Here is a 72089-nt window from a genome sequence, read left to right as displayed (position 1 = left end):
CACAAAAAGAGGCTGCTTTAGACAAATGTCCTATGATGATATATCATACAGGCTGTTTTCAGGTGGTTTAGATGCTTCTTGAAATCAATCTTTCATCAGAATACCTTAAACTGCTTGTGGACATGACAAATGAGATCTCAGTTTTTCTCTTAAAGCCACCATGAAATCAAAATGGTCAATTTTTATTTTTTATGGTATATTGCTGTATTATAAATGATTTATTCGTGCACATCATTTTATTTTTTAAATTCATGCTCCTCTCTCTTGCAGTGACATCTCTTCTGTTCACTGATGACACATTTATGGCGCAAGGGCGGGACAACCTGTCACTCACATGACATCACAGCAATAGCAAATCACAACCATCCAATCAAATAAATTCCTGATGGACAAAATCAAGTCCCGCCCTACATTTTGTCTTGTTTGAGAAGCCGTTTCAATTCACAATATATACTTCACATATATATTATATACTTCACATATGTATTTCTATTGGGATATAATTCACAATAGAGAATAAAAGACGATCACAACTTCGGTTTCATGCTGACTTTAAACAGCAAAGAGATTAAATAGAAAACAAATGGATACTTTTTAATGGCCAGTCTGCTGCTTCTCAAATTTTCCTCCTAAGAAATCACTCCACCATCTCAGACGTGATCTTTCACAACGAGGTCTCAAACTGTGCTCAGATTTGCAGAGATACCGACATCAGCAATAAAAAATATCAATATCAGAATTTTGGAAGACCTTTTATCTGGCTATAGCTTTAATTGTGTATTTTTATAATCTTATTGTATGCCAAAATTGTCTCATTTGACTTTTCTCTTTCAAAAATTCTCATTTTAGACTTCTAATTCTTGACCGGTGTTTTGTTTTGCTTCCGCATTCGTCAATGCGTCATGTGTCGGGGTCAGAGGTCACCCCTGGAGCCGTATGGGTTACTTTTATGATGGACGGATGCTGTTTTTTGGACTTCAAAATCAGGAGTGCCATTCACTACCATTATAAAGCTTGGAAAAGCCAGGATATTTTTAAATATAACTCTGATTGTGTTCTTCTGAAAGAAGAAAGTCATATACACCTAAAATGGCTTAAGGGTGAGTAAATCATGGGATAATTTGCATTTTTGGGTGAACTAACCCTTTAAGTCTACTGAGCTATTAAAGAGCAACTTCTGAGCAGTAAAATTTTACTCTGGGTAACGACATCACGCATAAATGTGTGTATGAACAGCTGAATGATTTTATGGTGTGTGCATGTTACAGCAAACTGCTGGGCTGGGAAATGTGGCTTACTGCTCATAATGATATAATCCAGCAATGGGAGCATTACATTAAGCAGACCCAACGCAAGTGAAAAGAGAGAAAGCAGACCTACATCAAACTAACAGGCGGAAATAAAGGCCTTGTGTCTGTGAATACTCCTGGAGAATAATGGACTTTTATCAAGGGATATACCACGGTACAAAAGCATAAATACCGCTTAACGCCAGATTAAGCAAGATTCCGCGTTTGGACAAGAAAGATTCTCAGATGCTTTTATTCCAGCCGAGGTGAAGACAGTGTTTTGAAGAGCATGTTTGTGGTTCTACATATTTCGAAATGCTTGTTTGTCTGTGTTTGAATAATTCAGCCAGAGATGCTGAATTATTCGCCTAGTGCCTTTTTCTCTCGTTTCTCCTCTTTAGCTAAGAGATGGTCTCTTTTTATTTCCTTTTTCTCTGTTCCTTTGTTGTGTTCCTTCTCTCTGTCTGTTGTCCCTCATTGTATTATAACGAAGTAGGGGTGTAACGGTACATGTATTCGTCCCGAACCGTCAAGATACAGACGTCACGGTTTGGTGCATACAGTCAGAAGATGAATACAGTCTGATATTTTGGTTTAGGGTCAGTAAGATTTCTTTTTTTTTTTTTTTTTTTTTTTTTTTTTTGAATAATAAAGAAATGAATAATTTTATTTAGCAATTACATGTTAAACTGACAAAAAGTGACAGTATAGACATTTATCATGGTTTCTGTGGGTCTTAAAAAAAGGTCAAAGGGTTAGTTCACCCAAAAATGAAGAGCTACACAACTGACACCTTGACACGTCAAAAAGTTCATAAAGAGATCATAAAACTAACATTTACATTGTCTTAAAGTCGGCACAAAATGAAAGTTCATTCAAAATCTATTTTCTAAATGCATGCTATTGATCTTATTGTGAATGATTTATCCATATGTTTCATTTAGAAAAAAAAAAAAAAAAATCTTCTGGTGAAATGTCTCCAACTATTTAGTTTTCTTAAACCTGGCCTCTTTCTAACAGCCCTTAAGCTCGCATCCAAATCTGCGTCCAATAACCAAAGGATAGAACCAAGTCCCTGTCCTACATTTTTCTTCTTTTTTTTCCATAATTAATTTAACTCAGATGTATGTCACAATACGGAAGAAAAGATCTGTCGCTACTTCCATTACATTGAGACTTTAAAAGGCAAGTGTCCCAAAAAGGAACACATCAGCCAGAGGATCAAAGACAAAGTGGAATATGGTCATGTTTTATTAAATGAATGTTTTTTGAACTTTTTTTTTTTTTTGAACAAAGTGAACTTCAAGGAATAGAGGAATATAACGTTTTTCCTCTAAAAAGTCTTTCCATCCCACGTAACATCCACCTTCCCACCCTACATTTTTTTTTCTCATTGCATATCCTTTTTTACTCAGAAATACTGCAATTGACGTTGATCCAGATCCTTAAAAAGAATCTGAATAGCCTTTATTGAACTGCTAAATGCCTCTTTCAACAGTTAATGAAAATGCATGGCTTTATGAAAATCTCATGCAGCACCATTTTCCTTTTTCTTCATCCCCCATTTCAAGGTACAATGCCGCCCAGTAAAGCCTGGCTGTAATGTGTCTCTCTCTCACTTTCTCTATTAGAGTATAGCCTCTAGTCATGTTATCCATAGCTTTATTCCACTGAGATACGGGGGAGGAGGTTCTTAATGTTCCAACATTACATTACAATCACTGTTGCAGTTTTCTGTTTATCTGGATTTGTGTGCCTATGTGCGGGTTTATACACAGTGTGTTTGTTACTTTCATTCCACTCCGTCTTCCATAAAAGCCTCTTGCTACAGCAAAACAGTTTCAGGTCTGAAACACTCTCTAGACATGGACACATTCAGTCCAACCCTACAGCATGTCACAGACAATGAAAGACAGAAAGGGCCAAAAAATGAAGCAAGCCAGCTACACGTCAGGACATTGAATATTTAATACTTCAATACAGACCAGAGCAACTATCTAATAACTCTTTTAATTAGCGTAGGCTAATAGAATTTGCTTTCTCCATGTTTCATTGTCTATCTCCCACTCACTTCTCTTTTCTATTTCATTCACACTATCCATCTCTGTTCTCTCGTTGCCCCTGGGGGTTTTTCTCTCCTCTTGGTTGTGGGCTTTGGAAAACTGGGATTTGAGTTAGAAGACAATGAAGCTGGATTCCATCTTGCAGCAAATCCCAGAGGGTGGTTGGTGGACCATGCATTATGGAGCATACCTTCGCTTCTCTGCACCGCTAGCTTTAGCATCACTCACTTGCCTTCCACTGCTGCACCAACAGTCACTGCACTCGCAAACACAATTAGGGCATTTGGGTGGACCTCTAAACAAATAGGTGGGCTTACATGCAAATTGGTGTACTTCATAGAGGAAATATTGCATGTTTTATTAGTACAGCATAACAGAAAACAGCAAGAACCGCTTTGACAGATGATGAATGAATCCGGTCAAAACAAAATTGCGACAATATATGGTTTGTCTATGTTTTTTACATGGCCTTGGGTATTTTCACAAGAATAGGACAAAAAGGACATACATATTTACATCCTTTGCGTCTGTGACACACTGCAAGTGATCATGTGATTCTATTTTTAGAGTGGTTTCCATTTCTGTGATGATGCAGTGGACAGCTCAGTGATTATCCCAAGATAATTAAAAGATAAAATAGTGAAACTTCTAATATTAGTTCCAATAATTCCAATTTGAGTTATTTATTTTTTCACTTTGTATCATTAAATAGAAGTAAGTGCATTCATTACGCATCCACAACTGCAAAAAAATATGGTGGAGATCCATGTTTGGATTTATTACAGTTAATCCCTGAAGGTTTGATAGCAGATTTAGGTATTAAGATGCATTTTGGTCGATCGGATCACAAGTGGATGACAATAAATACAAGTGTAAATGGGGTCTAAAACGTTTTGAGCTTGTCCACTTTTAACAACTTCCAGAGGTAGTCAAAAACGCATTAGACCGGATTGCTTTCGTGGTGTAGATGTGTTCAAACAGCCACAAAAACTGCGCTAGCCAGACGGGATTTAAACTTTGTCAGCTGTAGATCCAAGTTTGGTTTGACAAAAAACGTACCAAGCACAATGTTCTCTCACCATTCCTGATTTGTAACACACACTCAGAGCGTTCGGCTGGTCTTGTGGCTGTCAGAGCAGAAACGAAAGCTGATACTCTCCGTGTAATTTCCTGTTGTCTCCGGGCGCATTTGTATGTAAATTGCGCAAGCTTATTTTGTCCATTAGATCTAAAGATCTGAAAAACCCATACATTTACACACCCATAGACCCTCCCCTCGAAGAAATCAGGACAGAAGTGATTGAAAGGGGACAAAAGAGACGGATTAAAACACCAGGTGTAAACGGGTATGTGTCTCCCTCGCCCACTTATGAGAATGTCCTAAATAAAACAAAAAAAATTAAAGCTGCAAGCAGCAATGAAAGGGCCCTTGCACCCGGGGCCACCGCCACCTGGTGGCCTTAGGAAATCAGTGAACAGTGGGTGTCATGCATGTAATTGAGTAAATACAGGAGAAATATGGCAAAGTCATTTCGACGTGCCTCACTTCCTGCTTCCAACAGGTGGCGCTTTGACTATTACTGAATATTGCCATGTAGATGTCTTCAGGCCAGGACTATTATCAAACATGAAGTTTGGAGCAAATCGGGCATTGTATGCCTGAGTTACAACAACTTCCTGTTTCGTGGTGTTAATCGCATATTTTAGCACGTAGCCAAGTGTTGCATGATTTAACGTGTTTCTAGCATGTTTGGTACTTCATGGCATATACAAATGTGTTTCTGGTAGTGAATTACAGTGCAAATCATGCCATTTCCTGTTGCCAGCAGGTGGTGGTATGACTAACTGAATATTGGCATATAGATGTCTTTAGGCCAGGACTCTTATCACACATGTGAAGTTTGGGGCAGATCGGACACTGTATGCTTGAGTTAAAACAGCTTCCTCTTTCATGGCGAAACATCAAATTTTTTGTCAGGCCGCCACAGACACAATTTAACATCGCAAAGACCTTACGATTAGACAGTCCAAATATGATGTTGATCTGGTTAAATCTCTATGAGGAGTTAATCACAGTGTAAGACATGACATGTCCTGTTGCCCACAGGTGGCGCTATGACTGTAACTGAATATTGCCATGTAGATGTCTTCAGGACAGGACTCTAATAAAACGTGAAGTTTGGGGCAGGTCGGACATTGTATGCCTGAGTTACAACATCTTCCTGTTTCATGGTGCAACATTGAATTTTGTCAGACATGCCCTTCAGCGAAAAATCAAGACCTTCGCAATTTAACGTCGCAAAAACCTTTAGATTAGACTGATCAAATATGACCTTGATCTGATTAAAGCTCTAGGAGGAGTTCGTTAAAGTACAACATCTGGAAATGACAAAAACTGCAAAAATTTTGCAGAGAAAATTCAAAATATCTCACTTCCTGTTGTTTTTTTTTTTTTTTTTTAGATTTTGCACCCAGGGACTTTTTTGTAGGTACTGGGCTGTTACATGTGTCTACCGAATTTCATACTTGTCCGTGAAACGTAGCATGAAGGGCGCTTAATTGAAATTTTGTAGGTGGCGCTATCAAGTCATTTTGCCATACCTAATACTGAAACCCATATCAGACGTAAATTTTCACCACTTCTGACGCGTGTGCAAAGTTTCATGAGTTTTCGAGCATGTTTAGGGCCTCAAAAATGGGATTCATTTCGGAGAAGAAGAATAATTGACCAAGCAATTACAATAGGGTCCTCACACCATTGGTGCTCGGGCCCTAAAAAACAAAAAAATCTTAGAGATCCCAAACTTTTAAATGGTAGTGTACATGAAGCACTCCAAATCGGTCACTTATGAGACTCCATGTGTGTTAGAATGCTGTCTTAGAAAGCTGTTCCTTGTGTAGCTGTTTTGGAAGAAAGCTAGAATACCCACTCCGGTCAGTACACAATGTCGTCACTACTAGGTTTGAATCACCGTTTTGACACTAAGCTAAATCGTTACATAAGCTGATATATTGTTTTGTGGTAATGTGAAACACCATTTGCTGGAGTGTTGGGGGTTAGAGCTCGGAGTGTGATTATGGGAGATCTGGCTGTGGGGAGAATACTGCAGAGGATCTCCTGCTGGGAGACAGTATGTCTGAAGAGCACAACAGGAGCCGGGGGCTAGACACGGATGATAGGTTTAATGGTGCGTCTGTGCATTAACGTCACAATATGCTACTCAAACTCGCTTCTGTCTAATTGCCTGATGTTTGATACTTCTAAAATGTCCTAATTCCTGAAAATTAGCCACTGTTACTTGTTTTGTTACTCATATTTTTTGCAATTTGCAGCGTGTGTGTGTGTTGTCTTACCTGACCATCTGGAGAGTATCCTCCCTGACCCAGCAGCCATCTGGGTCCGGTCCAGGAATCACGTCCGTTCTGCTACCATCTGACGCACCACACACACAAAATCACACAGTGGGGAGAAAAGTTTCAGACTCATTTGCTTGATATCCTGATGAGTTACTGGAGTGAGTAAGTGGATGTCAATATATGCTTATACGAGCATGTGGGTGAGTTTGTGCATCTAAAGTGCCTAAAGCACACGACCCTGGTGTGGAAGTGTTTGTCACGCATAAGCCATATTTGGATGGGACTAGTTTTCCCTGAGGAGGTCAGGTAAATATGCTGTTTCACAAACGTAGGTTTATTGTCAGAGCTATTCTTACACAGCCTTGGTAAAAATTACAGAGCTAATTACAGACTGTTTTCGACTCCGGGGTTTCTCTAAGAAATCTTAATTAATTCCTTAACGTAATTATATTCATAATACTATAATTATAAATAAATTCTTTCAATTGTTTTCGTGATGCATGCATCCAAAGCACTTGCCCTTCCAAAGCAAGCACCCACTTACAGACAACAAACACTCTTGGTAATAAAAACTGCATTCAGAATAGCATAGTAGCATAATACTCTTATTATTTCAGCCATACTGTATATTTATATGACATTTCTTCAACTATAGGCACTTATGGACCTTTGGATTTATTAGTAAATATTCATACATTTGAATTTATTTTAATGTAATGCAAGGATAGCCCCTTGAGATGTAACATCTCATTTTCAGGGGGGTCCTAAAATCACATAAAACAACCACACAAAACATATATACACTACAAATATACAAAACAAATGAAATGCTCAACCTGTTCCCCACACCCACAAACCACAGCTGAATTACAAAAGGTCAACATCATACATCAATAACATCAACATGAGACCAATTAAAAACAAAAAAATCCTCAAATTCTTAAAAACAAAATCAAAAACATAAGTTACTTTAAGATAAGAAAATAAAGATAGCTTAAAGCGATTAAAGGAGGTAATAGATCTCAAAAGGGGCTTTTGTACTGGAGGAACCTTTTCATAGTTCCTAGAACTATTGGCTGAGGAACCCTGATTTTGCCTTGTTCGCACCGCAGGAACTAGGAACGATTTTAGTTCTAGGAACCCCTTTTAGGGGAACTAAATTAGCTCCTACTTCAGAGTAGGGTCTAAACCAACACTATAGGAACTATCAGTGATGTCATTGTACGTTGATTGGTCAAACGCATGTCAAACGCATGTCAAACACCGACACCCGGCATTTTTAAAAAAGTCGTGTAAACATATTTACTTTACGAACATGGAAAACAGCGATAACGGCATTTACCTGCTGACTGCAGGGTTGTGTTCTTTTCTCCGTCTTGATGATATGTAATACTGAAAGTTGTCATAGGAGATTTCGTCACTTAGCCCCACTTTTTGCTCTTTCAGTCACATAAAATATGCGTTTATATTCCATCTCCGAAATGACCTACCTCCGAATTCACTGAAAATTTTAGGAACAAGAAAAAAAGGATATTGCATATGTCTAAGTAAATAAGAAGATCTATATGGAATCAAAAACTGTTTCAAATAAAAAGGACAAACAAAATAAACACATTTAAAAATGAACAGAAGCCAATGAAATTGTCTTCTAGACTTAGGATTCAACCAGTTAAGCAATTTATACATATGGTGATGATACGGTAATGATGTATGATATGTTAATGATGAGTATGATATGGTAATGATGAGTATGACAACTTAACACAAATCTGAACAAAGAATTATAAACAACATTAAGAGGCTTGAGATAAATGTCAAAAGTATTTTGATAGACAATATCAGCATAATCAATAAGAGGTGATATTAACTGAGAAACCATTCTTTTTCTAACTTGAAATGTAAAATAATTAATTGAGTGAAAAAGTAAACGCAAACCATCCAAAGTCCAAGACACTTAATCAACATTATCAAGAGAGAAAGCATCTTCTAAAATAATATTCAAATCAAAAATATAAGAACGAAGAAGACGTGTACCAAACATCATACAAGACGACTTATTATTCAATATAAGCATATTGTTATGAAACCATTTTTGAACCAAGTTAAAATCAGATAGAATTCTTAATTTGTAGCAAATCAGAATTAGTGGTGTAAATAACAGTATAAAGATGTACAGAACAATTTAAACATATTTGAGGTAAATCCTTAATAAAGATAGAAAAAAGTAATGGTCCCAGAGTAGAACCTTGAGGAACACCTTTTTCAACAATTACATAATCAGATTGAAAACCCTGGAAAACAACACACTGATGCCTGTTATGAATATAAGCATTAAACCAAAGAAGAGCATTTCTAGTTAAACCAATAGAATACAGTTAATCAAGAAGAAGGTAATGATTGACCATATCAAAAGCCTTACGTGCCCCCCTTTTTTCTTTTCTCAAAGTCACAAACATTTCCATCACATTTCAAATGTTTTATATTTAATAGCATTCTTTGAAGGAAATTAAATTTCTGGAATAAATGCAAATTTCGGCTAACATTTTTGTATCCATTATTTTATTAATATTCATTTTTTGTATACTTTATTATGGGCTAATTTGTTTGGTCTGGTAGAAATGATGGCAAAACTGTGGGACAAATGGAATTTTTTTTTTTTTTTTTTTTTTAATATTTCTTACACAATAAACATTGAAATGCTTAACATAATTCCCAATTTGTTTAGATTACCATATTTTTAAACACCTAATAATTCCTGATTTTATATAGGTGATATTAGTTTAAGATCAAAAGTAAGGGTAAAATAATAATATCTGTACATAGAGTGTATCTGAAAGTAGAGTATGTGTAGTAGACTAGTGGAATGTTGCAGTGTTTATTATAAATTATTTATCCATGCACATCATTATTTAAACAAGAACAACAATAACAAAAAAACGTACCCTCGTAATCTTTAGTCAAAAACAGTAACACGAATAACCCCCTTATAAAAATGCTGTGAGGGCAATAAATGTCCAATGGCCAGATGAGTTTGAAGGTACATTTACATGACAATGATGACAAAAGTTGACTAAAGTGTTACCTTTGCATTTTTTGCGTACAGAAGACAATGTTGTCAAAATGATCCCCGTTCATGCGGATCTGCGAAAATGACTAAAAACGCTGTATTACGCATGCCAGGCCAGTAGATGGCCTGGCATGCGTAAAGAACATGAAAAGACATCACCATTTTCACAAATTCACATTTTTGTAGTTTACACAGAGACGATAATGGTATCGTTTTCAAAAACTTGCACCCATTTTCAAATGCTTGCATTTTCAGGCCCCCAAAATGCCACTGTCGTGTAAATGAACGGCCAAAATGCATAAAAAGTTTTCCATTTTTAGTTGAAAACGGTGTTGTGTAAAGGGCCCCTTAATCTCTCCCCTTCCAGCAAACTGTCACTCACATGAGATTGGAGCAATTAGCAAACACGTTTAACAATATAATCAATTGCCGATGGACAAAGTCTAGTCTTGCCCTACATTATTTTTTGTTCCAGAAGCCACTTAACTCGGAATATGTCACAATAGGGAAGAAAAGACAATCGCAACTTCCATTTCCTGCCAACTTTAATGTGATCTTAATATGACAAAAAATTAAATGCATACCAAACTACAGAGATCCCTTTCCAGCCTGATTCATTACATGAAATCACAAATGTCCATTGTCAATAAATGTAACATCTTTTAGAAAACGTATTGTGTCCTAATAGTTCTGTCGTGCATGTGCTAGTCTTGTGTGACCCCCTCCCAGGTCACTGTGACCATGGGCACTCTCGTCTTGTGTTGCCAAACTCTGGTCAGCGTGCCGGTTCTCTAATCAGTGAGGGTTAAAGATAAAAGTATCTCCAATGGGACTGCATGTATCTCATTATTAAAAAAGCGTTTAGAAAGTTCCTGTCCTGCCCCACAGCGCAAACTGTTATTCAAATGAGAAGGGTTTGACCTTTGTCATGCAAACCGCTGTCCTGAAAGCGCATGTTCTCCGGAGGCATTCAGATACTTCCACATTTGCTATGCTGGCCTGAGGAAAGCTTGGCCAATGCAGGCTTTCATCTCAGCTCCTTTCAGAAGATTGTAAATATTGAGCTCCCAATAGAGGGTATACTGCCTGGATTCTGTTTTATTTCTGAAACTCCACAATCTTTAAAAAAAAAAAAAAAATACAGTACATTTAGATCCATCATTTGAAAACAGCCTGTAATGTATAAACATGTTGGAATGCAGAAGGTTATGTTTTAATGATTGCCTCTGTTAACGGCAGCGTTCGCGAGTAATTGGTTCTAGTGGAAGACGCTAACCTTTTCAGAGAACAAATAAGATTGTGAGAAAGCAGTGTGTGCTGATCTGTGTGTGTATGACTGCGTAACCCCTCACGCTACACGCGAGCAGAGTTATAAAAACAATTGAAAATGTGCATCAGGGAACGCTAACCTCAGACAAGCACTCTTGCATTAGCTTCTCGACCACTGGAGAGAGCATTGATTGCTGCCACAAAAACTAATTAAAGAAGCATTTGCTGTGCATTCCCTAATCAGGGGAAAACTTTTTAAGAGAGCAGCTTTGCATGTCATTAGCTTCCATAAGAGAAACCCTTGCGAGAGGCTAATTGAACACAGTTGCCTGTGAGCAGACACTGCTACGACTGTGCTAGTGTTATTGAGAGATTTTAGCTTTAGCATTTATTTAGCCAGTGAAGGGGAATAAAGCTGCAGGAGACTGAAATCATCATGGGATGAGCACTAATAACCAGGCCTTTGCATCTAACTAATGGGCACCGCGCACCAAACATACACTTATATGAGCACAATGTCTGACTAGCGCAATCACACAAACGGTCACACACAGATGAATAAATATAATTTCATCCCAAAATTGCACATAATCCTCTTGAATAAACAAGTGACAACACAGCAGGCTTTTAAAGAAAATTGGCAAGCTGTTCGAGTTAGCCTTAGCTTTACTATGTAACATTAGCGAAAACAGCTAACTCATTAGAAAAATGTGCCTCAACCTATTGCAAAACTTACACAATTTACTGCAGTTTCCAGCTGAAATGGAGGCAGTAAAACAACAACAACTTTTATTCCTTGTCACATTATGGTTATACGGCAGATTATCGATTAATAAAGACTTATTTTCTTGCACAATACTATATGATATGACCAGGGCTTTACATTAACACCTGCCAAATGTGGGTGTATTTCAGCAGTGGCGTATAACGCAGTCACTTTGCTAGCCACTTTGGCAGGTTGAATTTTATATATAATATATACATTTTTCAATTGTAGTCTTAAAAAAAAAAAAAAGCATCTGAAATAATAAACTAAGTGCTATGTAGTGTTGTCAAAAATATACATTTTTTCGATACTGAAATATCTGAAAATGCTTCCAATACTCATTTTCCGCAGAACAGACACACGGTACCAGCTGCTCCTTCGCTCTCATCTCTCTGACAGCGAGTCGACACACAAACTCTCCTCCCCTCACTCTTTTTGTTTGCTCCAGAAGAATGTTGTTGGTGTTACAGGGCTTGAATTTCGGCGAGGGATTGCGTGTATTGCGCATAATTTTACTCATTCCCGCAGATTTTGTGCTCACACCCAAAGTGCGCCTCATAAAGTCGCCTCTCAGTACTAAATTGAGTTCTTTTTCGCTGCTTATTGCACTTAAACAGTCAAATACACATAAATTAATGTCAAAATGCCGGTCTTGGCAAGTATTCTTGTAAACACAGTCAGTTATGTTTTAAGTGAATGTAAACAGTTGAGAAAGAAAACGCATGTGTAACAGTATAATGGATCCGTGCGTCAGATCTTAAAGTGACAGCAGCCTAATATACCTGCTGCCAAATTATGAGATGATATTAAAAATATCTATATGGCAGTTTTTCCCCATTGTATCTCTGTCAAAATTGTGGCCAGTGAAAATGCTGAGTGGCTAGTAACTTTGGAAAACCACTAGCCACAGTGACTGGTGAGCAAAAAAAAGTTAGTCAAGCCCTGATTATGATTTCAAAACACTTTTACCATAGTGCATAATATGTAAAGTAATACATTTTTTTTTTACCTTTACATTGCATAATCAGCTGCATACTGTATGTATGACTTTTCTGGCATAGTAAACTTGCTCGGTAGCTCACCTGTCACAATAAAAGAGCTCAAAGGCTTGTAAAAACAAGCTAAAATGACATTGTTCAGCATATACATTTTTATCATGTTGCTTTTTGTTAACACTATCAGTTAGGTTTCATTTACGAACTGCCATGATGTGTGTTTCCAGATTCACGTTCATCTGATTCATATAAAACTGAACGTTCTTTTAGCGCCACTCACTGGACATTTTGCTTGTAAAAAAGTGTTGCGAAACATGCAACAAGCAACCTAGTATAATTTTACAGAAATGCCACGTTTTTCCAGTGAGCCTTCGTTGTATACTTACACTTCCAAAGTCTCTCTTCTCAAAATGCTAGAATAGCAAGAGATGTTCCAAACCCGCATAAAACTTTGAACGCTTTCCACGCTAGCTGGAAGACACAGGAGAAACATCTAAATTATAAACGCAATATTTGACATGGACTGCGCTTCATCTTCCAATCACACACACTTCAGCCAGTTTTGGAGCTCTTTTTGATGTTGAAACTTTGAACAGAAGTTCTGGGAGGCAGTTCCTATGGTGGAGGTCATTTCATTCTGTTTGAAAGCGCTAGATGTGAGCAAGCTAGAACAAGGGCAAAGACGGCTATTTCTGACTTTAAACGAGGAGCACAGACCTTTAAATTTGATTGCTTGCTATCTTTTGTGCCGTGATTTAGAAGTTCTTTGCAACAGGGAATTCGAGAACGCTTACGGTAGACCCGTCTAAGAGGCTTGAAGGAGTTTCAGTTAGGCTCCAGTTGGAGTACCGCGTCAGCTGTCAAAAAGCGAGACGGCTTCTTACCCTCTGGTCACCTATCATAAGTGATGTGTATCACCCTATCATTGTTATGAGACAGGAGGATAAATCCTCAGAATAAAATCTATAATGAAACTCCTGTCAGAACATTGTAACTCTCCAAAGGCTCTGTTACATCATTTCAGGTCTGGATTTCACCATTGTTTCCTCAATTTAGCTGGTGTGCTCATATTGCTCATATCTCTCTTAATGTTCTCTGCAGTGGGTCGACGTCTCAGAAACCCTCATTAGATGAACTGCTTGTTAGTGTGCCTCCAACACCCTTGCATTCCTTCCTGAAAAATACATTGCTTATAGAGGGAGTTCCATTACATTTGAACACACTAGTGTGGATTCACTAAACAGTTTTGGCATGCTGTATTTTAGCACAAACTCTCGCGTTTTATTCACTAGCCAACCGCAGTACAATGTAATCAGCTGCTAAATGTGCAAGAATAGCACTATTTAAATGAAGAACTGCCATTCATTTAAGCACAAACATGCATGTTCTATGGAAATGGGGCTTATTACAGATAAATGTGCTTTATTCACAAAACTCCATGCTATTTGCTTTGTGCAATTAACTTTGTGCTATTACTGCCTGTGGAGTGAGAATTTTATTTAAAAGAAATGTTTGTATGCGGTTGTAATGGCTGCAGTAAATCATCAAATGATGAGCATTATAACGTGCATATATATCTAGACTCAGTCAAGTGTAGTTTCTGCGCTGTAAAGAGTCAATTTAGGTGCCTTAATTGCAATGGTGCAGTCATACTATACAGTTACAGTTAAATACACTGTATATCCTAACGCTCAAAATAATTAATTGGTTTGAGTAGGACAAACTTAAATTAAACAAATTGGTTCAGTCCAATTGACTTTGAGTATTTAGCACTTTATTTTTCTTTTAAGTTCACAGAATTTTAAGTAAACTGAACTGTTTCATTGTTTTGAGTTTTATGAACTTATTTCTTTTAATTTAGATGAACTTAAGTTTAACAGAAACTGGGTTAGGATTTCTATTTCCCAGCATGCTGGGAAATAGAATGTGAAAGATTAATGTTAAGTGGGAGATTTAGTAGTGATTAATGTTTTTTTTATGCGTGATTGCCTCAAATTTTTTGAGTTTTGCCAACTTATTTGGCTTTACAGTCCGCCGCATCATCCATAACCTACTCTATAATGTTTTATGGAAAAAGATTGTAAAATGCTAACGTAAAAACCTTTTAATTTGTTAGCTGTAAGTTACTGCACTATATACAGTTCTAAATGATTTCACACTGCATTGTCTGTAATTTTACAATAAAATACAGTCAAATTTAAGGGTTTTGCAAGTGAAAAGCATGAATTAACATATAATTTACAGTTTACATGTGTATAATCCTCAACAGGAAAATACAAGTACTTCTACGGTAAATTATTAACAAAATTATGCTACAAAAAAAAATATTTATTAAAGTTAAACATTCCTAGAAGTCTCTGCATGAATATGTATTTTTAACAGTCTTGTTTTGTCTTATTTTTGTCATCAGTTATGTGCATTAAGGTGTTCTGTTACATTTAATGTTATTTAGTTCATGTTTATTGCATTATTTTAGTGTCATGCGTGCTACACTGATTATAAGTTGTAAAATATACAGGCATATACAAATGCCATCCCATAATACCTGAAGCATTGTTGCCGTTTTTACAGTGAATTTCTGCTAGAATTTCCAATTTGACTATATAGTTGTAGCACTTAACCTGAAAGCTAGTAAATTGCTCCATTGCTTCCAGGTCTAATTTAATAATAATTTAGGTAAGACATTACCTGATTCTTTTTAGAAATCGAACGTAGACAGCATGTGCAAATGAACAACAATTTATTCTCCATGAATCCCTCATGGTTTTCCACTATCTTTGAGCCTTTTGTACTCATTTAAAATATAGTGGATGTACTCATACGAATACATCTACTAGATTTAGGTTTCTTTTCATAATACACTCTCTCATTATCTTTAAGTGTATCTTTCTCTTTTTCTTTTTCTAATCCTTGCACAGGAACTGTCTTATGGTTACAGATTGTGAACATGTCAATTTGTTAGTTCCTGTACATTTGCCTGCTAATGTGCTCCGCTAGCTCTCAGCTGTGATCTCTAAGCCCTTGACTCTCCTAGTTATCTCGTTTGAGTCTCAAGCCTGTGGATCCAATCCAGCACTGAAGTGTGACGATAATTACCATTATATACTGCCATAATCAACACATTCATTCGCTCGCTGCTCCCCCTTTTTCTCTCACACCCTCTTCCTCTCCAAGAAATTATGAAACCCAGTCTGGTTGCCATCCCATATGAGGAAGTACTTTGCCAGTACTGTGTTACAGTGATGATAACATGGAAGTCCCATCATATTTTTTTTGTTTGTAATGCCCATGGCCAGAGGGTAGATGATGCAAAAGCACTGACTGTGATGTAAAAAAAAAAAAAAAAAAAAGATCGCAAAGGCTTAGCTAATGAATACTAATTATGGTATTCACAAATAAATTAACTTGACCTTTTACTGTTTTGATAAATACATTTTAGAGTAAAACCAAGCTAACAGTATGATTGGAAATGTCTGGAAATCATTTAAACAACCATTTTAATAGTGGGTTACAGTATTTTTCAACATAAAACTTCTATTACACAGTGATTTTGAGGGAGAAATTATTTTGTAGGTCAGTGTATAAATGCACAAATGAGCGAATAAAAGGTATAAATGTGGTTAGTGTTTTTTTGTTGTTGTTGTTGCTTTTTTGTTTTTTTTTGCTTTGAAAATGAGGTATGGGTTCAAATCCCCTGATATAATATTTACTTTATCAAAGCAAAATTTCATAAAAATGTGGGGACAGAATCAGTCAGCAAAAGTAGTGAGGAATGTCTCATCAGTCCCCAACCATAAATAGTGATACGAATTATAAAAATGCAACTATTCCACTTCCGGATAATGGTTTTGGTCCATTAATGGTTCCATTATCGGTTCCAAATGCTAAAAAAAATTGGATAAAAGAAATGCAGTTCCAGTAAAAAATTATAAATTTAAAACCATTTTGCATAGTTAATTTAGAAGTGGATCAAATGCAATACAATAATTGGCCTCAACTAACAACAATATCAAAGGGACAGTTCACCCAAAATTCTGTCATTAATTACTCACCCTCATGTCGTTCCAAACCCGTAACACTTTCGTTCATTTTCGGAACACAAATGAAGATATTTTTATTGATATGTAAGCAATTTCTGTCCCTCTATTGACAGCTATGCAACTGACACTTTGACGCTTCAAAAAGTTCATAAAGAGATCGTAAAACTATTCCATATGAATTTAGCGGTTTAGTCCCAATTTTCTGAAGAGACTCTATTGCTTTATATCAGGGGTGTCCAACCTTGCTCCTGGAGAGCTACCGTCCTGCAGACTTCAGTTCCAACCCTGCTCCAACACACCTGTCTGTAATTATCAAGCAACCCTGAACACCTTGATTAGCTGGTTCAGGTGTGTTTGATAGGGGTTGGAGCTGAAATCTGCAGGATGGTAGCTCTCCAGGACCAGGGTTGGACACCCCTGCTTTATATGATGAACATTGAATTTAGGCTTTTATTCACATGTAAACATTCACACATCAGTTATGATAAACGGACGCTCAAGCATGTTTGCTTGACGCTTATGAGAACCAATGAGGTTCATTCTTATGTTCGCTGATCAATGTTTATATACGTGCCACCACGAGATCTCGCGAGATTAAAATGTGAAAAGCGGTCTCGCGATATTGCCATGACGGAGTGTGAGGGTGAAATTAGGATAAAATATGCCACCGCTACGTTTACATTACGCCTCCACTGTCGTTTTGCTTTTTTATAGAAATAAAAACCATTTGATTCAGTTGGATAACGGTTGCTTCAGTCCCATCCAGCTCATCCAACACGAGCTGCAGAGTCGTACGTAGTGCAGCAGCAATCAGTTCATGGATCACGTGACGAGAGTAAGCACGAGATGACTTACAAAACCATGGTGGAGGATTCGTTGTACAACAGAGCCTGACAAATATCTTGTATTAAAGAAAGCGTGCTCAGCACCGGCGCTCCCTATTCACAGAGTACACGCAATCACGAAAGCGAAAGTAAAATGCGAGCGCACATTCAAACGCGTTCCCTGCCCATACGGTTCACTCGCACTGCGTTGCTCGAAGCATTGGGAAAACTTCTTTTTCTCCAATTATTGATTTCAATACCCTGCAATTTAAAAAATGACTCCCTGATGCATGCAAATATCTCCCATTATGAAAGCTATGTTAGTTTGGGCTGTGTAGTTGTAACCATCTCTTTCTGTATCATACTTGAAGAAAATTTGGTCTCTATTTGATGGACTATTTGATGACTTTGAATATTGAGAGAGTACTTTGATTATGGTTGCACTTATTGTTTGCACTTAATACTTACATTTTTTTAAACTGTGTTATTCATTTTTATTTATACTGCTTTTATTTGTGTGATCAATTTGTGGAAAGGAGTTCAGTTAGGAGGTCAAAAGTTGTAGAGCCCATAATTCATGTACATTTCTAAGGTCATAGAGAAGAGAAGCCAGTCAGTTGAGTTTGTTGCAAAACTTTTTACAGTGCTCAAGTATTGTTGTCTTTTACTGCGTATGATAATTCATGCTCAGAAAGCAGAACTGAAATGACATTCATTTCAAGATGATAAGTTAAAACATTTCAAATTCTTCAAAATACTGTGTAAAAATCTTGTCTCATTCTCGTGAACTCAATCTCACGTCTCATGAGCTAAATGCCTCGTCACACCCCTACTTGGTAGATCAATGTTTTAGTTTTCAGTGATTGAATTTTAAGTTCTGACATTTACATTTCAAAATCTGTCCTACTTGAATATTTGGTTACATCAGTGAATCTGAGTAAACAATCACATGGCAGGATCTATCACAAAGCAAACTACCATTGTTATTATCACAGTCTTGCCTTTCTGTATACATCCTCTAAGATAAAACTCCTCTGAGATGTATTGGGCCTCGTATGTTTTCTCAGATAAGTACATGGTAGATGGGAGAAGATTAACTTGGGGAGGTTGTGTCTGCTTCAGTGTATCAAGTTGTTCTGCTCTGGGTGTTTCTCCCAGTGCTTTAAAAAAAAAAAAAAAAAAAATAGAGGTGAGAAGAGCATCAAGGAACACTGCAACACTGCAGCTCTCCATGAATAAAAGGACAAATACTCAAGAAGAAAACACAAGCCTCAGCGTGTGGTGGGTGCGTGGGTAGTCAAATGTGTATCCACTTCTGGGGAAAGTTTTCTGAATATTTGACTTCTATTGCGATAGTATTACATGAGTTTTGCGAATATGTTTTTGTTTGAAGGTTGTGGTCATGACTTGATATTATTCTACAAGTTTGTGTGTGTGTGTGTGAGAGAGAGAGAGAGAGAGAGAGAGAGAGAGAGAGAGTAAGAGCTCAGTTCTGCTACAAGACCATGAACAGGATTTAAAGTCCTGTGGGAATGCTACCGCTCTGCACTATCACTTTGTGACACCTCAGACACTAAACAGACACACACACACACACACACACACACACACACACACACACACACACAGTCCAGCTTCTTATCAGATGAGACTTTGATGGGTTAATTTGATCAGTCCTTGAGGATTACGCACTGAATCCTCTAGTTTGGCATAGTCGGCCAATTTGGACTCTACTTTCAAACATCAATCTGAAACAACCACAGTTGGGGTCCAAAGGTAACACATGCCAACGCTTGCACATGTGCACATTCACACACACCGCCTGCTGCAGAGTTGCAATTTGAGGCACATCTGCTCCAGTTGCGTGTTGTAGGGCTGCATCATTAAGCTAGTTAGAGAGACATCAGGCTAATTGTCTTCATCTCCGCTGCTTGCTGTTCCTTTGCCCTCTTTTTCCTTTTTTAAATGTCTCTTACCAAGTGTCCAGGTTTGGCTGGCTTGCGTAGCCTGTTAGCCCTGCTGGTAGATGTTGTAAGTACACTGTTCTGGTGGCAAAAAGCATCTTTCTCTATTGACAGCCATTCAAATGTAGCTGTGTACAGTATTCTGACTTTATTTTGCATGCAACATGTAAACTGCAAATAAGCTATTATTTTAGTAGATTTTTTATTTTATTTTTTTTTTTTGTCAGTGATCCTTGTTTGGAGGGCTCTTAAAAACATAGAATTAACTTATTTTTTCACTGTTTCATTTGATATCACAACTCAGGATAGTCAACTGTAGTGATAGGATTAAAAATATATATTCTCTGCTTCCTTAACATTATCAGTTCGGTTTTCGGAATAAAATTTTGATGCATGCAAATAGATATGCAACTGCATTGTAGAATGATGAAATAATTTTAAAAATAAATAAATTCATGACAATTCTTACACAAAAGGTGTGTTTACATACTTTAATGTCTGTTTAAAGACAGCCTTAACTATTAAAAAATAATATTAAATAATCAAAAAAAGTTTTTTATAAAAATATTTTAAAGTAATAAATTCATGTTTTGCATCTTAACTACACATCATATGAACAACCATTCAACAACTACACTGATCTAAACCTCGCAGTTTGCTGTAAGATGTATGTGTTTGAATCAATAAAAAAAGAATCAGTTCATTGGAGTCATTCGTTTGGGATTCAGACTACACTGGTTGCTTTGCATGCTTTTGATTGACTAAAAATGAACCATAATGTTTTTGAGTCAAGAAAAAGAACTGACTCACTAAAGTCATTTGGTTTGTAATCAGACTTCATTGGTGATGCTGTATGTTTTGCACTGTAGATCAAGTAGTGGTATTGTGAAGTGTTGTCACAATACTGGAATTTCCAACTACGATACCTTAAAAAATATAGATATTCGATACCATTTTCGATACCATGGGGAAAACTGCCCATATCGCCATTAAGATAATTTGTTATCTCATAATTTTTTGATAATTTGATTCATTTTTTTTTTCAATAGCTTATACACAGAACAGGGAGGCTTTATTTGAACCAAAATGTACAAAAAAACAAAAAAAAAACAGTGAACAGTCAGAAATAAAATAAGAACAAACGAGAGCATGATAGCACAAATAAAACCAATAGAATGAAGAGACAAATGAAATAAACATGGCTTTAAGTTTTTGAGATGGGTCTAGCAGTAGTGTTCAGGTAAGAAGATATACTGGTGTTGTCAAAAGTACCGACTTCAATACCAAGTCAGTACTGAAATTTTAAAAATGTGAGGCTTTGAGCGCTGTTGAGCGGATTCGTAAACACCTCTGATTGGCCATTGTGTTCACACACTCATCAGATATGTCTGTGATTGGCTACAGTGATCAACGCTTCAAAAACATGTTGTCAGTAGACATCAATGACGCTCTTCACCAAGCACTTACACAGATACACACGGGTGCATTTGAAAGCAGGTGTCTATCTGCGGACCGGTCAATGTTAATGTTTACAATAAAAGTTACAACAGTTATTTAGTCAAGAGCAGTGAGTGGCTTTCTGTCTTTTGTTCTTTGATTAACATGACAGACAGCAGCAGGAATATTAGGCTGCTGTCACTTTAAGAGTTTATGGACAGATCCAATATACTGTTACACAACATGCATTTTCTCTCAACTATTTACGTTCCAAAACCGAATGTATTTACCTGAATACTCAACAAGACGGGTATTTTGACATAATTTTGTATGTATTTGAACGTTTAAGTGCAATAAGTCATGAAAAAGAAGTCAATTTGTTATTCGCGAGCTGTTTGAGAGGTGGATTTATGAGAGCGCCACAATATAGATCAGCGGTGCACACTTTTGATGTGAGCGCGATATCTGTGGAAATTAGTAAAATTATGAGCAATACAAGCATTATTCAACTGGAGCAAGTGAGAGGAGGAGGGCGTGTCAATTCGTCGTCAGAGAAAAGAGAGAGCAAGAACGCGCTACTGGTATCAATACTGCAGAAAAGCAGTATTGGAACCATTTCTGTATCAATATTTTTGACAACACTAGAATTGTGGCGCCATATGAGAGAACCATTAATGGAGCTAAACATTCTTTTACAGTTTCCCAAACCAGTTACTAATGAACGGTTTGAGACCTTGCACATTTCTGTGGTAAGGATGGGAGATTGTGTATTTCCGGAGAGTTCTGCTCCAGCCACGGAACAGCTAAAAGACTAATAGATAGCTCCTCGTCTATCAAATCCTCTTGTATCTTGACCATAAACTTGGCATTAGTCGAGTGACCATGAGTAGGCATGTCTTAACTAACCACAGTATTTCTGTCCCTCCGTCAATCTCATTCTTTCTGACTGCACTGATTTGGATGGCTGTTGGTGCGCCCCATGGCAACACTCTGTCTGATCACATGGGCAGCACTAACAGCTGAAGAGGACTGATCCTGTGTCCTTCATGTCTCAGCACACATGGATTCATGTGCTGAAAATAGGATTAGTTCTCACAGAGAGTGAGTGTCTGTGTGTGATGTCTTTTATGTGGTCATGAGACATACTCTGGACCAAAGATGAAAGCGATCTTTTTGTCATATGTCAAAATCAGTTATATCTCTCTAATGACATACGCATACAGTCTGAGCAATTTTTTCGTACCAAATTACATATTCTACAGGACAAGTGCCATTTGTGTCCGTCATGCGTGTAAAAAATAAGTGACAAGTGATGCCAGCATGCTTATACTATGTGTTCTTCTTCATGAGAAATTTCTCCTTGATATGCAAGTATACAAATTTTGATTAAAACACACTGACACCAGCATTCTTTTTGAAAGTGAACACTTCAAGGACAAGCAGGTCTCTTCTTTTTATCAATTTATCTTTTAATATTTGTATCGAATGATCTTAGGGAGCCATATTGGAAAAGTAGATGTATACAGTGGTATGCGAAAGTTTGGGAACCCCTTGCAGAATCTGTGAAAATGTGAATAATTTTAACAAAATAAGAGAGATCATACAAAATGCATGTTATTTTTTATTTAGTACTGTCCTGAGTAAGATATTTTACATAAAAGATATTTACATATAGTCAACAAGACAAAAAAAATAGCTGAATTTATTCAAATGGCCCCGTTCAAAAGTTTGGGAACCATTGATTCTTAATACTGTGCGTGGTTACCTGGATGATCTACGACTGTTTTTTTGTTGTGTGATGGTTGTTCATGAGTCGCTTCTTTGTTCTGAGCAGTTAAACTGAGCTCTGTTCTTCAGAAAAAATCTCCAGGTCCCAAAGATTCTTCAGTTTTCAAGGATTTTTTGCATATTTGAACCCTTTCCAGCAGTGACTGAATGATTTTGAGATCCGTTTTTTCACACTGAGGACAACTGAGGGACTCAAACACAACTAATAAAAAAGGTTCAAACATTCACTGATGCTCCAGAAGGAAACACGATGCATTAAGAGCCGGGGGGTGAAAACTTTTGAACAGGATGCAGATGTCCAAATTTTTCTTTTTTTGTTGAAGTATCATTTTTTTCATTTAGTACTGCCCTTCGGAAGCAACAGAAGATACTTACATGTTTCCCTGAAGACAAATTAAGTACAATATACCTTGAACTTCAAATTCAAAAAGTTTTCACCCCCGGCTCTTAATGCACCACGTTTCCATCTGAAGCATCAGTGAATGTTTGAACCTTTTGTAATAGTTGTGTTTGAGTCCCTCAGTTGTCCTCCATGTGAAAAGATGGATCTCAAAATCATTCAGTCACTGCTGGAAAGGGTTCAAAATATGCAAAAAAATCCTTGAAAACTGAAGAATCTGCAGAACCTGGAGGATTTTTCTGAAGAACAGAGCTCAGTTTAACTGCTCAGAACAAACAACAGACTCATAAACAACCATCACAAAACATAAAAACAGTCGTAGATCATCCAGGTAACCATGCACAGTATTAAGAATCAAGGGTTCCCAAACTTTTGAACAGGGTTATTTTCATAAATTCAGCTATTTTTTTTGTCTTGTGGACTACATGTAAATATCTTTTATGTAAAATATCTTACTCAGGACAGTACTAAATAAAAAAATAACATGCATTTTATATGATCTCTCTTATTTTGTTAAAATTATTCACATTTTCACAGATTCTGCAAGGGGTTCCCAAACTTTCGCATACCACTGTATTTGGAAAGCATCAGACTTAAATAAGCTTTCACCTTGAATGTCAATTTATATTGTGAAACTAGAAACCCTGTTACCTTTTTGGAGACCTAATCATTTACGTTAGTTCATACAACAATGAAAATGGAAAATTCTGTCATCATTTATTTGTTCAGCATTGATGAACGCACATACTTAGAGCAGATCAAATATGGTAAACACGGAAGCTCAACCATATATGCTTGACACATGAAACCCAATGAAGTTTTCTCAAGTCAAGTCAATACGGTTGATCTTTTGGTTTATATATGTGCATTGATCAATATTTATATCAAAGCTGTAACCACCATAGACACTGCGGGGGACAAGTCCTCCCCGATAATTAGAAATGGCCAAATTGTCGCCCCAATATTTGATATTCTTGATGCTGCTATTGATGCACCGCTCTGATTGATGTTCGGAAGACAAAAAGTGTTAAATGTTCATTTTTTTTTAGGCTGGTCTGCCTCAGCGGTCTAACAGCATTCATTACTGTCAGAATGAGTGAGATGGCCAATCAAATCAAAGAAGGCGGGGCTTACTGTTCACAGAAGACGAGTGCGAATTCCAGTGCGACGCTTTCGTTTTAGCAGTGAAAGAGTACATGATGAGTAAGTAGTTAAACATTTAAAGACCCCTGTGGTGAAAATCAAGTTTTTAATGTTGTTTATATATGTCTTTGTGGTGTTTTAAAATGTTTTAAGACAAACCATGTGCAAATTCATTAGTCAACACCATTGCTGAGTATTTTCTCTTTAAAACTGCAGTGAAAAAAGACGGACGGTCAGCGTGCTGGCGAGCTTTAGCATATCATTAACTGACCGCGCAAGGGAGTCTCAAAAGAAGCCAGGTTATCCTGGTATATTTTTCTGTTCCAGCAGCCATATCACCCTGTAGCCCAAGACTGGTTGCCCACTGAAGCTAAGCAGGGCTGAGCCTGGTTAGTACCTGGATGGGAGACCTTCTGGGAAAACTAGGTTGCTGCTGGAAGAGGTGTTAGTGAGGCCAGCAGGGGGTGCTCACCCTGTGGTCTGTGTGGGTCCTAACACCCCAGTATAGTGATGGGGACACTACTGTCAAAAAGCACCGTCCTTCGGATGAGACGTTAAACCGAGGTCCTGACTCTCTGTGGTCGTTAAAAATCCCAGGATGTCCTTCGAAAAGAGTAGGGGTGTAACCCCGACATCCTGGCCAAATATGCCCATTGACCTCTGTCCATCATGGCCTCCTAATCATCCCCATATACTGATTGGCTTCATCACTCTGTCTCCTCTCCACCAATAAGCTGATGTGTGGTGGGCGTTCTGGCACAATATGGCTGCCGCTGCATCATCCAGGTGGATGCTGCACATTGGTGGTGGTTGAGGAGATTCCCTCTTCCATATGTAAAGCGCTTTGAGTACCCAGAAAAGCGCTATATAAATGTAAGGAATTATTATTATTATTATTATTATTATATGAAAAATTGTGTAGATTTAGCAATATAATGGGTGTATGATGTATATTACGGTGTTATGATGAACTATATGTCTTTCTCCACTGACGCTGTTCAAAGTGTTTCTAAGGATATTGGTATTTAGAAGGCAGTCTGAGAGAACGAATGTGAACATGGTTTGTGTAACATTAGCAACACATTATTAGCTGTTTGATAATGTAGTCAAGCAAAAGACTAATCATATTAATTACCGTCATGTGTCCAATTTTGTAAAGAGTGATACCACTGGAGTGAGTGGAGGCGGGGCTAATTTGCATATTCATTGATCCATGTATATTAAATGAGGGTGTAGAATTACATTCAAGCTATTGTAAGGCATAAAGAATTTTTTTTCACAGGAAAAAACATTTAAATATGTTATTTTGGTGATCAAAAATTAGTTTTAAGGGATAAAATTATTGACTAAGAGGGACTTTAATATTTGATGACTGTTTTATGATTGAAATATTCAGCAGCTGGCAGTAATATCCGATGATGCAAACTACACAACATTTTATGAAATTTCACCATTTTGAATTGAAAAGATGCAATTATTTGATTAATATGATATGATTAGTGTAATACATTACAGACAAGAAATGTTTTGTGTTTTTGACATATTAGACATACAAATAAGAGTGAATATATGTTTTTTTTTTAAAAATAGTTTAAATTCATTACTCAATAACTACAATAAACCTGGAACTTTTACCATTTCTTTTTCGTTATTCCCTTAAATCCCTTTTAATCTTTTAATTCTTTTTATAAAAAAAAACCTTACCGCCGCCCCCAGGAAAAAAAAAAAATATGTTCAAGTTCATGATGCATGTTATGTCTCTTCTGAAGTCTTGAATTATACCGCTTCAATTCATATGGATAATTTTACACTGTTTTTTTGTTGTTGTTTTTTTGTACTTGTGTGAAAGTTTTAGTTACGTGGACTTTTCAGTAGATGGACAAAAATGATGAGCAAATATTAAAAATATTTTCATTCGTGTTTCGAAGTTTGGAACGATACGAGGGTGAGTACCTGTAAATCATGACAGAATTTTCATTTTTGCCTGAACTATCCCTGCAATCATTTAATTTTGAGCCTGACCTGCTAAATAAAATGTTGATCATTGAAAATGAAAGATTCATTCATGAAACAGACACTGATAATTTTTTCATTAATAGCATGGACAGAAGGAACAGATAACAAGATTTTCAGAGAATACCAGCACATTTGTATTTTCTTTTAGGATATTTTATAGTACATTTGTGTCTTTTTTGAAGTTTATTAACTGCAGTTTATTAATCTTAATTGTGAATGACCAGTATCACAGAAGAGCTGAATTGACAAATGGGGGAGTAAATGACAAAAATTCAATTTTTGGGTGAACTATACTTTTATAAATGCATCATTTGACTGTTTAAAATATTACAGAAATGTACTTTTAATTTATCTTTTCAAAATGGAAATGACAGCCATTTCATATCATGACCCATATACTTCCTTTGGCATCAAAAATGACTTCCTGTCTACCGTAACACTGCAGTAATATGTTGGAGCTACGTGTCTCTTACACACAGTATATAGTTTGAGATGCACAGATCTATTAGTTTTATTAGCTTTATTGGTTCTTTGTTTTTTACTGTTTCACTCAGACAATATTAGCTCATAATCTGCCCCCCTTGTGCATGAATAATGAATAAAGTTAATAACATTAATTTATCCTATTCATTCTGCTAAGTCGCAGTAGATTGAGTTCCAGGCATTCATCGCAGGAGGAGTTTTCATGTCTTTGTCCTTTCTTTTCTTAATTAAACCTGTCTTTAACATGAAGGCCTCTTTATTTCTCACTCATGCACGGAAACACTTCAAGTCAGACAAAAGAGAGTGATTGAAGAGAAATCATTTTGTCCCTCGTGCAGACTTCATGACACCAGCTCGCAACGTTCTGACCGTGTACAGTACGAATCACGGGTTTAGAGCGACTGCGTGCCTTATGCAGATAAGAACTTGATCTTATCAAAGCCAATCAATTTTTAGGCGGTAGAGATCACAGCCAATTAAGCTGACGTGCACAAACACGGCTGCATGAGAGTTCATGAGACTGCAGAATGCGCAGGTTACAGTGGCAGAACTGATTCATTCTTTGTTCAAGTGGCGATGCTTTGGGTATATTTTGGTGTAACATGTGAATTTTTTTTTTTTTTTTTTTTTTTATTTATTTTTTTTGGTAAGCACACTCACTCACTTATGCAATTCCAAACACATTCATATGCACAATGAAATAAAACACTAATCTTATTTTGAGCTTGAAGAATGAATTGAAATGAAGCATGATCCTTTCACACATTCTCGAGAGGTTGCATGTGTGAGAGCGCTTCACAGTTCTCTATAGTTAATTTATCAGACTTTCTCTCTGCCCTGCATAACGTTCTGGCATGTGGTTGCTATGGAATTAGAGGAACAAAGCAAGCCGTTCTAAAGCCTGATTACCCTATTTTGAATTATTAAGACATGAGAGGACACACACTCACACACACACACACACACACTAGATGATGAGATACTGTATCTGCAGCCTTTGTTCCCCTTGTGTCTTTTCTTCTTATTCAGTTGTAATCTTCTAAAAATGTGCACATGTGAAGATAGAAAAAAGCATGATTGTGTTTGGGATAAAATACTGCATACTTGACAGTGTTTCACAGTCAATAACCATTTAAGGTTGTTGGTTGTTGCAGGGTTATGGTAGCTGTTTTATAATAAAACAATTAAAACAAAATAATGGCTTACATGTAATATAGTCTAGGAATGTATTTGATTGAATGTAGTGAAGTTTGGCTTGACAGAAAGGAGTGTCAGAACAAACAGTTGTGTTGTGTGAAACGCTGTTCTGAATTGCTTGGCTAGTGCTAGCCGATATAAGAGAAATATCATTCCATTCAATACAGCAGATATGTTATGTCCATTCAAGCGTTCTCCTATGGACTGATGTGAATCAGGACTGTAAATGGCTCCTCTCAACAAAAATAGATACGTGACACTCTTGACTTTGAGATCCGTACTTTACATGGATAAAAAGGTTTGCATGGCATTCAACATGACTTATCTTTGTGTTTCAGAAGTGGCTAGTGCAACGACAGTCTAGCACAGGGCTTTTCAAAATAGGTTTTGCAGAATATTTCAGAGAAAAAATATGTAAAAAATGTCAAATAAATAAATAAAAATACTATTACTAGGCTACTGATAATAATAATAATAATAATAGTGATAAATAAGATTAAGCTGTAATTTACATAATTTTACATTCTCATTCTGCTTTATTAAGACCAAAATCATGAAAATAATACCAATTATGTTATTCTGTTGACAAGCCTAGTGGGTTAGAAAATATCAGATTAATAGAACGTAAATATTTTCCTGATAATGTTGTAGAAATATTTATAATATTATTATAAACACATATAAATTGGTATATGTACATGTAAATGGGTCAATGACATGCATATTTTTGTGTCCAAGTGCATTATTTCCTTTTAAAATAATTTGATAAATTAATGACATTTAGTTTGAATTTTTAGTACATTTAAATAATACATATTATTTTATGTTTTGTTATCTTAAAGGAAAAAAATGTAAAATTCTATACTCACTCTCATGTCATTTCACACCCGTAAGACCTTTGTTCATCTTCAGAACACAAATTAAGATATTTTTGATGAAATCTGAGAGGTATATGACTCATTCATAGACAGCAATATAATCAACACTTTCAAGGTCCAGAAAGGCACTAAAGACATCGTTAAAACAGTCGACGTGACTGCAGTGGTTCAACTTTAATGTTATTAAGAGACAAGAATACTTTTTGTGCACAAAAACAAACAAAAATAATGACTTTATTCAACAGTCTCTTCTCTTCCCTGTCATTATCATTACGCAGGTGACACAGTAAGCACAGTGAAGGCTTCCGTGTTTACGTCCAAATGCCGGCTGAGTATTGGCCAAAGCTGATCATGTGATCAGCACGATGCATGCGTGTGGTGCTGACGCAGGAGCCGGCCAATAATGAGTCGCTGTTCTGACGTAGAACCTGGAAGCGCTGGATGTAAACAACGTATGAGAATGACACAGAAGAGAAGAGATTGTTGAATAAAGTTATTTTTGTTTTTGCGCACAAAAAGTGTTTTCATTGCTTCATAACATTAAAGTTGAACCACTGCAGTCACGTCGACTGTTTTAACGATGTCTGTAGTTCCTTTCTGGACCTTGAAAGTTTTGATTATATTGCTGTCTATGGACGAGTCATATACCTCTCGGATTTCATCAAAAATATCTTAGTTTGTGTTCAGAAGATGAACGAAGGTCTGACGGGTGTGAAACGACATGAGGGTGAAAAATTAATGAAAGAAATTTCATTTTGGGGTGAACTAACCCTTTAAACCCTCAAAATATCAGGTGGTGCAACTGTCTGAACAAATTAACAGACTAAGAAAACTATTTAAAATGGTATCTTTAATAATAAAAAATTAAAAACTAAATGGCATAATTATAAGTTTGAAACATTTGATATAAACAAATTTTATAAATATCAGTAGTTTTAAAGCTGTTGAGATAATTGAAAAACAAATGTCAGGGTGGCACAACTGCAAACATGGCTCTTTTATTATAAATTGACAAGGTAATAACGGTAAACATGATAATGCATCATTCAGAGGAGCCCAACTGATCTTTGTGGCAGAGTGAAAATGTTTGTAGATCTCTCTCAAATACTAGGAAAAACTGCTCATCTGAAGAATGGGTAGGTACACTTTCCATGTCAGGTGGTACAACTACACTAAAAACTATTTGGTTGTACCGCCTGACATAAAAACATTCATAAAATGAATTTAAATATGAAATATTATTTAACAACTGAAACTTGTTTAAACACGCTGTTTATGACTCAAAAATATGCATTACAGTTATCAGTTTTGAAAAGATTCTTTGAAAACACCTTTTTGCCAATGACCCAAATATATACCCGTATGCATTTATATAATATATTCCTTAACATTTTAGACAAGGGGTCCCTCACAAGGGAGCTCATCATATTTGGGGCTCTGAAAACCCCTGGTCTGCCATAAACAAAGACTGTATGACTGTTTGGGAAAAGAGACATTGGCATGTAATAGCAGTAAATGGCAGAATCAAATGGCAATATCAAACCATAAATGGTTTAAATTATAGTTGAATATGTATTTCAACAACGTATTTCTGTATCTCAACCATTTTATTAAATCTAACACAGAAATTTAAGGATAAATGCATTGCATTTTGGGAAATAGCACATGCAGCTGCTTGATAGCTCTGATACTGCAAGTGACTATAGCAAGTGTCATTATATCATCTGGAAATTACCACATACTGATTTCCATTCAAATTTTACTATGATAGTATGCCATTTCAAGCACAGCAAGAGAGAGGGAGGGACTGATATCATGAAGTAGGAGACACAGACATTCATCTACAACTGACAAGCTTCTTGTTGATCATAAAAGATCACTTCTAATCAATTTTTCCACCTACTCTGTTCTCTCTTTCCTCTCGGGTAGTCACCACTCTTTTGTGATTCCACCAGCTTCTTTAAAATCTCCAGACACGCACAAGCTACAGAGCACAGCATCCACATCCCATAATTACTGCCTTGTCACCATGGTGAAAGATGAACTAATGAGGCCAAAGCAAGTTTGCATCACCACCTTTTTCTCACTTTTCCTAAAGTCTCATTTTCTTGAGGCATTCTTCATGAAGAAAAGCTAATGTGAATATAATAGTTCACCCTAAATCCTGCCACTGTTGTTTCACTGTCATTCCTAACCAGTATGACTCTTGCTGTCTTCACGAAACATGAAAAAAGTAATTCTGAATAATACACTGGTCTTTTTTTTCTATGCAAATGCAATGTAGCATAAAAGTAGTGCATGCACTATATATTTGCTATATTCCAGCTTTGTGAGCAACAAAATAAAATTTGTTTTTCACTGAAAATATTGACGTGTGCTAGCTCTCTTAGGCGCATTTTTAGATATGAACCTAATATACTAGATATTTCTTCAAGTAATCATTTCCAATTAGCTGAATGAATCATTCTTTTCAATGAATCAGCTGATCCAGTTCACAAAATCAGTATGAGTCATTTGTTTCAGTTCTTGAATTCAACTCACTTGCTCAATAATCCTGTCACAGTGGTTAGAAGCTCACTGGATTGACGTAATGTGAATAATGACATAACATTTATTTTTGTTTCTCACAGAAAGTGATCATACAGCTTCAGACTTAATAATAGTGAATACAGTGTACATATGGATCAATTTTATTAAATCTTCATGGTTCTTTTGCATCCTTTTTGAAGTTTGAAAGCAGCATATTCTTCATAATTTCTCCTTTTGTGATCTACAGAAGAAAGAAAGTCCTACTGGTTTGGAACAACATAAGGGTTAGTAAATAGGGATGCCGGTATCGGGTCCGATACAACAGAGTAAACAGAGAGCAGAAGGGACATATCAGAGAAGGATGTCTATGAATTAAATGTATCGAATTAATAGATTGTTAAGCAGATTAAATATTTACACATATGTGCGCGAGCTGATAAGAGAACACGAAGTGGATTGAGTGTGCAACAGCACAGATGTGTGAGTTTGTCGAGCAAATCCCCTTTTCACAGACATGGCTGGAAAGTTTGTAGTTCGGTCGGATATGGCAATAGCAAAGAAAGTAAAATGAGGAGCAAATTACTAACGTTAACTGACGTTAGAGAGAGAGAAAGCGCACTTCTGTTGCATGTCCTTGATTGCTGATCACTTACTCTGCACATATGCATCATTTGAATTAAAACTAAATTGTATATGCAAGTAAAAACATGAAAAGTTACATGACTTATGTATAACAAGTGGTTCCCTACATTATTACAGGAAGGCAGTACTGTAATCACATGACGTTTTCTGTGTGCAAGCATCGGAAGCACGCACCCAGAAAACTGCCTCTCAGACAGACAGATCGTGAATAGCTTCTGGCACTTAAACAGACAAATTCCCACAAAATTATGTCAAAATGCCCATATAGGTAAGTATCCTTGTGAAACATAGTCGGTTATGTCTTAAGTGAACGTAAACAGTTGAGGAAGAAAACACATGTGTAACGGTATGTTGAATACGTGCAGCTCTAAAAGTGACAGCAGCCTAATAAACCTACTGCTGTCTTTGTCCTCAATGTTAAAGGGAACCTAAAATGCGCCTTTTACAAGATATAATATAAGTCTCTGATGTCCCCAGAATGTGTCTGTGAAGTTTCAGCTCAAAATACCTCACAAATCATTTATTATACAGTAGCTTCTCAAATTTGCCCCTATTTGAGTGTGAGCAAAAACAGGTCGTTTTTGTTTGTCCCTTTTTGTGTGTGTCCCTTTAAATGCAAATGAGCTGCTGCTCCCGGCCCCCTTTCCAGAAGAGGGCAGAGCTTTAACAGCTCACGCTTCAGTTGCTCAACAACAACAAAGCTGGAGAATGTCACGCAGCCAAAATGAGGATTGTCAGTAACGGTGTTCAGCCTTACATTGTTCAAACCGGAGTCGGACACTGATGGAGAGACTCAGGAAGAAGTTACAACTTTTAGAATGAAACTGGACATTTCTGAATGGTTAGTGGATAAATTTATGTAGTTGCTGTGGAGTTGATTCAACTCATCGACTAGCATGTGCCGTCATGTTAATCTTTTTGCAAATCCAGTGTTGACTTGACCCTCGTTTGTGAAGCAGTCCAGTGTAAAATGACGGCATGGTAACAACACTCTACTACAACAACTCTTCCTCTTCTCTAAAGCAGCCCAACATGGCCTCACCCCATTCGTTGTGTGTTCCCGAGGGTGGGGTTTATGTAAATTTTAGGGTTAGTGATGTCACTAACCCGGGAAGAAGCTTGTTGTAGTCCCTACCAGCCGTTTGTTGTAGTCCTTAAACAGAGATTTCTGTAAAATAAAATATCTCCCTTTTGCATTGAACTTTGAGCGTTGTAACTTTGCAGATGTTGTTTATGCTCAAACAGCAACATTACACACTAACTAAAGTTAAAAAAGTGAAATCATAATCAACCACCCCCTAAATCTAAAGACAAAGAGAAAATCACTCACTGCTCTTGACTAAATATTCACTGTGCTTTTAAATTAAAGATAAAATATGAGAGAGCAATAATATGAACATATGCTCCTACAATACATTTTAACAGGCAGAATTAGGCATGAAAATAACTGAGAAATTTCTATTTGTAAGCCAACTAATTTGATTCATATTCTTTTGGTTTCTCTGGCCAGTATTTTTAAAAATGAAAAATGCAATGAAAATACACATATTGGTACTCGGTGTCGGCAAGTACTGAAAATAAAAGTATTGGTATCGGACTCATTCTGGAAAAAGCGGTATCGGTGCATTCCTAATAGTAAATGATGACAAACATCAAATTTGGTTGAACTGTCTCTTTAATAGCCCATTTCTGCACCAGAGGGATGGAAATTCAGTAAAGCTAACAGGGTCTGGAATATTTTGGGTGAACATATATAGAAGGTTGTTTGTTATGAGCCCTGCCTGTCTGGAGATTGTTGGCTGAGGTCACTTCAGAAGAATCCATTAACAGCTTTAACATGTGGGTGTTTCTTTCTAGTTCTGTAGTGGGCGGTGAGGAAAAACAGAGTGCCGCGTGTTTCAGCCGAAAGTGTCCACTAATCATTTGCTTATCATGAGGAATTTGGAGAGGGGCAATCTTCCAAAGAAGAACCCACCCACACTCTCACACCGCTGCCTCAATCTCGCACTCATTCTCACGCACATATGTGTACGCGACGGGATCCTCGAATAAGGCTTTAATGAAGCCGAGTGAAGTGATGGAAGGCAATGAGTATGAGATGGAGTATGAGAGAAACAAAGAAAGATGAAAGAACATGCACAGCTTTAAAGAATCCAAGGTGAAGGTTGTTGAATGGCGACCATTAAAAAAATAACGAGTGAATGTTTTTATTATTATTAGTGCATATTGAAATACTGTCTGTGAAAGCTATTACTAGCATACAGATTTTCTCAGTTACAAATACTAAGAAATGAACTCTTTTGAATGTTAAACTAAATGCCAAAACATTGTCATCTGAACAAACTGTTTTATATTGAAGTATGTCACTAACTTACTATAAAATATTTTTATGGAATGTTGCAGTATTTATTATAAATGATTTATCTGTGCACATTGTTTTTTTTTTAATACTTGTGCTCTTCTAAATTTTTAATGGAAAATATTAACGCCTCCTCCCCTTCACAATGATATCTCTTCTCTGATGAGAAATTAACAAACAACAATGTTCCAACGATCCAATCAGTTCCCAATGGACAAAATCAAGTCCCATCCTACATTTTTTTTTTTTTTTTCTTGTTCAAGAAGCCATTTCACTCAGATATATATGGAAGCTTGTTTCTGCCATGGAATAAAACAATTTAAAATATAATTGCAACTTTTTATCTCACAATTCTGACTTTGCGAGTTATAGTCAAATTCTGATGGGGAAAAATTTTTTCTCAGAATTGCGAGGTTATATTGCAATTCTTATTTTATAACTCGCAATTGAGTTTATATCACAATTTTGATTTTATAACTCGCAATTGTGAGTTTATATCATGTAATTCTGAGTTTATAACTCACAATTCTGACTTTATATTTTGCAATTGTGAGTATATATTACACAATTGTGAGTTTTTATCCCACAATTCTGACTTTATAACTCACAATTGTGAGTTTATATCACGCAATCTTTTCTAACAATATATGCAAGTCTTTACTACCACTTTTTATCAATTTAACACATCCTTGCTGAATAAATGTATTAATTTCTTTCAAAGAAGAAAGAAAAAATTACTGACCCCAAACTTTTGAATGGTAAAGATTTTTATTTTAAATAAATACTGTCCTTTTTAACTTTTTTAGCACAACTGTTTCCAACATTGTACTGTTTATTATACAGCCTTGATAAGCATATTCTTTCAAAAACATTAAAAATAGTAATCTTTCCCAACTTTTGACCGGTACTACAGATTAAAAGTAATGTAAAACCATATGTAAGAGTGCCAGTTTATTATTACTATTTGAAAAGTTGCCAATCAACAATTTCCTTAACAAGAATTTCTTAGCTGAGCAAGACATTTTGAATATAGTAAACAAACTCAAGACTAAATAGACCGAGAACAATCAAGACAGTTGCTGAAAGAACTCCAAAATCACAATGACTTCTTTCTTTTTTTTCAATTCCTTTCTTAGAATGCTTATGCAGATATGTATGTTTATGATTACCGCATAATTTACATAAACACAGTATTATAATATTTTTGCTTCTATTTATCCAATACATCATTAGGTAGATTGCTGAATGACCTCTTCACTTGAGTTGCTTCCATAATGATGTTTACTTTCTCGAAATGAGATTTTGAGAAACGTCTTTCATAAGCGCTACAATAACACTCTGACCTCTGAAAATATTCATTGCATTCATCATCAATACCGCAGTGTTTTTTTAATAAATTTGCAAGGACAAGGCACAAAAGAAGCTCTACCAGTGGTTCGTCAGTGCCCAATTTTTCACCCTCTGACAATCCGGCCGTTCTTCTGGAAGCTTCCGCTGACCATGAAAATTAAACAGTGATTACACATTGTTCGGGTTTACAAGGCAGCATACAAGTTTCAGCAGCGATATCCCATTTACAATGCTGAAAAGGCCCATTTTGTGGGTTGTCAGGATTGAAACATTATGGAGTGTGTCACTTCTAGTCATGACAGTACACTCTGCCTCTACCACTATCCATCAGAGCTGTCAAATACCCACAATGCCTGCAGGGTATCAAGCCATGGTGACTCCAAAAGAATCCTGCTTCACTGTTTTCCCTGTCTCTCGACACATTTCTCCTCTAGTTTGAGCTGAAGTAACCCCTTCAGTGATGGACTCCACTGTCAGACTGGAAAGGCGCGAGGGTCACTTTTTCACTGAGCTGTAATTTATTCACTCCAGCGGTGACCTCAACAACCTCTGCTCTTCCAGAACGTTCTTGCAAACCTGTTCAGGTTCTCTTGCTCTGGATTTCATTATTCAGGGGCTGAAATTAATAACCATCATTGTGTCCCTGAGCCTTGCAAATATGAGCACGCATGTTCATGTGTGTGTGTGTGTGTGTGTGTGTATGTCTGCCGGCCCTGAGGCTGATCGTCTTTTTGAGGGACAAGAACAGGAAATGAATTCCTGGTGCTGTTGCTTGTACTGGGGAAAAAACCGAACACCCAATCTGCAGTGTGGTCATAGTGTGTGTTTTACACCGAAGGAGATCTGGGGAAGTGGTTTGTTTATTGTTGCCACAGTGAACACTCCTGGTGACCGAACACTCAAGAACAGTACATGTGCAAAAAAAAGGACTTAGTTCCTCTTTTGGTTATTTTTGTGGTATGAGACACACTGGCTGACCTTCGAGAGACAGAATGGAAACAGCTTCTGTCGAGCATGTACTGTCCTGCAGTAACACAATGGGCGGCTTTCACACCATCACCCCAGCTGTCTCATCAGAAGCCATAATGTTCAAAATACATTCAAAGAGAACAGAGACTGAACAGATGTCTGAAATAGTGAGTGTGTGTGTGTGTGTGTGTGTGTGTGTGTTTGTCTGTATGCATTCCTTGCTGAAACACTAAGCTGGTTTGCTGGTCTTAAAGTATATTATTAATTTTTTTCCCAAAATGTATTGAAATTTCATATATACAATACACCTTGTCTATGATAAGCATGTTTGTAAGAATGTTGGTAACCAGACAGTTGAAGGCACCCATTGAGTTCATAAATACTATGGAAGTCAGTGGGTGCCGTCAACTGTCTGGTTACCAACATTCTTCAAAATATCTTCTTTTGTGTTCAGCGGAAGAAAGAAACTCATACAAGTGAGTACGTAAAGACAAAATTTACATTTTGGGGTGAACTATCCCTTTAAAGGATTAGTTCACTTCAGAATTAAAATTTCCTGATAATTTACTCACCCCCATGTCATCCAAGATGTTCATGTCTTTCTATCTTCAATCGAAAAGAAATGAAGGTTTTTGAGGAAAACATTCCAGGATTTTTCTCCATATAGTGGACTTCACTGGGGTTCAACGGGTTGAAGGTCCAAATGTCAGTTTCAGTACAGCTTGACAAACTCAATCTCATTTTCTCCTCCAACTTCAAAATCGTCTGAGATCGTTGTTTTACCTTTTTTTTTGTAAAGGGCGTTTGACTTAGTCTTTGCATGTTCACTTTGTAGACACTGGATCTGTACTTCCGCCTACGTCACGCATGACCTTTCCTACATGATTACGTCATGTGTGGCGCATCGCAAAGCAGTGTAAGACGAGCATTTGTGGTTAAAAAGTGTATAACTTTTCATATTTTTTAGAAAATGAACGATGGTTTCTCTAGATAAGACCCTTATTCCTTATCTGGGATCGTGTAGAGCCCTTTGAAGCTGCACTGAAACTGATATTTGGACCTTCAACCCATTGAACCCCAGTGAGGTGCACTATATGGAGAAAAATCCTGGAATGGATTTTTCAGTAGGGTTATGCAAGATCTGTGTGTGTGTACGGAAGCAAAAAAAAAATGGCTGATCATTGACCTTAGGCTAATTTTCACCACAGCAAGCAGTTTTGCATCGCTGTGCGTGTGTGTGTGTGTGTGTGTGTGTGTGTGTGTGTGTGTTTGGGTGTTTTTAATTCAAATGGATCTGCAGTCCCAGCTTTCACAGATGTTAGAGAGGTTCAGTGGTGACAGCTGCGATCCCACTAACATCCTGAAACTTCACATTCAATAAGGGTGAGATAAGAAATAAAGAGAGGAAGAGAGAGAGAGAAGCTTTTTTTTAAATTATTGAGTATTTACGCATCCCACCTCTGTTCATACTGCGCTCGCTTCATACATCAAAGATGTTAATAATTGGAAATATGCTCCTGGAATTGATTTATACTCAGCATGTAAATCAGATGAAGGACCTCTACATCCGCCACAAACATTAAACTTTTTTCAATTTTAGCTTGAGCCTTATTTCCATTATGTATTCATATGTATTTGTTCAATAATAAAACAACTTAATAGAGGGTTTAAGGCAAATGGATATTGCAGAGATTAAGCTCTAGAAACCAAGAATGGTCTGAATGGATCCCAAAGAGGTCTGAAACACCTGGAGAAAGCATTCTCATTCAACTCAATGGTACTTGCTTGGACATTAGTACTTGCTTAAGTATGCCTTTTTAAAATCAAAACATTCATATCTATGTAAGAATATTTAATATATATTATATATTGCAAATAAACCTTTTTCTTTTTCAGATAAAGGCATGAAGTTTTAGCTCTTTAGCACGTTGGGTGTGTAATTTATGTTTTATCTTTTAGCATTCTTGTGCTTCCACAAAGAATGATGGGAATTGTAATTTTGTCACACAAGTCTGGCATAAACAAACTGAATGAGCAATGTTTTCTGCCAAGCTTTTTTTGCTATTCTTCATTTGACTAAAAAAAAGGCAACATTCATAATTACAGTGTATTATGATCAACTTGCTTCCATAAATCTTTAGTTGACACACCTCCAAACACGGAAAGTTTTCTTAAAGGGAGAAATTCACTCACACTAATGTCGTCCCAAACTTGTACGACTTTATTTTGCAAACAAAAAAGGAGATATTTTGAAAAATGTTGGGATCCAAACAGTGTTGGTGACCACTGACTTCCATTGTATGGACAAAATACCATTTATGTTCCACATAAAAAGAATGTCATATAATAACTATAATTTTTTTTCGGGGTGAACTATCCCTTTAAAGAAATAGACAGGCAAAATATACATCCATTTAACTTAAATGATAATCTGTCACCTGTAAAATAATACAATTCTTCAATTTATATGTTGCATGCAGACCAATGTATTTTGTTAGAATACGCAGCTATTTTTATTGGCCATCAATGGAGGAAGATCCTGTATAATGCTGTAATTACAGCATCTACCAGCAGGGGCTACGTTACCATGTTAAATAGCTGGATCCTAACCAATCAAAGGGTCTGGGGGAATGCATTCCAACCAATCAGCTTCTACTTCTCATGATGGACAGTTCATTAGTATAAAGTGAGAAATGTTGTGCCCTAACTTTGTTAAAGCTAACTTTTCAGTAGTTTTTCTCCAAACTTTGCTCAACCGAAAGGTGACCGTATTAAATGCAACAGCATTTGTTCTTACCTGGATGTTAAATGCTTAATGTTCTGCATGTAGCATAGCCTTTGTGTGAAAGAGTGCTGAGTTTGCGCCAAATGGCAACGGACAGGTTCAAGAGACACAAACACCACACAGAATTATGTGCAGCTGCTCTCTGCCAACCAGATAACCTCATAGTTGTTCTCTGAACACAATCAGATACATTTACCTTATCTCTATTGGTACAGCTCTGTCCCACAGGCTTAAGCACAACACTTCAGATGTTTGAGGTTTTAGTAAGTCCTAGAAGAGAGGAGTACAATCATATTTACTTTATATGCTGCCTCTTCTCTTTGTCGATGCTCCCCATAGAGGGAGATAGACAGAAGTGGAGCGATAGATAGAGAGAGTGAGTTTGTAGAGTTTGTACTCGCTCCTTTAGCTGTGGGATTTGAGGGATGAGGAATGCTGAGTTTTTAATGGAGCCGTGAACAGATTTTTTAATGGGTTAAAGTGTTGGAAGCAAGTTTGAGCTTTTTGCCAAACGGTCCTTGGTTATTAGGACTTGCGTAATCAGGACACTCAGCACTTAGAGCAGTTAATTATTAACTATGATAAATAAATTACTTGCAGCAGTAGCTCATGCCATAACCTTGACCTTTGACCTCAACTCTAGGCCAAATGTTAGAACAGGAGTTCAGTGAACAGGTCTCTGATAACTCTCATGTTCTTCTCAGATTGAATTCCCAGAGACCTCCTCAATGATTTATGTAGTAATAGTAGTATTAGTCATGGGCATCAGAACCATTGTAGGTGGGTGGGACAGGTCCCCACCCACTTTTTAAGACAAATGATATTGGACCCACTCACTTTTACTGTCTCTAATTCAGCGCATATGTCTGTTCACTTTTCAGAGTGCCATCAAGTCAAACCCATTCCACTTGAGGAATGCCCTATTTTAGCTACAGCCTTGATTTCCACGCTGCTGCTTCCTCAAATCCATTCCACTTGGCTCATTCAGAGTCCGTATAAATTAAACTCCATTCCGTGATTTCCGTTTTTGCTAGGCTATTTCAAAACAACTTAGTAGGCTTTTGTTGCTGTGTTAATTTTTGGGAAATCTTCCCAGGTGTGTGGTAACCATTTTAGGCACCAGAATACAGGAAATGGCATCTACTCCAGTCAAATATTTCTGGGGGAGGACCCACCCAAATAATTTTTTTTTTTTTTGCTTCTAATGCCCATGGTAGAAGTAGTAGTAGTAATAGAAAATACAAAATTAATCTCTCATTTTCCCTTTCTGTTCATTTAATAAATTTGTCTGACCTTATCAGAAGCTAGTAGGAAGACATTATTGAAGCTTTATCATTCTATTGGAATTTACCTCACAAATGTCTTTATAATTTTAACACTTTATATCTCCAAATTGAATTAAATATGGAAATGTGACTTTATATTCTGAAATGGCAAATTATTTGAGAAAAATCTAAATTCAGAATGTCTGATCTGTGGCAATAAAGTATTGTTGGTGAATATATTATATTAATAACAAATAACCACTTTTGGTCAGGAATAAGATTAGTAAATTATTCTACTTCATAATACTGAAAACTATATCACCTGATCATCTTTATTTCTGTCTTTCTTTGCAACAAATTATGTGTTTTGGTAAACACTGTTACAAAAACCACAAACTCACAAATAGCCAAGAGTCAAACTGCCTAACTAAATGAAACACTGATCACCATAATAGTGACTAAACATTTTCAATAAAACATCAACATCTAAACCTCTGTTAATTCTCAATAAGCACTCATGTAGATGAATGACAGAAATAAAGTCAAACTGGTTAGTAATAAGTGAAGCTAGCAATGCTGTTTGTGAAGTTGTTTAGTCATCCTCTGCTGAGATCTTGAGAGTTTTATTGTTTTCTTTTATATGGCCTATGTGGTTCAAACAACGGAGGTGTGACCATGTTACTATGGTTTCGGGAAACAGTCATGACTAGTTGATTAGTTTCTCCAATTACTGTTGTCAAAAATATAGATATTTCAATATGTATCGATACTGAAATATCTGAAACGGTTCCAATACTCCTTTTCTGCAGTATTGATACACCGATACAAGCGGCGCTTTCTCACTCTCTCTTCTCTCTGACAGCGAATTGACACACAGGTGTAAAGTATTTGAGTAAATGTAATTAGTTACTGTACTTAAGTATCTTTTTGGCTACTTTGTAGTTGTACTGAGTATCAAAGATATTAGCAACTTTTACTCTCTACTTGACTACATTTTTGAACAAGTAAATGTACTTTTTACTCCAATACATTTGTGATGAGTAATGCAATTGCATATTACACTTTACACGGCACCTTACTTTTTCTGCAGCAGTTTGTTTCTGCTATAAAGAAGCAATATCGTCATCTAAGGGCATTGAAGGTACTATATCTTGTGCATTTTGCCTTTACTCACCCAAACTTGTCAACAAGACTACTTTACGTGAATACGAGTGCATTAGCAGGTAGTTGCTGTATTGCGGGTGTTTGATTTATGAGATGAGGTCTTGACTGCAGCCGATGATAAGGTCGAAACCAGCACATCCAGTGCAAGTAGGCTTTGACTATTTAATTTTACTTAATATTAATTTATTTATCCGCTATATTGACAAGACCTTTTTGAAGGATATTGTTTATGGCCTTTTTGTGCACTTGAGCTTAACTGAGAGTTTGTCGATGTTTAAGAGGCTGTTGTGTCGACCTTGATTTATTGCAGTATTGAGGTGTTCAGTTTTATTTCAATTTTAGAAAATAAGCATGATTTCTCATCTTACAAATCAATTGTTTCTTTTTTTCACCAGCATGACTCTCAGGTGTCTCGAACTAGTGCATCTTTGAGCACATATTTAGTATGAGTAAAATACTTTAGTACTGTTAAAATCAGTTACTCTAAGACTTTTACTCAAGTTGTATTGGAATTGGTGACTTGTAACTTGTAATGGAGTCATTTTCACTGTAAGGTATCTGTACTTTTACTCAAGTATGGTTTTCAGGTACACCTCTGACACACACCTGCCTCCTTTCACTCACTCGTCTCATTTGCTCCAATTTGACTCATTCCCACAGGTTTCGCACTCACACCAAAAGCTGCCGCACCACTGATCTATAATAAGTGGCGCTCACATAAAGCCACCTCTCAAACAGCTTGCGCAATTGACTTTTTCGTGGCTTATTGCGCTTACATGGTCAAATACATACAAAATTATGTTAAAATGCCTGTCTTTCAGAGTATTCAGATGAATACAGTCAGATTTGGAATGTAAATAGTTGAGAGAAAACGCATGTTGTGTAACAGGATCTGCTCATAAGCTCTTAAAGTGACAGCAGCCTAATAAACCTGCTGCTGTCTGTCATGTTAATCAAAGAACAAAAGTCAAAGAGAAAATCCCTCACTGCTCTTGACCGAATAACTTTTGTAACTTTAATTGTAAGCATTAATCTGCATTTAATTTTACAATGAAAACTATCCAATGTTATTTTATATCTTAATACTTCAATTTCTGTAGTATTTCTTACCTGAATACTACTGTTAGACCCCTAAAGCCATGTTTATTTCATTTCTCTTTATTCTGTTGGATTTATCTGTGCTATCGTTTGCAATTTGTTTATTTGTTCTTACTTCATTACTGACTGTTTACTCGTCTTTTATTTTTGTAAATGTAGCTCAACAACGTAAATAAAGCCTCCCTGTGCTGTGTGTAAGCTATTACAACAAAATTACCTAAATTATCTGTATGGCAGTATATATATATATATATATATATATATATATGGCAGTTTTCCCAGTGGTATCGAAAATGGTATCAAATATTGATATTTTTCAAGTTATTGTTGGAAATCTCCAATAATGCCTCGTACTATGGTTAATCAGCTAGTTACATTATTGTGCATAAAACGCACCCCAGAGCATTACTGACAAATGGGGAAGAAAGTTGCTGCAACAAAGTAAAATATGTGAAAAATCATGTTTTTTGAACATTCAAGCATGAAAACTTACTTTAGTTAACCACAAAAACAAAATCAAGACTTTGTAAAAGGTCATTATAGGTCCTCTTTTAAAAATGTATTTACAATCTGTTCTCATAAGATCATAAAAGCCACAAAGTATCAAGCAGACATTTTAATGTTGAGTATATTTTCAGCTATTAAAATGGCCTTAGGTTCTTTCAAACCCCAGACAGAACATGAGGGTTAACATAATCTTCATAGACACCCACAAGACGTCTTAATTAATTTGGACAACTGCCTGAATTTTTTGAAATATTCAGCCACATCATCCTTTACAGCATGTTAAAAGAAATGACAACACATCAATTGGTAGTTTTATAATTCCCAACATTTTTAACATTAATAGTGTTTACTGCCAAAAGGAAGATCTTGCAAATAATGTCGAACAGCTGTTCCTAATGAATATTTACATATATAAACTTGTTATGGAGACAATGTCTGCATTAATGTAGCATGTAAAGCACAAGCCCTTCAAGCTATCAGTGACATTTAATCATTTAATTGTGTTATCCGGACACACCATCCCCCTGGACACACACAAACACACACACAACTGCTGGTGGAGAATCACCAGTCTCATCGGATTTACAAAGTGTGTTTGAGCTTGAGTTGTTTGTTCTAAGACTAGGCAGTTAAAAACATGCCTGTTTGATTAAAACATGGATGTGCATTTACTGTGAGTGACAGCTAGATGTGGACTGCAGGGAATAGTTGTTGAGAAAGAGGACCATGGGATAGTGGAAGGCACACACACAGGTTTGGACACACAAAAGAACACACTTACAGGCACCGCTGCAAGTCTCCCTATAGGCCGCCCATCAGCTGGAACACAGAGGCATAACGCCTCACCGTAACCACGGAGACCGGTCTGAAAGGGACGTCTCCCGCCAAGCGTGATTGATGACTGATACGAGGTGATTGATGGTGTTCGCAGTTCTCAAAGTGTGCGTGCGTGCTTACACTTGTTTGTGTGAACGAGTTATGGCATAAAAACAGAACTTTGTGTGGATGCGTGCTGTCAGGAGGTGTTAGCAGACGCAAGGGTTTGACTGACATGCTCTTTGACCTCTGTAATGTGACAGGGTTAAACCGAAGATGCTATGTTTGGCTGAAGAGCTGTGATGTAATCGTTCTTGTCACGAGGAAGTTTACTGATGTGTTGAGTGGCATTTAACTGAGGCGATGTGGACAGAGAGCTTTCCCAAAAGTATTTGGACACTTCGGGACACTCAAGGCGCACTGAAATATGTATGAATTTCATTTTATTAGATGACAAAATGTCAAAGCAATTGGCATCTGCAAACAAGTGCTTCTAGAGATTTTCTCATTTCTAACTACACTTTTTCAGAGAATTTAGCAGTGATTCTTGAGCAGCTAGTCCCAAAGTCATCTTTAGTGGATGTATGAAATCAATAGAGTGCATCAGCGACCTTCCCCATAGACCCAAACCAACCAGCTCTGAGACATTTGATTTAAAGTAAAAAAAAGTATATAAAAAACAGGAAAAAAGATATACTGTACAAAACTATTGATTTATAGTCATTGGTTATGTTAGTATAAACATCTATCAAAATGTATTTGAATTCATATATTCGTATTTAATATGTATAATGTTTTATATCACTACTGTTCTACAGTTTGTGGTCAGTACATTTTTCTTTAAAGGGAACCTTATTATGCAAAATTGACTTTTACATGGTGTTTGAACACAGATGTGTGTTGGCAGTGTGTGTACACAACCACCATATATTGGTAAAAATCCACCCACTCCTTTACTTATGATTTGTGGGCATTAAAAAGTGTCTCAGAATAAGGTCATATTAGAATAACTCCTCCCCTCAGTGAGCTGTACACAGTCCGCCATGTTTATCTCCTCACCAGAGTATTTAACAGCAGCATTCAAGTAAGAAATGTATTCTTATTAAAGCTACTAAAGTTATTCAGTCAAGAGCAGTGAGTGATTTTCTGTTTTTCTTTTCATATTAACAGCAGATACAGCAGTAGGTACTGTATATTACGCTGCTGTCACTTTAATACACAGATCTAATATACACATGCGATTTCTTTCCCTGCTGTTTACGTTCACAGTCATAACTGACTGTGTTTATGTGAACTTTGTGAGTTTTTGACATAACCTTGTGTGTATCTGATAGTTTAAGTGCAACAAGTCATCTGTCTGTGTGCGCTCAGAAAACCATATATCAGAGGTTTAAACTGATGGTTATAAAACGCATTCAGATAATAAACTTTCATGATGATGAAGAACTGCAATGTCCCTGAGCATGATCGCGATAGAGATAATCAAAACAAATGTTTTGTTAGTTTGAGCAGAGTATCCGAGGCACGAGTTGTACAGGCCCTCTTCTGGAAAGGGGGCGGGGAGCAGCAGCTCATTTGCATTTAAAAATACATGCATGAAAACAGCATGTTATTCCTTCCACTCAAAAATTGGCATTTACAACATGGTATAATAAATGATCTGTGGGGTATTTTGAGCTGAAACTTCACAGACACATTCTGGGGACACCAGAGACTTGTAAAAAGGAGCATAATAATAGGTCCCCTTTAAGAATTTAATACTTTTATTCAGCAAGGACACATTATATTGATCAAAAGTGACAGTAAAGACATGTATAATGTTACAAAAAAAATTATTAAAGGCACAATATGTAAGATTTGTATATTAAAATATCCAAAAACCACTTGCACAGTGTTATATATTTCGGTTAGCTGTTTACTTACATTATCCTATATGTTTCCAAGAATTTGTAAATTCACAGAAAATCCCCCATCCCTCCCTTGTCACTTGTCGCCTGTCAATGAGATAATATCTTGTTATCCCTGGTTTCCTAGTAACCATGGAAACAGACGCGGACAGCTGCGTAACGTCTAGCGTCACGCTGTTGTTGTTTCGTTCAAACATTATGGACCATGGCAAGCAAACTTTGGGACAAAAGGGGAACTAAAACAAGGAACAATATCGGTGTGATGGTGAGAGCTTTGCGACAAACTTTGACTTGACAGAGACGCCGCTCTTGCACGTTATAAGCAAATGTAGCCTACATAAGACTAATCAATGTTATATAGCTAAACACGATGAAATGTTGGAATATCATCAGTATGATATTGTAATGTTGATCTAGCTTACTGTAAGTCTCATACAAATACAGCCAACAAACTAATACATAGAATAACATACAACTTTCAATGAAGTTTAGTATGATAGTGCAACATGAGACCAAGTGAAACAGTGCTGCATCACCTCACAATTTGAATTCATCAAATAAACTGACTGTATTAGTAGTATTTTAGCTTTGCGAGTAGTTCGGTAGAATGAAATGTCCTCATTCCTTTATATCAACTGGAACTCGCATGTGGCAGTGATAACTGTCTCTCATTAGCATTCGCGCCCGCGATTCTCGGCCATACCCTGCTTCGTACCACAGTCGTGTTAAAAACATGCATTCACTCATCCATAACATTATTCCGCCATAAACATTATTAGATCCATCGGAATGACGACAAGTTCCATGAGCCCACGCTCATTCACTGCGTCATCAATCTACACCTTTGTTATTGTTTTGAAGAGTTTAGCTACCCCTAGTGGCGAAAAAACAAACAGACATGACATGCAGGAAAAAATAGTAGGCTAAATCGTGCACACGATTTATTAATTCGTTCCCTCGATTTACTAAAACGTGCGCACGATTTACTATTTCGTTTATAAATCATGCGCATGATTTATAAATCGAGGGAACGAAATAGTAAATCGAGCTAACGAATTAGTAAATCGTGTGCACGATTTAATTTTTTTTCTTGCATGTCATGTGCAGGGCTCTGTAGTTTTCAACATTGATAATAATAGTAAATGTTTCTTGAGCACCAAATCATCATATTAGAATGATTTCTGAAACATCATGTGACACTGAAGACTGGAGTAATTTTAAAATAAAATAAAATCACTGTATTACTGTTGATCAGACTTTTTCAAAAACTACTCTATCTACAGCATATTTTGTTTTGCTTTTTCTTTCTTTAAAATAAATACCACTTTGTTTGATAATTTGTTATATAATGAAAAGTAATTCATGCATTTTTACATGTCCTTTTTAGGCTACCATATACAGTAAAAAAACCCAATTAAAACTTAAAACTACATAGATTTCACATGTAGCTTAGCACTGGCATTAAAAAAGTAAGGTCGGTCTATTTCTGGATCTGCTGTGAGGTGTTTTAATAAGACTTCGAGATGCCCTGCAATGTTCTCCACTAACCCAGCATGGCAGCACCTTCAGACCAAGCAGTAATTGGACAGACCGCGGTAATTGGACTGCAGTCAACTCCACAAGCCACGTGCGGAAATCTTCTGCTGTAGATGTGATGACCATTGAGGGCTAATGGGGATATTAAATATGATTCATTTCAATTATACACCGCTGCTAAAGGAATTAGCATCGCTTATAGCGTGTTGTCAGAGGCTCAGAGGAAAAGCCTTACAGGGCTTAGAGCCAAAACGGATCAAAGAACACCTGAACAGGTTGCTTGAAAAAATGATTTATATGTATGAATGAGAATGAAATATTAATATTTTCCATGGAAAAATTTTGTGAAGTGCTAAAGTATGTTTCTGACGCAGGTGGCCTTGAAACAAGAGCTTTGATTGGTCGGCCTGGTCTCATCGTGTCGTTCCAGCAGCTGTGAAGAGCTGCTCTCTGAAGTCGTGTCGACTTCAAACTGCTTTAAACATCACGCATACAAGCACACAAACAGATTCGCCTACGTTTATGCCACTCTCCCTTTAAAGACCTTCAAGCTGCATATATACACATATGCTGAGGCAGTGATTTACGCACACAAAAAGAATGCTTTTTCTCACATGAACGCATACACGCTGTCTTGTTGATTTCAATCAATCACGCATAGCTACAGGTTTCAAATCTGAAAGAACCAGACAGCAGGAGATGGAGAGAATGTGTGTATGTGCATTTAAACCAAGAGAGGATGTGAAATTACTCTGTTGAAAGACAGAGTGAAAGGGGAAAATAAAAGAAAGGAGCTGTGTGAGAGCTGTGATAGCTGGTGTTGGAGAAGAGACGAGTTCCATTGATCATTGTGTTGATTAACAGGAAACAGAGGTATGAAGTCTGCCGCGCTCTTGTTTGCTTTATTTCTTTCTTCGTTTGTAGTTTCTTTTCATGATGGAATTGGGGATGCAGGGAGATTTTGCCTCTGACTGTTTCCGTGAAGGAAATGAAATCCTAAATAAGTGATTCAGCTGTGTAGGAGTGTGTGCTCATTTGTTATGGATATATAAAACAAAAGGTATGTTTAGATGTGCAAATATAATTAGGGCTGTCACTAACAATTATTTTGGTAATTGGTCGGTTATTTTGACGATTAATCGAGTAACCAGATATTTCTGTGGTAATAAAAATAGACCTAAGCAAAGACCTTTAAAATGACTTCAATACATATATAATAGCAACAAGGCAATAATATTTGGTTCAAATAAAGTATTGGAAGCAAGTAATCATATTATTACTGTTAAAATACATGATATACATAATACAATATAACACAAACAATCATCTTATGTACATTATGTATTATAACAAATGCCTGCAGAGGGCGCCAACGGCCTGGTGTTGTTACACTTTACAGCAGATCAAATCCTTGTTTAATATTGGCCAAACGACATGTAATTCAAATGTTTTCTTAATGTGGCTACTACTTTATAATAGAAATGCTACAGCCACTGTTCTTAAACAATAATATATTTTCTTTTAAAGAATTCTCTAAGGACTACAACAAACAGCTGGTAGGGACTACAACGAGCTTCTTTCCGGGTTGTTGACATCACAAACCTTTAAATTTACATAAACCCTGCTCCCGAGAACACACAACAAAGGGGGTGATGCCATGTTGGGCTGCTTTAGAGAAGAGGAAGAGTTGTTGTAGTAGAGTGTTTTTGACATGCCGTCATTTTACACCAGACTGCTTCACAAACGAGGGTCAATTCAACACTGGTTTTGCACAAAAGATTAACATGACGGCACATGCTAGTCGATGAGTTGAATCAACTCCACAGCAACTACATAAATTTATCCACTAACCATTCAGAAACGTCCAGTTTCATTCTAAAAGTTGTAACTTCTTCCTCAGTCTCTCCATCAGTGTCGACTCCGGTTTGAACAATGTAAGGCTGAACACCGTTACTGACAATCCTCATTTTGGCTGCGTGAGATTCTCCAGCTTTGTTGTTGTTGAGCAACCGAAGCGCGAGCTGTTAAAGCCCCGCCCTCTTCTGGAAAGGGGGCTGGGAGCAGCAGCTCATTTGCATTTAAAGGGACACACACAAAAACGGCGTGTTTTTGCTCACACCCAAATAAGGACAAATTTGACAAGCTATAATAAATGATCTGTGGGGTATTTTGAGCTGAAACTTCACAGACACATTCTGGGGACACCAGAGACTTATATTACATCTTGTGAAAGGGGCATAATAGGTACCCTTTAAGTAAACCATCAGTGGTAGATGATATCTGACCACACTGTGCTTTACAGCTACTGTATGTATGTGTATATATGAAGAGTTTAGGTGCAAAAGCCGCTAAATGCCACCTCCGTCAAAAATTAGATAATGATCCTGAGTGAATGCTCTCCACACATAGTATACGTTCATGAAATACTTCAAATCTGCTAAATCCCAGCGTCAGTCCATTTAGAAATACCGATTTGTTTGAAGAAACCACTAAATGCCAATTCCATTTGTCAGCAAAAGCCTCTAAGTCCACAGAAGAACCAATCAAAAGAAGCAAATCAAATCATATGATTTCAAGATGAATGTCGGTGTGAGTATGAGCCGCTTTCAATTGCCGAGCTGCAAGTTTTTTATCATGTTTTGTCCATCGTTACAGCGGTGATGACAGGACTTCACGAGTAGCAGGTAAACACAACAGTGTTCCTTTTGCTGCTGTAAAACTGACAGAAATGAATGTTTTACTATCTTGTTGTACAAAGAGGTGGACTTAGAGGTTTTTGAGAAAAAAAGCACACAAAAGACAGTCAAATTTGTTAAAAACCAATGAATTGACTAAAGTGACATTTTTGAAAAGAAAGCATTTCAATAACTGACTAATAACCTTTTCATTGCCATTAAAGTGAACTGACTGAACTTAAACATAGGAGCCTGGTAAAAAAAAAAAAAAAAAATGCTCATTTAAAAGAAAACATGTCAGACGGACTTAGAGGTTTTTGCAAAGGAACTCTTCATATGTGTCTAAATGCTGTGTATGTGTATAAAACCCTAGTCACTGTGTGACTGAATTAAATCTAAAATGCATTCGAGATGCAATCACTTTGATTTTGACTTAGTGACATATGGCTTCAGTGCATCTGTTGTAAAATTAAATGAGTTTTAATGTCATTCTGAAGTGTCACACACCATTACACACATATCAGTTCAGTTTCTACCAAGACAAATTATAACACTAGAGCACTGTGAGTGTATGTAAACATTTCAAGATAAACAGACCCACAGTTCAACTTTTAAGTGCTTTATACTTTAGACACTATAATTAACATAGCAACAATGAAATGCACAAGAAACTGACTGAAAATGGGCTGATTGTCTTTGTTTCACCATCAAAAAATTCTGATGAACAACACAAACAAGAGAGCAAAAAAACAATAGTTAAAACTACAAAAAAGAGTAAGGATACCAAATCTTTATTTTGCCGCCTTCTCAGATTTCCACTGCTGTATGTTTTATGTGTGCTTTATGTGCTTTGTTTTCCAACAGGTTTGAGATGATGTACAGTAGCTTCGTGCCGTCTTTAAGAACAGAAAAACAAGAGCATGTTTCTGGATCTGACTGCCGTTCAACGATGCTCTTTCTCTGAGCGTGTCTCTAAGAAAACAGTTTTGTCTTATTTATCTTCTCATCCTGTCACCTGATCAAAACACCGCACCTTCAAACATTTGACTGCTGTACGAAATGTGTATGTTTGTTCATGTGTACCATATGTGCATAAATCTGCTGAAATAGCTGCAGGAATGTGGAAGTTTCCTTCAGAAGTGTTGCATCAAAACAAGCTCTTGACACTTGCCACTCTTCACACAAAGTAATTATATTTCCAACCAAAGACGGAAAAGATTTTTCACTGAGAAAAAAACTCGAAGCTTAAAGTTCTTTCTGCTGCACCGCTTCGGCTGCCCCCTCAGTAACCTTGACTAAAAAAATCCTGACAGCTTTTAATTATGTTTTTAATTAAAAAATTACACATTTTTGTGCTCTTAAGTGTACAAAAGAAGTTAAGGTTTAGTTGAAGGTGGAGGTGGTGCGGATATTTCTAAAATTTTGTCAGTTCTTCATCTTGGTGTGTGACCTTCATGTCGACAATTAGCAAAAACATTACATAACTATTCATAAACGATCATCCAAGTCTATAAAAGTTCCAGTGGTTTAAGAAGCACTGAGCCACAACAATGTGAATAGCAAATGAAGTACATTCATCCGGCCTGAAATTGATCGTTCATAGGCCTACAGTCCTTTTCATATGAACAGAAGGAATACATATAAAGAAAATTGAGTTCTTTTTCTGTTTCTCACTTTTTTGGTATTTTAAGCTCTGTTCAAACAAGCTGGTTATAGAAATTCAAATATGTGTGAAGCCTGTGCTTATGTTTTTAGAACATCTGAACTGTAATTCAGTCGTGCGATTCGCACCTCTGTCCTCACTGATCTGCTTTCACGCTGTTGCGTTGTTCCAAACTGTGGAATAAAACGTTTTCAAACTGCTTTTGGCGTTATTGTGAGTACTGCCTGCAAAGCTTCAAATCTAAAAAGTAAAAGCCCTTTCACGTTGCCAGCTATTTTTAGTGAGCATTGGCAATTTCTGGCAACATGAGCAACAGTGACTGTTTCCAGCAACAAAGTTTACCCTGTTATGCTGTTTTAAAGGTTTGGAGGTCTTCTACAACAGGTTTACAAAAGAATTGTAATTTTCTCATAATATACATTGCACCATCACCTCTTTTCTTACAGCGTCTGAATTGGTCTGGTAAAGGATTCAGTTTCAAACCCCTCTTTTCCGAGAGCCTGCTCTGCTCTGATTGGTCAGATGTCCCAGTCTGCTGTGATTGGTCTACTGCTTAGACGTGTGTAAACCATACGCGATTTGGCAAAGGCTGTGATTTTTTTTATGCGCAGCTTGTCAGTGAAGCATGGCTCTGTGATCAGTAGTAAATGCTGCTCCATCTGAAAGCCAGAGGGCGCTCTCACGCAAACACTCCAAATATGTCCCGCAGAAGTACGATAACGCACGTCATTCCAGGAAATCCATATGGGCATCATACTATCGTTGTAGCTGAATAAACAGAAGATTAAAATGCTTTGATTGATTAAACGACTAATAAACACACGACTGTGACAGTATATGGTTAATCTGAGTTCTTCAAGCCTTCTCAGGTTTTTTCATGATAATAAAGTATAGTTATAATGCAATGCTAATCGACATTTGTCACTGTATAGAATACTATGAAATAATATATTTTGTGCCTTATTCTGTGCAAGAAGCCACATCATCTCACAGAAGAAGGCTTTCAAACACTCGACTGACATTATGAAGTGAGTTTGGAGTAAAAACATGTTATTAAATGTTGTCTTTTGTTGGACAAGAGGTTCATAAATGCTTCTCATGTTTGGAAAGATGTTTTTTGCTTTTTCAAATGCACGTTATAAGCGACTCAAACTCGCAGTGCTTTCAGATGGAGCAGCATTTACTACTGATCACAGTGCCGTGCTTCACTGACAAGCTGCGCATGAAATAATTTAAGATACTAAGCCACATCGGTTTAAGTGCGATTTTGGGTTAATTGCGATTAATCATGCAATATTTTGTTAGTAAGCTAGTAAAAATGTTGCAGCCCAAAGTCAAAAACGAAATATTTGGAACCTGTTACAAGTACAGCTCTCTGCTGCAGTTCTGCAGTGTAAACCCAAGGTCAAAATTTTAATCAAACATACCAAACAAACATTATAGTTTATCAATCTCAGGTCAGCACCAAAATCTGTAGTGTGAAAGAAACATGCCTGTTTTATAAGCTGCTCTGTGTGTGTGTGTGTGTGTGTGTGTGTGTGTGTGTGTGTGTGTGTGTGTGTGTGTTCTCTATGCCAAACTCATTAATGGTGAAATCAGCCTTCACCAACAGGGTCCTTAAAGATCTCACAAACAAACACATACACACACTTATGCAAGTGCAAACAAGTTATTTCATTGATCTTGCCTTGAGGTCCATTCATGTTTGGCACAGGTACACAGGTTACATCCTTGTTTGCATATGCGTGCGTGGATTGCCTTTGATGGTGCAGATGTCCAGCTACTTGGTTTGAGAGTGAACCACTAATACACTTTCATGTTAACAAGCATGTTCCTTCAACAGCCCTTACCACTAATGAGGCAGTGAAACCTTAATCAGACTCCATATTTGTGCATTTCATTGATCGCCAACTCCAGTGTACAAACAGCATACTGTGAACACTGAGATAGATATATGTCATTTTATTAAATATATATATGGTAGATACATATTCCTATTATTAACGTCTGTCTATCACAACCTGCATAAAATAACTTTCTGGAAGATGGATTTGTTCTATATACTTGTGACTTTCATGGTTTATTGGAGGATTTGTCATTTCTGACTACACAGGTTTTATCTGTGAAGAAGTTTGGCACTCTATTGTGGGAGGTACAAAAAAGAAAAATGAAAGAACAAAATTTATAACACACACCTGGACTGCAAGCTGTGCATTCTTCTCTATCTGAACCTGCCAAAAATGTGTAAAGCCCCACATGTGTACCTTTTAGACAGCCAACTCTCAGTCAGAATCACCTCTCTCTCTCACTCTTCCTCAGATGGAAGAGAAGAGGATTATATTGATGAGAATATGAAGGCAGGAGTGTTGGACTAGAGAGAGCAGAAAGCTTATATTCTGTGTGTTTTTTCTACACTCTTATCTAGTCACAGATTTATTAAGCTTAAGTTTAAATCTGTGAGTTCAGTGAATTAAACGCTGATATCTTAATAGATCTGCCTGTATCATAATTGAATAATGGAAACATTATGACACATTAATGTGAAGTGGAAGCCATTAGTAGAACTAGCTCTTTACATTTTCTGAAGACAATATGAGTGTTGCTTGTCTGTGCAGAACTTGCTGCCACAACACAATGGTGAGTAAATGATGACAAAATATTAATTTTGGGGTAAACTATTCCTATTTAAAGGGATAGTTCATCCAAAAATTAAAATTATCCCATGATTTACTCACCCTCAAGCCGTCCTAGGTATATATGTAGCGAATTAACTCAAAGGGGGAATATTAATAATTATTCATAACTCATTATGATTATTAATTATGATTAATTATGAATATGTGAATCAGTTAATCAGATTAACTTGATGTAGCTACATTAAAATTAATATTACAATCAATTAACCTGTTCGTCCAGTGAACACTCAGTGTTAATTGTTTATTAATTCTAAGAAATGTTCATATCCAGCTTATGGAAAACAACATTCTTATTGTACAGTACTACTCAGAGCATGTAGTCAAGATCTAAATCATTTAAGAGGCAATTTATTAGCAGACGGAGTCAGAACCAAACATGTATTGTGCACAAGCTTTATTAACTAACTCACAAACATATAACTAAACTAACAAACACATAACATACACACAGGTCACACACGTGTAGGTAAAAATGAACAATGATAGAGTTGAACCAGAAGTGGGACTGGAAATAGAGCTATGGGAAAAAGTCAAAGACAATCTGGAAAAGAATCGTCAGTTTCCTCAGTAATAAAACACCTTAGCTGACACAGGTGGTTTACAAATGAATACTAAATCGCTGTTTAGTGTTCAAATGTACGATATTTGCAAAACGCCTTTAGGCTGAGGAGCATCGGATCTGCCGGCTGAGGAGAAATCCTTGATGATTCGGTCCGGAGTTGTAACCAATATCTTCTGCATTGGTCGAAGACATATAACAACTTGAGCTGTTAATTTGACTCTTAGTGGGGAAAGAGTTCTCCCTCTCCTAGTCAAGCACATGGTTGGGGGCAGGGCAGGCCCAGGCCCAAAGGCCCACAGGCAGCCCCTGCAGTCGCTGTGTTGTCGGAGAAGTAAGAGAGCGGGAGGAGAATCGCGTGCTGGCTTTAAGCTCTGGGAGAAGTCACACCCCTAAGGGTTGACCTGACCAATGAAATGGGTAAGATCTCCGAGTGGCAAAATTCCTCTCTGGGGCTGTTGTTGAAGAGGAACTATTAAAGATTCTTGTAATACTGATGTGTTGCACAGGTATCAACATATTGTATACACAAACATTTAAATCTTCTCGATACGAACCCATAGACACTAAACATGGCATAACTGAAGTTACCTAAATGTATCATAAAACGTGAATACAATACTGAGTACAATACAACAAACAGTAATAATGGATACCATTTCCTGGGGATATGCATGTTAATTTATGGAACAGTCTCAGTCGTTACATATATGACTATCTTCTTTCAGACGAACACAATCAGAGTTACATTAAAACAATATCCTGGCTCTTCCAAGCTTTATAATGGGAGTGAATGGGGTGTGAGATTTTGAAGTCCAAAAAAGTGCATCCATCCATCATAAAAGTAATCAACCTGATCTTATGGAAAAACTTACCTGTGGGAACATTTTTGCAAAATGCAAAATATGTACCAATAAGTACATATCACTGCAGTTTCCAACAGAAATGAACATTAGGGGCAGTAAAACAGCAAGCACGTTTAATCGTTTTCATACACAGCTATGATTACAGGGTCAGATTATGGATTAATAAAGACTTGTTTTCTCATCTCCTTGCACAATATTATGTTATGATCTTAAAATACTGTTTACCAAAGTGCATGATTTGTAAACAAATACATTTTGGACATTGCAGCTATATATGTTTTGCTTTTCTGGCATAACAAGCTTGCTCGCTCGCTCAGCTGGTACGGTATTGTACTTTGGATGCGGAAGCCATTGGTACGACTTCCGTGAAACATGACTGGTGATAAAAGAGCTCAAAGATGAGAGATCAAAAACAAGCTTATGGTTGCATTTTTATGCCACATTTGCTTTTGTTAACACTATCAGGTAGGTTTAGGTGTAATGGTAGGTTATTTTAAAACGTAATGGAGTATTAAATTTTTAGCACCACTCACCGGACGTTTCAAATCAGAACTGCGGTGATACGTACACATAATATAAAAGCTACCATATTTACGTTCATCTGTTTTGGAAAAAACCTGAACGCGCTTTTAGCGCCACTCAGTGGACATTTCACATTGAAACTGTCACGAAACATACATGGCACTACTTATTTTCGTATAGCAAAAATGTTCCCACAGGTACGTTTTTCTAATGAGCGTGGGCTGAAAGTAATCCACACAACTCCAGGAGGTTATTAAAGGCCTTCTGAAGCGAAGCGGTGGGTTTTTGTGAGAAAAATATCCATATTTAAAACTTTATAAAATATAATAACTAGCTTCCGGCAACAGCTGTACGCGAGTCTAGTTCCGGCGGAAGTGTAACCTTTGTTGCGACGCATGACGTAAGCGCAGAGGATAGAGCAAAACAAAACACCGGTCACAAATTGAAATTAGAAGTCTAAAATGCGATTTTTTTATTTTTTATTTTGAAGCCCAAAAAAGCGTCCATCCATCATTCAGTGATAATTTTTAAAGAGAAATGTCGGAGAATTTCAATATAAGAGAAGAGGAGCTTCAGTTTGTTGCACAGCCCTATTTGTTTGAACCATGAGACTAAGCTTACGATACTCCTACATCCTACGTCATACGTAAGGTCAGAGGTCACTCTTTCACTGTAACTCAATGCGTACAGCTGTTTGCCGGAAGCTAGTTTTATATATATATATTGGTATTTTTCTTACAAAAACAAATCACTTTGCTTTAGACGGCCTTTATTAATCCTCTGGAGTCGTATGGATTACTTTTATGATGGATGGATGCACTTTTTTGTGCTTCAAAATCTCAGTCCCCATTCACTCCTATTATAAAGCTTGGAAGAGCCAGGATATTTTATAATATAACTCTGATTGTGTTTGTCTGAAAGAAGATAGTCATAGACACCTAGGATGGCTTGAAGGTGAGTAAATCATGGGATAATTTTCATATTTGGGTAAACTATCCCTTTAAATGTGAGTATGAGCATGAACCGGCAAGAAAAAAACAAATAAAAAAAAATATCACCAACCCGCATGCACATAAACACGCAGTCTTAAGAATACATGCAATCATTTTTAGGCTTATGAAAACTTCTTGAGTGAGAATGATTGTATAATTATTGGATGTTGTTGCTGAAAAATTAGCCAACATTGAAATTCATTTAAAGAACTTGTGCCAAAAAAATTATAATCCCAAAGAATCTTCAAATACCTGACAATCAGCTGTGAGAATGAGGTCACAGAGAGAGCGTGTGTCGGTTGCTGAAGCGCAGGGCTTTGAGCCTCGGCGCTGCAGCCCAACAGAAGCGTGTGGCAGAGAGTTCATGTAGAATTCATAGGACAGAGGTCTCTCATGTTGTTGCTGCTTCTGAAGGGAGCAGGACAGATGTCTGAGCGTCTGTCACCCTCCGTCCCTCCTGCATCATTCAAACATATAGTAAAGCCATTCCCAGATGGGACCGGAGATCTCTCTTCCCTACCTTTCCAAGCAACACTAAAAAATTGAGGTGGGGAATACCTGTGTGTTTTAATAAATATAAGCCGAGAAACCTCAGTGCAGTGATCTGAATATTGACCACAAATTTATTTATTTTCATCCTAGATGTTTATATAGTGTACTTGTGTATGAAGATTGCTTTAAGGGTGTATGTGGGTGTGCTTTTTTTAAATTAAAGTTGTGCAAGGTCTTTCTTCATGGTTGAGGTGTATGCCAGTCAGAAGGCCATGTGAATTTAACCATTTACTACGCAATCTCTGAGTTTATGCAACTCAAGTTCATGTGGCACAGTGTGGTTTACCCTAGTAGGACCTGGATCAACATCCGTTTTGTTATTCCTGGAACACTATTCCTTTCGACCATGCATAGCCTTAAAGGTACAGTTCACCCTAATATTAAAATTGTCATTATTTACTCATCCTGCTGTTGATCTAATGCAGTGCCGCTCTTTTTGACCACAAAAAGAGAATTAAAAAAAAAAAAATCTCCTGCTCACACTAGGGGTTGCATCGACTAGTTGACTAGTCAACTTTAACGCTCTGCCATGACGCTTTAAAGGGTTAGCTCACCCAAAAATGAAAATTCTGCCATTAATTACTCAATATCTAGTGATGGGCGATTTCAAAACACTGCTTCATGAAGCTTCAAAGCTTTACGAATCTTTTGTTTCGAATCAGTAGTTCGGAGCACGTATCAAACTGCCCCCCAGTGGTGAACCACTGAAATTTCGAAACACTTATGACGTAACGAAGCCTTGTTTACTGAAATCACGTGACTTTGGCAGTTTGATACACGCTCCGAACCACGATCGGATAGATATCAGATCAGAGGAAATGCATGAAGTCTTTGATTTCTCACACCTTGTGTGTGTCAGAGTTATGTTCTGTTTGTATCATGTTTTATTTGTCATCTTTGTCTGTGTGCTCGTTCATTTGACCCAGTGTGTCTGATTGTTGTATTCGATTCACCTTTTGTCTAGTTAATTATCTCATTAGTTCCTGTATTTATACCCCTTGAGTTCCTGCAGTCTTTGTCCTGTCTACATCTATGTATGTTGATGTGTTATTTTGTCTGCCTTCATCTGAGTTTGCTTGTGGATTTACAATTAAAGTCTATTTCGATTCTTTATTTTCCTTGTTATTCTCTTGACTGCAACCAAGCGTGACAGTGTGTGTTTTCTGGGTGAACTGAGTCTCAGCACAGAAGACCAACATCAAGGTCAGGTCCTACTAGGGTCAATCTTGTGCCACATGAACTTAAAACTTTAGTAAAAAACAAACAGTGGCCTTATTAGTCTGTATTTACACTGCAAGTCCTAATGTACAGATTTCACATTTTGACTTTTTTTTTTTTTTTTTTTTGTCTTGCCTTTTTACATCCACTCAAGACAAAACTGGCTGTTTACAGTAATATCTGATCAAGATGGGCATTTTGTCCATAAAGTGCATTTGAGCGTTGACATGCACAGCCACATTACAGTGAGTGCTCTTCACAAAATGAAACATTGGAAAGCAGCTTTCAGCCGCACGTATGGGTGATGGAAAGTAGCCACATGTCAGTCAGACGGCACTCAGGGAACTGAGCCGATACTCTATACTGGCATCAAGTGCAAGAGGCCGAGAGTTCAAATTCTGCTCAAATGATTTTTTTTTTTTTTTTAATAATCCAATTAAAATAGCATCTGTTGGTCAGTAGATGTAATGGAGTATTTGGTTGCACTTTATTTTGCTTTTACATGGGAATGGACAGTGAGCAGCTAAGCAATATAGAAGTTATATGTATATATGTGTATATATATATATATATATATAGATATATATATATATATATATATACATTAAAAGTATTTATTAAATATAATTTATTAACTATAATAATTTATATATGCATATACAGTACCTGTCAAAGGTTTTTTATGTTTTTGGAAGAAGTCTCTTCTGCTCACCAAGGCTGCAGTTATTTAATCAAAAATACAGTAAAAGCAGTAATATTGCGAAATATTATTACAAATTAAAAAAAAAATGTTTTCTATTTGAATGTTAAAATGTAATTTATTCCTGTGATTTTCAGCATCATTACTCCAGTCTTCAGTGTCACATGATCCTTCAGAAATCATTCTAATATGATGATTTATTGCTCAAGAAACATTTCTGATTATCAGTGTTGAAAACAATTGTGCTAAATTACATTTTAAAATGTATTAAAAATAGAAAACAATTATTGTAATGATATTTCACAGTATTACTGTTTTTTCCTTAGTGAGCAGACTTCATTTCAAAAAAGCGTTTATTTACTTTGTCCTCAGTTATTATTTTTTTCTACCCCAATTCAGAATATAAGACAAACATTTAAATAAATCAATATTAAATGCATTAATTTAAAATATTAATATGAAATATAACTTTTTAATCACAGAAACTGCATATTTTCCCCTATAGTTTGAAAACCCTGCTCTAGATAACACCCTGTCTTGACTAAAGGGAATAATAATTCTTAAAGTAACAAATTTTGACATTTTCTAACAACTGGTAACGTGGTAAAAGGAGGATTGTTGTTCTAAAAACCAGCAAAGGACATTTAGGAACATGTCCTACTTCTGTACACTACATTAAACAGTCAGTGTGAGCGCTAGAGATCTCTATTTTTCCTTTTCAAATGTAAATCATTTAACTGTGACTCTGAAATTGATATTAAAAATGCAGGGAGAATCATTTACAATAGCAAACTGGAAGTGCAGTCACTTTTAAGAGTGAAACTGTGAGAGTTTTGTATTCAGGTCACAGGACAATGACAAATAATGCTCTGTGATCATCTCGGGTTATTGTAGTCATGTTACTGCCACAAGGCTGTGTGCGTTTTTGCTTTTGTTCTCTGCTTTTGTATTCAGGGAAGACTGCGAGCAAAGTTCAGTGGATGTGGCGCCCGTGTTACACACCTGACACACAAACAAAGGTTGATATGATTTTTTTTTTTTCTCTTATGCTTACCAATGCTGCTTTTATTTGATCAAAAATACAAGGAAAATACTGAAATATTATTGCAATGTAATATATTTAATATTGTTTTAATATATGTTAAAATGTCATTTATTTCTGTGATCAAAGCTGAATTTTCAGCATCATTACTCCAGTCTTCAGTGTCACATGATCCTTCAGAAATCATTCTAATATGACAATTTACTGCTGAAGAAACATTTCTTCTTATTATTATTATTATCAATGTTGAAAACAGTTGTGCTACTTAACATTTTTGTTGAAACCATGATACATTTTTTAGGACTCTTTCAACAGAAAGTTCAAAAGAACAGCATTTATTTGAAATCGAAATCTTTTGTAACATTATAAAAGTATTTACTGTCACTTTTGATCAACTTTATGCATCCTTTGATGAATCCTTAATTCCTTTAAAAAACGTGTAAACGGGTCATTGACGAATAAGGTTTTTAAAAGTGTAAAAACATAATGGAGATATAATTAATTCTGAAGTTTTATTAAGTGTTAACAATAAGATTATGTGTTTTTTATAATCAATTAACACTGCTTTTGTCATTTTTTTTTTTTACAAGATGGACAAAATTTGTCACCAAAAAAGTCTTAACCAAAATTTCAGTTTTACCGAATGACACTTTTGGTTATACCGAATGACAATATTTTCAAACAATGCTAACAGGCTGATATCTAGCTAGGACAATCAAAATATTTTATATTCAGTACAAGTTTTTAAAATATTACAACATTTTCCATGTTTTATAGCGGTTGTACCGAATGACCTGATGTTTTGGGACATGCGTATGAGCAAGTGAAAACATGAATTTTTCAAATAGTTCAGAGTTAGTTACTTTGCTTCACGACCATATAGTCCTTTGCAGGTGTCTGAATGATGTCACATCCTGTCACATGATATTGACCGCATGACTTGATCCAAAATGGTCCCAAAAATGGCCCATTCTTTCTCATAACAAAGCAATGACTTCTACACATACCATTTTGCACTATGTTAATATATGATGTTATAAAATCATGCCAGAATAAAAAATATTTACATGTATAACATTTTAAGATATTTTAATCACAAATCAAATGGCTGTATTGGCCTTTGGACGGTTAAACCAAATGACCTTTTGACACTTCAAAATCTTTAAAATACCTTTATATGTAGCAAAATATAATTAAAACCTTTTGGATTCAATAAAAGAGATCTAGTTGTACTACCTTACATATGTTGGATGTCATATCTTTGTTTTTTATTATTATTAAGGCCTTTGGACAAAAAAATTATGCATCACGTCATTGACCCAAATATATCTTAAATTCACGCTTTCAACATACAGAGATTTCCCTCATCATGCTGTTTTCATAAACACCAACGTGTTAGAATGTAAAACCAGCAGCTAAACTCTACGTGCTAATCTCTCACAATAAACAAGTAAACTCACCAAAATCAATAAACACACACATACACAGTTACATACACATTAAAACAGACATAACTGAGCCCAAAATAGAAAGTCGCAAACACAAACCCAGCAGCCCAACCAGATGGTATGTGTGTGTAAGTATGTGCGTGTCGAAGAGTGTATGTGTGATATTTAGCAATATTTCACCTCCCTCAGAGATGATTTTCAGGGATATTTCCCTCCCTCTGAAATGACAGATTGTGTGTGAGTGTTTCTCTTTATGACAGCGAGAGGGTGTGTGTTTCATTATTTAAAAGTATGCTCCCGTTCACACTGACAGCAGATGAGAGGGGAAAGAGAGGAAGCATTGCTTTCTGTGGAGGCTGTGTCTCTTTTTTCCAAACAGTGATTTGCATTTTAGTGTGCTGCCAAGAAGCATGTAAACACACACACACACACACACACTACCAGCAGCATCCTGAATTCAAATGCAGCACTGGAAGTTAAGTAGCATTTAAAGTTTTAGGGTATTCGCTTTAAGCTTTTTTACCCCACTGGTGTTTATCGAGTTTATTGTGTCTTAAAGGGGACCTATAATGCCCCTTTTACAAGATGTAATATAAGTCTCTGGTGTCCCCAGAATGTGTCTGTGAAGTTTCAGCTCAAAATACCCCACAGATCATTTATTATAGCTTGTCAAATTTGCCCCATTTGGGTGTGAGCAAAAACACGCCATTTTTGTGTGTGTGCCTTTAAATGCAAATGAGCTGCTGCTCCCGGCCCCCTTTCCAGAAGAGGGCGGAGCTTTAACAGCTCGCGCTTCGGTTGCTCAACAACAACAAAGCTGGAGAATCTCACGCAGCCAAAATGAGGATTGTCAGTAACAGTGTTCAGCCTTACATTGTTCAAACCGGAGTCGGCACTGATGGAGAGACTCAGGAAGAAGTTACAACTTTTAGAATGAAACTGGACGTTTCTGAAGGGTTTGTGGATAAATTTCAGCCCCCCTTTGTTGTGTGTTCTCGGGGGCGGGGTTTATGTAAATTTTAGGGTTAGTGATGTCACCATCCCTGGAAGAAGCTCGTTGTAGTCCCTACCAGCCGTTTGTTGTAGTCCTTAAAAAGTGATTTCTGTAAAAGAAAATATCTCCCTTTGCATTGAATTTTGAGCGTCGTAACTTTGCAGATGTTGTTTATGTTCAAACAGCAACATTACACACTAACTAAAGTTAAAAAAGTGATTCAAATCTGATGGACAAACGCAATTGCGTGCCATTATACTTCATCACGCCATGATTTCTGTCCTGTACGGAAATCTTTAGACTTTTATAAGTCAAGTTATATTATGTTCTAGTTTTTGTAATACAAATGAGTTTGTGGATTACATAAAATACAACAAGGATTACAGCAGGATTGCTAAAAGACTTTAAGATTACTTCTTTTATGAAAATCATTCTACACGCCAGGTCTGAATCTGTTATCAGGGAATACTGACTCTTATAAAAGGCAAAGCTGCAGAGTAATCTAAAAAATTAATTTGCACAAAGATGTAGTGGAAAGCCGATGCTGGAGGTCAGAGAAAAAGGAGGATGAGAGAGAGTTGGTAACACTTTGCAATAGTGATCAATTTGTTAACATTAGTTTAAGGAATAACCAAAAAAATGAAAATTGTGTGAGCCTCGTGTTGCTCTAAAACTGTTTGTCTTTCTTTTTTTCTGCAGAACACAAACGAAGAATGTTGGTAACCAAACTGTTTTGCCGACCATTGACTTCCATTGTATGAAGGGGAAAAAATACATTTATCTTCTATTGTGTTGTGCAGAAGAAAGAATACAGTTTTGGAATGATGACAAAATTGTTTGGGTGAACTAACAATAAACAATACTTTTACAGCTTTTATCTTGGTTAATAAAGTTAAGGTCTACATATACTAATGAGTCAATGAGGTGATGCTTGTTTTGTGTAGATCTATTCACTTATTCAAAAGATAATGACATGTTATTCGTACATAGTGAGCAGCATGTTGTTAATTTCTGAATTAAAATTCATTTTGATATTTTTGTTGGGTGATAATTCTGTCTTGATATGATAATGAAGAAAAAAAAACCTCTCATTAAAAAAAAAATAAAAGGATAAAAGAGTACAATTCTTTAAAAGAAAACTTTAGTAAGTAGTTTCGCATAATCTTTGATTTTTTTTTTTTTTTTTTTTTTTTTCCTGGAAAAAAAAATATTTTACCAAAACTGTTTTAACTGTGTATTAATATTTGATTTTTTTTTTTTTTTTTTTTTTTTTTTTTGTCCTCAAGAATCAAAGATCAACAAAATAATATGGTTCAGAAACATGCAATTAAAAAATACTCTTAAACAGGAAATGTCATAGAGAGGACCCTGCAGACCCTCATGAATGTGTGTCAAGATCAGTAAGTCTCTTAAAATATCTGATAATTTGACCTTTTTTTTAAAGCCCCCCTGTGGTGAAAATCAAGTTTTTGATGTTGTTTGTATGTCTATGTGGTGAAAAAAAAGCTAATCATATTAATTACTGTTATATGTCCGACATCGTAAAAAAAGAAACCATTGTGCAGTGTTTACCTCAGTAAAGGCCTGTACACACCGGGACGAATATCGTGCGCGATTATCGTCGCCATTTAACGTCTCGTGACTAACTGGCAGAGGGCGCCAATGTGAGTGTGCACACCGACGCGAAAAACGGCAGGCGTAAAAGCGTCGTTTTTTAAAAAACGCCTCGGGTTCGTTTTTTTGGTTTGACGCGCCGCATTAAAAACTGGCTCTTTTGTTCACGTGCCTGGAGCTGCTGAAGTTACAGTGAAACACGACTTGGTGGCGCTCAAGCACAAAACAGTCTTGCCGAGCACACATTGATACCAAGACGACGAAGAGGAAGTAAGTAGACGAGGAAGATCCCTACAAACTATCCCTGCGTCTCAAACAGCTCCCTAGCTTCCTAGGTCGTGTAACAGTATACCGTGTAAATGAATGTGGCCGACTTCCTGATCAGTGCCCTGAGTACTGAACTAGGGAGCTGATTGAGATGCACACTATGGGTGCTCTGCCAGTTCTTGGCCACACCAATGTGTATTATTTCTGTTTGTTTTTTTCTTTTACATTCAAGAAATATAGTTGAGAATGTCTATTTCATAAATATGTTTATTTGCACTACAGTTCACTTGCACTACTGTCATTGTGACTTATTTGCACTACCGTTTCTGACTACCATCTCTCATATGTTATGTATATGCCATATATGCCATTTTATATCTGTATTTTTATCTTCTTTAACTTTATTAATATTATAAATATGTTTATTTGCACCACCGTTCAGCACAAGCGCCATATACTGTCAGGGAGTGAATTTGCACGTTCACTCTGCGCATCGCCAGTAAAAATCGCTTGGGTATAAATGCAAAAAACTTCTCGAAAAACGCTGGCGATAAGCGCGTGCGATATTCGTCCCGGTGTGTACAGGCCTTAATGCTGACCAAGTGGATCTCTGAGCTGGTGTGAGTGAGTGGAGGCGGAGCTAATTAGCATATTCATGGGTCTGTGTATAGTAAATTAAGCAAGGGTGTAGAGTTACATTGAAGCTATTTTAAGGCATGAAGAAATTTTTTTCACAGGAAAAAACGTTTAAATATGTTCTTTTTTTAATCAGAGATGAGTTTTAAGGGATAAAATTATTGACTACAGGGGGAATTTAATAACAAATCAAGCTTAGTTCAGGTTGTAAATAGTCATGTGGTGTAATGCCACATGACAATTGGATAATAGATAAATGGATAATATTTATCAATTAATAATTCATGACATTTATAAAGCTGTATTTTTAAATATATAATACAATTATATTTTAATATATTTAAAAATTTAAATGAACATTAAGATGTGCATGTACTATAGTTAACATTAACCTAGATTTATTAATGCTGAAAATTTTTCATTGTTAGTTGATACCAAATGCATTAACTATTGAACCTTGAAGGGATAGTTTTCTTTCTTCTATTGAACACAAAAGAAGATATTTTGAAGAATGTTTGTAACCAAAACGTTGATGGATCCCATTGACTTCCATAGTATTTTTTTTATATTTTTTTTCATACTATGGAAGTCAATGGGGTCCATCAACTCTCTGGTTATCAACATTCTTCAAAATATCTTCAGCAGAAGAAATAAATTGATGCATGTTTGGAACAACTTGAGGGTTAGCAAATAATGACAGAATTTTCATTTTTGGGTGAACTAACCCTTTAAGTGTAACCAGAGTTTTAGAAAATGTATTTTGTCATGGTAAAGCATTCCAACCGCTTCTCTGTCATCTCCCCTCGGACAGCACGGTCGATTTCTAAGTTACGTTACAGTAGCAGAGTGCATTATCCGCTAGTCCCGCTGTTGAGTTTGGCCTCTGCTGAGGACACGGGTGATGCGGTGCTCCGCACTTTTGGGCAGAAATCCCATTACAGAGAACAAGCTCTCACCTCAGACGCTCTCCAACAAACTGAAACTCAATATCACAGGGTTACAAGCAGTGTATCATCCACACACACTCAGTAGGCAGCGTATTGGGTGGGTGAGCGGCGTGCATCAGCGGATTGTACCGGAGTTCAACAGACACTGCAAACGGCCCACCTGAAGTTATGTTTACCGAGAGAGACCGGAATAGGCAATTTGGAGAGCGGGCGAGTGAGAGAGGGAGAGGGAGTGAGTGAAGGATGAAAAAGTAAATCCTTATTCATCTCGCATCGATTCTTCTCTGTTTCATCATCTCAGGCAGGAATGTCTCTCTCTCTCCCCAGTTACGAGTTCCTCTGATGGCAAGATCTCCCTGTAAGACGCTGTGTTGCCAACGATTGGGTTGAGCTCAAGGATGGGAAATGAGAGCGCAGCTGTCAGGCTGACTTCTCTTCAGTGCGCCTGCCAACTGATCTCAGAACAGTGACCTGAACTCCCTTCCAGTCAGTCTGTGAGTCAAACAGAGCTTTGGATGCCTAATTGAAACATGTTTTCTTCAAGAATACGCTTTGAAATTAAAGAAATAGTTCAGCGAAAATGTAAATTTTGTCAATATTAAATCACCTCTATGCTGCTATTTATTTTTATTTTTCCAAAGACATCTTTAATGCCTTGGGAAAGCTGTCTGTTAGCTTTACCAATTATCTAAAAGATCAAGGTCTATAATGCCCGAAGAAAGCTAACTAATTAGCATTCCCATTCATCTCAATGGCAATGTGACATCGTCCATTTTTTTCAGTTTTGCTTTCAGGACGTTTTGAACTAGTTTTGAACCTGAGCCATAAATGACATGATAAATCAATCTGGGGCTGCAGGAAAATTAGGTTATGTTGCAGAATCTACTCTTAAACTTAACGTAATTTGAACACAGAAGAAAAATAAACTACAAGATCAGTGAATAATGGCTTAAATTTCGGTTCCTTGCGCAAAAGATGTTGTATGCCAGCAGAAGACTTGGAATCAGGGTCGAAAATCAATGGAAGATTGTGGTCCTTGTTTTTAGAGGTTCAAGTGCGTAACACTGAAACCCTATTGTAATTGTCGAAATTTCCAAAGGTCAGCATTCTCCCCTAAAAGTGATCGGGCAGACCAAACCGTAAGTCATAGAGACTTGAAACTTTGAGGTCTGGTAGTACTCACACCATCTACAATGTCACCAAGGCTCACCCCGATCGGCCTGACGGGGCGCTACAGCTGTCAAAAGTACAAAATCGTTCATAATTCCTAAACCATTTTATGTCGTTGGAAACCTTGGCTCAAGACGGACAAAATGCATGCCTCGGATTCGATCGTCAATTGTTACATTTTTGGGTATTTTGAATTTTTTGAAAAACCTACTTTCATGAACTAGTCCTATGTTTTTGGCTCAAACTCAATAACTGTTAAAAAGCTTTAAAACATATATTTCTTTAGTAAATTGCCTGTTTTGGCTGAAAATGCGCTTTTCCATCTATGATCGAGATGGTTACATGCTTGCTAAATAAAACATAATGCCTTTTTACGCATGCCTTGAAGTGCTTTAACCCCGATAATTGCTATATATATATATTTATAAAACAGGTTAATTCCTGTCCTTGATTCTGATTGGTCAATAGCTGTGTTTTATTCACGATAAAACATGGCTATGACCACTTCACACAACGGTTCTGAGTATCACTACACAACACCCTTAGCAACCACTCTTAGCAACGTAAACTGTATGTTCTCAATTGAAACTGTTCATTGAAGCTTACTGCATTATGTAGAAGAGTATTTTGAGAAAAGGATCGAGTGAGTGAGTTTATTACCTGCATTCAGATTTAGCATTTTCCTTCAGGTCAGTCCTGTGTCCATAATAAAAAATCTGTTTAAATGTCCAATGCAATATCTCGTCTTTTTAACAATTAAGGGGTTTTCCTGTGACTGACAGCGCTAGTCAAAGCATTTGTCAGTTGCGTCTTGTTCCGTGTTCACAACAATTCAGTCTTTTCAATGTAAAAGTCTTCGCTACTGACTGACACACTCATAAAGACAGTCTTTGCCGCCATCTAATGGCATAATAATTAAACTTCTGTTGCTGTTCACAGTCAGGGACTATTTTTTCTGGTGGAAGGTAGGCCATTTAGTGATTTTACTTCATGAAAGTTGCATTGATACATATTTTTGGCTTTAATATTTGTATTGTGTGGTAACCGTTTTATAAAAGCAATAAGGTACTCTAGCTAGTGCTGTATCATTAATAAGTCACGGCTGAAGGGTGTTGTTAGGCATGACACGAAACGGACTTATTCACGATACATCACGGCCTCTCGTAACTTATTGCTTACATATATATTTACATGATATATGAATTATGACAAGTGAGGTTAAGCAATATCACACTAGCAAGAGTGCTGTTTTTTCCCCAAATATAAGCACGATTGTAAATGTGATTTTAGACAGCAGTTCAATAGACAAAAAGTTAATATTAAGTGAGTTACATTTCAGCCAAAATATTGTCTCTCTTTGCAAAAATTGTTCCAAAAAGTTTAGTTACTGAATGAATCTGCACGTTTGAACGAATTGGTTGAGTGAATGATTCAATGACCCAGTCATATAGAGCAGGGTTTCTCAAACTGGGATTCAGGGGGGAACTTATTATAATGAAGTCATAAAAATGTTCAAATTCAAATAAATAAACAATTTTAAAACAAAACATTTTCTAAAAAAATGTATATATTTTATATAATAAATAAAAAAAAATGTCTTTCATGTCATGTGACCATTGACCAACATCAGTGAACTGTAAACATGTGAATGTGCTGTAAAATTATTGAAATGTTAACTTAAAATCTCACTAGGTACTTCAAGTAATATTTTAGCTTTATATTCTAGCTGACAAAAAAAAAATGTTTGGGAATCAGTAAAATAGAGTGTCACTTGCTTTTTTCCTGAATGAATCAGCTGTTTTGAACAAACTGTTTGAATGAATGATTCATCGACTCTCATTAAGACAGTGACTTGCCGTGTTATTTATGTAGTTGTAATTGCAGTGTAAATGCCACCTCTGAGATGCAATAGACAGTCTCTGTATAACACATTGAAATGCCACTTCAGATGCAGCTTCTGTGCCACCTCTGCATGCAAAAATGGATTCTGTTGATACTGATTTCTTTTGACTGGTACTGATTAAATGTAAGAATTTGCCATAAAAGATGCACAAATTTAAAAAAGTTTAGAAAAAAATGCCCCTAAATTTCCCCTGGAAATCAGTTTAAAGTGGTAAAATTTGTTCCTTAATGGAAAAGTTTATTTCTGTCACTGCTTGTAATATAGTGCATAAGTCTTATGGACAAATTTCATATATGTGTGTGTGTGTGTGTGTGTGTGTGTTTTGTTTTTAGAGCCTGACAGCCACTCCTCAGCACGTAGTGGCTGTCAGTTTCATTGAATAGTAAGCAACAGCGTAAACGTTTCTCCTTTTGTGTTCCACGGACGAATGTTGGCAACACGAGGGCAAATAAATAATGACAGAATTTTCATTTTTGGGTGAACTATTCCCTTAAGCAAAACACAGTTATCAGGGACATTATTGCATATTTTAAACAATGTTATGCATAATTTTAAAACAGGGGTGAAGTGTTTTTTGGATGCAGGAACAGTGCAGGACGCTCACCAACTATGCATGTATTGCCTAGAGCTGTGATTAAACACTAATCAGCCATGGAGAGGGTAGGAGTACTCTCTCTCTCTCTCTCTCTGTGTGTGTGTGTGTGTGTGTGTGTGTGTGTGTGTGTGTGTGTGTGTGTGTGTGTGTGTGTGTGTGTGTGTCCAAGCAATTTTTGAATTCACCAAGGATGGAAGATAAACAGCAACTCCAGGATTAAGAGATTTGGTGGACGAGAAGCAGCCAACGCTGTGCTAATGCTGAAAGGTGCCTGTTTTCACTTAAAACCTGAAAAACAATGTCCACATCCTGCAAACAATGGCAGTATTTTAATCCTTCTACTTCAGTGTGAGTACCACTCATTAATATGGTAATATCAGTCATTTAATATTGGACAGAGAATTATATAACTTGCTGTCAAAAAGCTGCAGTGCTGTGCATGTGTAAAAGGCTGAGCGCGCGTGTGTGTGTGTGTTCTAATACCACCGTGAAAAGTGCTGATTAGCTACGGTCTGAGAATGATTAATTAATACCAAACACACATTTCCATTTTATAGTTTCCTATCAATTATTGAGGTAAGATGCATTTTAATGAACTGCGGGTGGAGGTGTGCATTTTCGTGTGCTGTACACATTTGCGCGTCGCGTGTGTGTATGCGTAATGCACTGTGTGCAGGTCTTATTAAAACACACTTTTCTCTCAGCTAATGTTTATCTTGAGAAGTTGAAAATAATGACTCTATTCCTTCTATCTTTCACACACCACCCACACCAAGTTTGATTAGTTGTGTGTGTGCCCATGCAACCTCATTACTTCACTAGGTTCATTAATTCCTGTCCTTTAGTGCGGCCTGTGTGACTATATGTTGTTTTTCAGAGTATCTCTGTGTGTTGTCTGTGGCCTGTGGAGTTTAATTGTTTGATGGGGGATGTCTCTAAACAGTTGTATTTCAGTGCAAAACCAAGCCTCACTAACCACCTACAATCTAGTATAACCAGGTGTTATCTGGGATGGATTAGTATTGAAGCTGCTGTGTAATAATAGAGCTGCTATCAGTGTAGATCCCAGTTTCGATTAGACTACATATCATTTTCGGTTTGATACGGATTCATCTGGGTATATTTCA

General features: G+C 36.7%; 1 pseudogene; it reads left to right on the top strand.

Moving 5' to 3' along the window:
- The first annotated feature begins 24724 nt into the window (after nucleotides 1-24724).
- Nucleotides 24725-24841, top strand: LOC127502998 (uncharacterized; annotated as a pseudogene).
- The last annotated feature ends 47248 nt before the right edge of the window (nucleotides 24842-72089 follow it).

Source organism: Ctenopharyngodon idella, chromosome 20, assembly GCF_019924925.1.
Source record: "Ctenopharyngodon idella isolate HZGC_01 chromosome 20, HZGC01, whole genome shotgun sequence".
NCBI classification, from domain to species: domain Eukaryota; kingdom Metazoa; phylum Chordata; class Actinopteri; order Cypriniformes; family Xenocyprididae; genus Ctenopharyngodon; species Ctenopharyngodon idella.
The sequence above is the reverse complement of the archived record's forward strand: the minus strand, read 5'-3'. Positions and strand labels throughout refer to the sequence as shown.